General features: G+C 29.5%; 3 protein-coding genes and 1 long non-coding RNA gene across 5 annotated transcripts; 1 reads left to right on the forward strand and 3 right to left on the reverse strand.

Moving 5' to 3' along the window:
* The first annotated feature begins 18,164 nt into the window (after positions 1 to 18,164).
* Positions 18,165 to 22,437, forward strand: LOC114416451 (carbonic anhydrase 2-like). The gene is made up of 9 exons (XM_028381319.1): positions 18,165 to 18,300; positions 18,647 to 18,712; positions 20,241 to 20,384; positions 20,527 to 20,575; positions 20,808 to 20,924; positions 21,231 to 21,284; positions 21,473 to 21,558; positions 21,709 to 21,814; positions 21,968 to 22,437. Exons 2-9 carry the CDS (start codon positions 18,663 to 18,665, stop codon positions 22,145 to 22,147), a joined length of 786 nt encoding a protein of 261 aa, XP_028237120.1. The 5' UTR covers positions 18,165 to 18,300; positions 18,647 to 18,662; the 3' UTR covers positions 22,148 to 22,437.
* Positions 22,438 to 36,417: 13,980 nt separating this feature from the next.
* On the reverse strand, positions 36,418 to 40,834 carry LOC114414298. The gene is made up of 3 exons (XR_003667179.1): positions 40,082 to 40,834; positions 38,907 to 39,027; positions 36,418 to 37,077 (listed from the first exon to the last, which is right to left on the reverse strand). It is a non-coding gene; the product is annotated as an uncharacterized LOC114414298 (long non-coding RNA).
* Positions 40,835 to 45,667: 4,833 nt separating this feature from the next.
* LOC114416452 (protein KINESIN LIGHT CHAIN-RELATED 3-like) lies at positions 45,668 to 49,930 on the reverse strand. Its single transcript, XM_028381320.1, has 3 exons — positions 49,516 to 49,930; positions 46,899 to 48,976; positions 45,668 to 46,154 (listed from the first exon to the last, which is right to left on the reverse strand). The coding sequence occupies exons 2-3, from the start codon at positions 48,947 to 48,949 to the stop codon at positions 45,944 to 45,946; spliced, it is 2,262 nt and encodes a 753-aa protein (XP_028237121.1). The 5' UTR covers positions 48,950 to 48,976; positions 49,516 to 49,930; the 3' UTR covers positions 45,668 to 45,943.
* Positions 49,931 to 62,097: 12,167 nt separating this feature from the next.
* Positions 62,098 to 67,207, reverse strand: LOC114416453 (serine/threonine/tyrosine-protein kinase HT1-like). Of its 2 annotated transcripts, none has more exons than XM_028381321.1 (3): positions 66,382 to 67,207; positions 64,845 to 65,300; positions 62,098 to 62,628 (listed from the first exon to the last, which is right to left on the reverse strand). In XM_028381321.1, exons 1-3 carry the CDS (start codon positions 66,742 to 66,744, stop codon positions 62,374 to 62,376), a joined length of 1,074 nt encoding a protein of 357 aa, XP_028237122.1. In that variant the 5' UTR covers positions 66,745 to 67,207; the 3' UTR covers positions 62,098 to 62,373. The 2 variants fall into 2 exon arrangements, with proteins under 2 accessions (XP_028237122.1, XP_028237123.1); XM_028381322.1 differs by lacking the exon at positions 62,098 to 62,628 and adding an exon at positions 62,652 to 64,115.
* Between the last annotated feature and the right edge of the window lie 4,882 nt (positions 67,208 to 72,089).

Genomic DNA, 72,089 nt, shown 5'->3' on the forward strand with positions numbered 1-72,089 from the left:
TTTTATAATGGTTCTTGGTCAACTTCAAACTTGTTGATTATGTTTTTTTTTTAATAAATTAAACTTGTTGGCAATTAAAAAAATTAAAAAAAATATTTGCCATGTGTATAATAAACTAATAATTGTTAGCCAATGTATATAAATCAAGTTTGAAATTAACCACTAAGACTAAAATTGTTGATTTTTTAAAGTAGATGATAAAATGTCCTAATTAAAAAGTGAGAGACTAAAATAAGAAACTTTTCAAAAGTGATTGATGAAATATCTTAATTAAAAGCTGAAAAATTAGTATTAAATAATAAGTGTTTGATAAAATTAGTTATTAAAGTAGGTAAAAAATGTAAAATGAAAAAATAATAAAAATATGATTTATTTATAAAAAAAAAGATAACAAGAAGAATGAATAAATTTGTCAAGGATAAAAGTAGAAGAAAATATAAAAAAAAAAACTAAAAACTAGCATTTCAAAAAATGCTACAAGTTATTAAAAAAAATATACTTACCGAACAACCAAATGAATTTTTTAACAAATTAAAAAAACTAGTAACTAACTTAAATATCTTGCTGAACATAACCTATATCAATACTCCTTTAAACATGTAAAAACATTTGAGACACTCCCGTCAAATCTCACATTCACACTCTAAAAGAGGGATGTAAATATAATAGTTAAAAAATGATAATTGTTTATGTTTGATAAGACATTTCAATTAGTTTTTAGTTTTCTTATTAGCTGAAAAACTCAATTGGTCGTTCGATAAACAAGCTTTTTTTAGTAATTTCTAATGTTTTATGAAAGGCTATTTCAAGTAGTATTTTTTAAAAGGCTAGGTTCTTGTTTTTTCCTTTTTATAATTTCTTCCACTTTTATCCTCAATATATTTATTCATTTTCCTTGTTACCTTTTTAAAATAAATTATGATATTATTTTTTTTTATCATTTTACACTTTTCAACTATTTCAACAACTAGTTTTCCTGAACACTTCTAATTCAATAAGCTAGTTTCTCAGCTTCCAGCTAGCTTTTCAACAAGTTTTGTCAAACATAGGCATAGGAAGCTTGAAAGCTTGAAGTTTGAAGTTGGAAAACTAACTTATTAAATTGAAAGTGTTTGATAAAACTAGTTATTGAAAAATATAAAATGATAGAAAAATCATAAAATCATGATTTGTTTTAAAAAAAAGATAATATGAAAATGAATAAATATATAGGGGATAAAAGTGGAAGAAAATACAAAAAGCTAAAAGCTAGTATTTTAAAAAATATTATTTAAAGTAACGTTTTAAAAATCACTAAAAGTTATTGAGAAATTATTAAAAAAAACTTGTTTATCAAACAATCAAATGAGTTTTCTAGCTAGTAAAAAAAGTTAAAAATTAACCCAAATGTCTTATCAAATATAGCCTATGTAGTTACACAAAATCTTAGAAAACTAACTAAAAGTTGAAAGCTAAAAGTGTAACTTATTAAATTATAAGTGTTTGATAAAATTATTTGTTGAAGTAGCTTAAAAAGTATAAAATGAATGAAAAATAATAAAAGTATAAAATTGTGATTTATTTAAAAAGGATAAGCAAGAAATTTGATAAATATATTAAGGATAAAAATGAAAAAAATATAAAAAGCTAAAATGTAGAAGCTAGCGTTTTAAAAATGTTACTTCAAGTAATTCTTCAGAAAACATTAAAAATTACTTAAAAAAATTATTTACCAAACAACTGAATGAGTTTTTCAGCTATTAAGAAAAAACAAAAGATAACTGAAATATGTTGTTGAACATAACATAAGCTTCAATTGAATTAATTTTTCAAATTCTCATAGAGAATTGTATAAATTCAATTAATTAAATTTCATGATTTAAATTAATACTTCTTATAATTATGATAAATCATGTTAATCACACATTACAAAAAATATGTTACAACTAGAGAGTAAGAGTATTTGAAGAGTTGATTTTAGGAATAAAATAACAATGTTTTCTTTTTTTTAAAAAAAAAGACAAGAAAAGGGAGTGTGATTAGGAAAAAAATGACTAAATGGGCCAACACAATAGTAGAAATTGTTGGCCAATTCGTACAAGACCTACAGAATGGTCAATCTATAAATGATCCAAACGATTTTTTTAAAATTTTTTAAAAATATGTTTTACGAATTAATTTAAAATTAGTGGCACATGTGAGAATTGAACCTGTGACTTTCAAGTTATTAGTACGATGCTCTAACTAACTGAGTTGATAGGTCAATTATGTTATAGAATAATTAATGTCACTATATATAACACAAAAATTTCTAATATATATTTAATGCACATATAAATTTAGATAATAAATTTTGTGACAATTAATTTTGATCTAATAATTAATTTGTTTACATATATAAATTTTTATGAAACCTATGATTTTTATTTAAAATTTATATATGTAAAAAAAATATTATTAGATCAAAATTAATTGTCACAAAATTTATTATCTAAATTTACATGTGCATTAAATATACATTAGAAATTTTAGTATTATATATAGAGACATTAATTATTTTATAACATAATTGACCTATTAGCTCAGCTGGTTAGAGTATCGTGCTAATATTGCAAAAGTCACAAGTTTAATTCCTGCATGAGCCACTTACGGATTGGCCCAATCTATATGAGGCTTACAGATTGGCCCATCCGTATCAATTGTACTAAAGGGAAAAATTGGAATTATGCTATTCTGCTGGGTGTACCAGCAATTGTGTTTTGTGCACAAAGCAATGCCCAACATTGAGCCTTAGGATTCTTCGGGTTTTGCTTCAAGCACCAGCAGATTTGCTAGTACACCCAGCAAAAATTTGAAAATGGCCACTATACCCCTGTGTTATAAGTAATGCTTTCCTTCTTCATTTTTCGTCCAAGGTTGTTTTCGTTTTTCCTTCACTGTCATTCGTTCTGTTCGTTCCATGAGAAGTTGTCCATGATAGTTTATCATTCGTTCTTATGTCCTCTTTGGTGGTTGGTTGGCAAGTGGTGGTCGTGGCGGTGACTGATTTAGTCATTAACGGCAGAGGTAAGGTGTTCATTTTTTTTATGTAATACATTCGAATTGGTAATCCGTAAGTTAAATTAAATTTACGGATTGATAATTTATAAATTTAATTTAACTTTCAGATTGAGAATCTATATGTTTCATACGAATTAGTAATTCGTAAAAAGCATATGGATTGACAATTTGTAAGCATCATACGGATTACCAATCCGTAAGAAGCATATGGATTAACAATCCTTTGTTTTGTTTTTAATTTATATGTTTTTTTAAAATTTATTTAATTGTATAATTAGAAAAAATTACAATTGATAATTACAAAACTTTTAAATAGATATAATCAAAATATTCATTTGATAGTTATAGTTTGTATAATAAGAAAGTGATATTTAGGGTTAAAAAATTTATACAAATTTATTTTTTTCATTTTTAATTTATTTTAATGTATTATATTAATAAATGTAGTAAAAATGCAAAAAATATATAACATTGTAATTATGGTGTGGTTAGAGGTTTTTTTTTATTTGTCATTGAAATTTTTGAATGTTTTATTAAGATGGACGAAGATCACTGGATGTATGATAGTGTAATGTCTGAAAAAGTTTATATGAATGACCAAAATGAAGATGAAGGTGGTGTGAATGAAGAACATGTTGATTATTCTTATGCGTTTAATACTTCTCAAGTATTAATATGATTTATTGTTATTAAAGTAATTAAATGAATGTTCGTTGAAGACTAAACTTGTATGGATTGCACTGTAGGTGTTTGTTACCCGTGATGATATTTTACAATGGGCTCGATTCGTTGCTTATGAAATTGGATTTGTGGCAGTGATTATGGGGTCAGACACAAATAATGGTATTAGAGGAAGGACTTCATTTGTTTTACTTGATTGTGAAAGGAGTGGTCAGTATAGGGCCAAGAAGAAGGATTTGGTAAGAACATGTACTGACAGTAGAAAATGTGAGTGTCTCTTTAAGCTGCGTGCAAAAACCAGTTGTGGGAGGCGAATGATGGATGATGAATTTAATTTGTGGGAGTCATTATCATGAATTGGCGAAGTCTTTAGTGGGAGATCCATATGTTGGTCGACTGATTAAGGATGAGAAGATCATTGTTGTTGATATGACAAAGTCAATGGTAAAACCAAGAAATATTCTTCTAACATTGAAGGAACACAATGTCAATAGTTATACAACAATCAAGCAAATATACAATGCAATAAATGCTTACTGTTCTTTCACAAGAGGTAGTAATACTGAAATGCAACAACTAATGAAGCTTTTTGAACGGGATGGGTATATTCATTGGCATAGATTAAATGATAAAGTTGTTGTGCATGACATATTTTGGAGTCATCATGATGCAGTCAAATTAACCAATGCTTGTAATTTGATATTTTTGATAGACAATACCTACAAAACAAACAGGTACAGGTTGTCATTACTTAATATTATTGGTGTGACACCAACAGGGATGTCATTCTTTGTTGCTTTTGCCTATTTGGAGCGAGAATGTCTGAATAATGTTGTTTGGGTTCTACAAAGGTTTCAAGATCTTTTCCTTAGACATGATGCACTCCCTAGAGTTATTGTTACCGATAGAGATCTAGCATTGTTGAATATAATGAAAATTGTATTCTTTGAGGCTACGAATTTGTTGTGTCGGTTTCACATTGATAAGAATGTGAAGGCAAAGTGTAAAACCCTTGTTGGTAAAAAAAATGCATGAGATTATGTAATGGAAGCCTAGGGGAGTTTGGTGGATTGTCCTTCTGAGTAATAGTTTGATGAGTGTCTTAAGAAGTTTGAAATTGCTTGCTTATCATGGCCAATGTTTGTTGACTATGTCAACCAAACATGGGTGATTCCTCACAAAGAAAGATTTGTTAGAGCCTGAACAAATAAGGTGATGCATTTAGGAAACACAACAACTAACAAGTATGAAATTTTTAAATTTATGCAGTTTTCAGGTTTTACGATTGAATGGATTAAAAAAATGTATTTCTTCTCTTGGTTGTGTATTTCATATGCAGGGTTGAGTCTAATCATTGGGCCTTAAAGAGACTACTATAAAATAGCCTTGGAGACCTATGTAGTGTTTAAGAAGCCATGAACAACATGATCACACTGCAACTCACTAAAATTAAGGCATCTTTTGAGACAAGTACACATGTGGTTGGACATGTTTTTAAAGTTACCTTATACAAGAGACTACTTGACATGGTATAAAGGTATGTTTTAAATCAGATTTTTGCTGAGTTTAAACGTGTATATTATGCTGACAAAAATCCTTCTCGTTGTGGATGTGTGATAAAAACTATTCACGGTCTTCTATGTGCATGTGAGTTATCCAAATATGTTGTCGGTACCATACCACTTAAGACAATCCATATGTTTTGGCGGAGGCTAAGTTTTTCAGACCAAGGGTTATTTGAACCCCAAGTTAGCGTAACCGAAGAGATGGGAACCATATCCAAGTAATTTGAAGAGCTTGATATTTATGGCAAAGTTACTTTGAAGAGTAAACTCTAGGAAATTGCTTATCCTGATCTAAACTCTATGTGTGCTTCTCCAGAAAAGGTGAAAACAAAAGGTGCTCAGAAGATACCGATGACCAAGCAACAAAGATCTACAAAGCGTGATTCATTCTATTAGGAGTATGTTGATGCATTACATTCTGTGCAGAATAGTAATTCTTCTGTCAAATGTAGTGCATCATCATTTGAGCAACCAATTAAAAGAATGATCATGCCGATGTTAGATCAATTTCATTTATGCATTCATGATTCCATTGTAAACATTGTTGATGTCAAAGCTAGTGGTAGCTGTGGATATCCTGCAATTGCTGCCCTATTATGGGTGAAGATTCATGGTCATTGATGCACAACCATTTGCTTAAAGAACTTACAAAATGGTCTGATGAGTATATGAACTTGGTTGGTGGCATAGACCGATTTGAGGAATTAAAGCAGTCTTACTTGTTGATGGATTATCCATGGTATATAACTTTATTGTTACGTTATGTTTGATTAATTTTTCTTTAAATAAATTCAATTTGTTGACTGTTACAGGCATATTACCATGGACAAATGGATGAATATAACTGACATGAGATGTGTCATTGCATCAAGGTATAATGTGATTCTTATTTCTCCTTCACTACAACAAAGCATGACATTTTTTCCTCTTAGAATTCAACCACCAACAGATTCTTTTGTGCATTGTTAATTGTTATTCATAAGTATTAAATTCATTAAAAATAGGAGAAAAAGTAGAAATGTATCTCTAATTTATGGTTTCTTTTGCAAGATTTGTAAATAATTTATTCTTGTGTGAATTTATACAGTGGAAACTCCATTTTGTTGACTAATGTTGAACTTAATTGGATTTTTAGGCTAAAGAAAAGAAGATTTTGAAATGCTGCAGAAGGGCTCGCTCAGCGAGCCAGATTGGCTAAGCGAGGCTCATCTGCTTAGCGAGGAAGTCAGCTCGCTAAGTGAATACAAAACCCTAGAGAATGTTAAGTTAGAGAGCAACGCACTTAGCGTGCAGCCCGCCCGCCCAGCGAGAATGTTGTCTTTTCTCATGCTTAGAGCGTCCAAGCCTGCTTAGTGCACAACCACTAATTCTCGCTCAGTGAGACATGCTTGCTGAGCGTGCCTTTGTAAGCTAAGAAGCCCAAAAGTCTTTCAAACACTGAGAAAGGGAGGAAGGCAAAAAGGGAAGCAACGTGGGAAAGAAGGAAGAAGGCACCAAGGCTGAAGAAAAGACATTTTTCTTCACATCTTTACCATTTCTTTTCATTCCTACATCATTTTCACCCTTGTATTAAGCCCTCCTTGCTAATGGAGGGCTAAACACTTTACTATTGGAGAGTTTTTCTACTGAGCACTCTTGATGTAAAACTTCTATCTATCTATTTAATGTTATTACTAGTGTTCTCTGCTTCTATCTGTTTTTATTTTACATATTTATGGCTTGATCACCCATTTATATGTTTTGTTAGGTTTTGAGTATTGGAAAATGCTTAAAGTCCTTAGAACTTGGTAGAGCAGCTAGAAGTCTGCATTTCTAGGAATAATATGCAATAATCTAGTAAATATTGCATCTTTTGCGTAGTGCAGCTCGCTTAGAATGAATTTGTTGAGAAATCAAGAATGAAACTAGGAGAGTTAGACTCTTTCATGTGAGGAATTACGGTTAGAGTAATTTAACGGTGCAAGAACATTAGAGTAATATTAAATAGAGAAAAACTTATTTAGTTACGTCAAGAGAAAGTTCCGTAGAATACTACTCGACATTTTCATCTTGATATTTGTTCTATTATACAGTTTTGCATTTGTCTTGTCATGCGTTTTTAAGTTTAGAAAAACTAATTCAAGAATTTAAAACATGAATGAGTTCCTCTACTTTATTTTACTGCAATTGAAATGTTTACAAACTGAATGTGCGGCATCTAAGTATAACAAATTCCCTGTGGACACGATACTCCGATTTACCATTTTATTTACTACTTGAGAAAATTGGTACACTTGCCAATAGAGCTGAACATGCATCGCGTGATATGTATCAGTCATGTGTATGACAATCATTTTGTTCAGGTAAATGCATGATCATCCTCTTTGTTTAATTATTGTAAAAAAATTTGCCCCATGGTATTTTCAATGTGTATGTTCTTATGTAACATGTATTTCCAAGAGACCGTTGTCCGTTATTACCAATAGTGTTATGGTCTACACATTGTCATCATTAGGCAAAACAGTGGCCTACACCATATATTATTAGAATGCAACGGTATACAAATTTGTTAAGGTTGAACACATAATTTGTTGATTTAGGTGAAGATTGAACATTTCTTGTGCGTTTGTCATGTAATATGATAATATACGCATGTTTTCTTCGATGTTGATATAATTATGTATTTTACTAAATTGTCACATTTACTTACTTAGTGTCTTTATGTCACATTGAATCCACTAATCAGTGTTTAATGTTACTTAAATAATTAAGTTGGTTTCACTAATTAGGGTTATTAAAGGATAAACATAAGAATGTAAATTGGTCATTAATTTTAAATTCAAATAGAACTTAAACAAATAACATTGTTCAATCATATAAAACCATAAATTATATAAAACTAGGTAAATAAAAAAACTCTTCATGTGTCTTCCATACGTCGTCTTCGTCTCGATCGAACGTAGACATTTCTTTGCATAGTGACACCTCTTGCGATCCTTAGGCATTCTTCAGTGACAATGTATACTTCTGTTCCTTCAATCATTATCCTTAGGTTGAACAATCTTTCCAACCTTTCAGCTATTACTTGGCAAACCTCCTAGGACATTATAAAAAACAAAAACAAAAAAATGTTATGGGTTAATGAATGTTCACATAAATTGAGTAACAATCACATTTGAAAATATATTTTACCACTACATGTCGAGGCTGCTCTAAATCAACATGTGCATCTTCAGGTGCTTTATTCATAGCCATTGCTGCCACTGGATGCTGAACAACATTTGATTCAAAAAATGTGTCATCGTGCTACACGGACGAATGTCTAGGAGGATCCCCAGACTATGCCGGACTCATGTAGGGATGAGATATCAAGTAGAACCAATCCATGTAGTTTGGTGAACACTGGTTAGGCGTTACACATATCTGACCCACCGGTGCAATGTATCCAGAAAACTGAATCCATCTATCATCAATGTCTTCTATACATAGAGAAGGAGCAGCATGGTGTGGAGGAATGGTCTGCACATACCCAAACTGTCGTACATCCATCTTCGGTCGGTGTATGACAATAAACAGACAACATATGATATGTCTGAAAAATAAAGAGATAACCTCAAACTCTCTGAATGCACGATGGTCACCATACGGAATCCAACATACAATATCAGACGTCAATCTATCCAAACGCCCACGATACGTCGATACTAGTAATGTCTTCCCAGACTTCCAATGGTAGGCACGTGGTTTCCTCTCATCATAATCTTCAACAGCAACAACAAAACCAATAAAAGGAAAGTGTTCGTAGATCCAACATTATACATATTTTAAAAACAAATAAATTCAACACAATTTTCAATATAGAGTAAACAACTAAAAATTAATTTTAATAAAATTTCAAATTACATGTAAAAGTGTGATATATCCTGCAAGCTGTCTGGCCGTGCTCTTTGACGCATCATTTAGATTGTCATACATATGCACTAGTGCAGCAGCTCCTTATGCGTAGCTTTCACTCTGTGTTAGGTCACAAAATGCGTCAAGAATACCACATGAACGTGTGTGGCACTCTTGTTAGCAAAGAGTGTGCAACCAAGAAGATGTAACAAATACGCTTGAGCTGCTAAAGTCCACTGTGTTGCATCATATTTGCTCCGATATACGTCTCGTAGCCAGGATAGTCAAACATATGCCCCATGGAATTGTACGAACATATGCCCCATGACATTGTACTGTCTCAGCTCTTACCTTTTCAGCACTTACTTCAAGAAATTTGACTAAGAGCAAGATGACATCATCCACATGAAGAGGCTCAAAAGTATGGAACGCGTCTGTAATGGGAAAATGCAACAACGACGCCACATCATCCAAGGTGATAGTCACCTCTCCTACCGACGGATGGAAACTACTGATTTTCTTATGCCACCTCTCCATGAAAGTAGACATAAGTCCCCGATCACCAGTGTCCAACGAACATGTGATTAAAGGACTTAATCCTGTGGCAGCCACTAAGCCTTCGATCTCTGGAGCCGGTCTACCAAATTTCTCAACCTTTTTTTCCATGGGAGGATAATTTTAGCTTAGGATGTTCCTGAAAATGATAATTTAAATCATTTCAACAAAAATAACAATTACTTATGAAAATAAAATTTATTTAAAATTATAAATACCTCTTCATTCCAAACATTTGTGGCCGCATGATAAACATAATCTTACAACACTAATGTGTCATGGGGTTCGCTTGGAAAACCCTCGGCATCAGTCGCCACATCATCACCAATTGCTTCTTCAAGCTGTTCATGGACCTCATCATCTATGTGATCCATATCATGAACATCCTCAACAACATGTTCAGTTTCTCGTTGTCTACGTGTGGATGTTGTGGGCCTTCGCTGCTGGGGGCATCATCTGCATCACAACTGACTTCTCTTCCTAGGGCTCTTCCAATAACCTTTCCTAAAGTTCGACCCAAATCTCTGGTTTTAACCATAATTTGCACATTAAAAGAGTCACAATAATTTATGTAAGTGTTCAAACAATACTTCAATCAATCCCAATTTAATAATTCATATTTTTTTTAAAAAAAATTCATTAACTTTTTTATTACTTTAATATATTGATAAATCCATATAGATTTTTTTTCCAAATATATAGAGTTGACAACACTAATTCTAATAAAAATTTAAAGTAATGACCAAAATAAAACTACATTTTGGTTTTTATTTCTAACAAATAACTATTTCATTTTTCAACAAATTACTATCACAATAACTTTAATTTTTTTACTAATGATTTTTCTTTATAGTTCCATATAAATATTTAATACTAAATTGTCAAATATATATTAATAAACATTTGAAATTTATCATATCTAACAAATTTATAAAATACTTTTTAAAATATCAAATATAACAAAATTACTTAACTTCTTAATTAAAAATTACAATGTAATTAAAATAACAAATTGTAATTTATTAATACTTTTTAAAAATAATTAAATCACAATAATATATATATATATATATATATATATATATATATATATATATATATATATATATACACGCACACACACATACACACATTTGTTTTAAAATAAATAAATTACTTAAGTTCTTAATAAAAATCAACTACAAAAAGTAAATATAATTAATTAATTAATATCACACAAAAAATTTACAACAATATTACTTATTCCAAAACAATTTTTAAACAAAAATATTATTTTATTTAAAATTTTAAAATAATTATAAAATTAATTTTTAACTCAATTTGAAAAAATAAATTAAAGTAAATATATTGATTGGTAATCCATATAAAGCATACTAATTGTCAATCCATATGCCTTATACGGATCTCCAATCCCCCCACTCTGAATGCGTAGAAAAAGAAGGAGTAAAGTCATTTACGACGACGACGGACAATGACAAGATGATTATGATGGCAGCACAACGACATCACAGACGGCGGTGGTGCGATGGCTGCACAAACGGTGGAGGCAAAGGCACGATGGAGAACAGACACAAAGGGAGAAGATGAGTATTGTAGTGGTGGGGAAAAAAGAAAATTGGAAACGCTTTTAAAAAAAAGACAAAGGACAATTTTGTCACTTCATCTAAATTGTTGGATGTACGAGTAATTGGGTTGGTGTCCAAAGCAAAAGCCGAATGGTATCAAAGAAGAACACTATATTTTTTGGTAATTAAAAAAAAAAAAAACAAAGTAAGTTACACAAATCGCCTGAGTTTTGCCCTCGTATAGCTTCCATTTTTTAACCTAAAAACTCATTAATTTTTAGATTTTGGTTACATCAACCCCATCTGTTACACCGATCCTCTTATATATAGGACTTAAAATAATGTAAAGAAAAATGAAAGAATATCCCGTATAATAAAAGCAAATCTCGTGAGGGTCCATGTAATTTATTTTAAGAAAAAATATCACTTAGTTCCCTAGAACATCACTTATATTTATCACTAAGTTGTGTTCCCTTCTATCTCGACATTAAACCATGCCTTCAACAATGCATCAAAACAAGTCAACCTTATTATTAATAAGAGTTTAATGTCTATCCAATAACAACAGTATAACACGATTTTATATTATTTTTCAATTACATATTATTTTTTAAATTATTTTAAGATAATTATTTTAAAAATTAACAAATTTATCATATATTATACATTGTGATTGAATAATTGTGTAGATTTTTTTCCAATATCAGACTATAACCCTTTTTCTCTATTAATAATGACTATTGTAACTTTTTTTAAAAAAAATTATTGATAGATTAAAAATAAAATTATTTCCATCGAAATACCTAGATTGCATTTATTTTAGATGATTTATATACAATATTAAAGTTACTCTACTAAAATTGACGAATTACATTTTTTTCATTTATTGCTTGATTTCTTTTTTTTATGGTTATTTTTTTCTTAAAATGATAAATATAATACTTTAAAAAATAGAAAAACCTTCTCTCTCACACATATGCATATATTAAATAGAAAAATAACACCTTATATAATATTATTTATTTATTTATTTATATTTAATTATAAAATTATCCTTATAAATCCTAATAGAAATAATATTTATTTAATTTAATTTTTTCAATAACAATACTCAACTTTTATTTATGTGCATAATATTAGCATAACGTAAGTACAAAATGATGAAAGTTTTAATAAAAAAAATGAATAATAATTTCATTTCATTTATTTTTGTATATTTTGTTAATAATATAAATTGAATTTTATTTATGCTAATTTCGTTAATAAAAGAAACACCATAATTTTATAAATACTTACTATTTTTAAATAGTGATTTTTTAATATAATCTCTTTTTTTAGAGATCACAATTTACAAGTATTCTCAATAGAGACAAGTCTACTTGAATTTGGTAGGATTATTATTAATTTATCTTTAAAAAACTCAGTATAACTATTTAAGTTGGAACAATCATCTTGTGTCAATTGATCTATCCACTCATTGATTCTTTTTAAATATTATATGAGATAATTTTTTATTTAATTTTTGAATAGATAAAATAAATTAATTAAAGGATAAATGTATTAACAATACAATTGAAATGTATCTTAAGATTTTACTTTCTATTTAAGGTAATCAAGTATAAAGCTTGTTTTAAAATTAATTATAAAAATAATTAAATACATTAAAAATCTCTTTTATAGCTAATTACACTTACACACACTAGCTAGATAAAAAAAAAAAAAAACTCTTTTAGGTGCCATAAATGGAGGTCCACTTAAACCTAGCTGGGAATTTGGCTACGGGTAAGGGATTTAAAAATATTGTCGTATTTGCCTATGATTTGTTTCGATTAGGTGTTAGTAGCAATGCATCTCACCGACTCTTATGGCTGTTTATGGCATCCCTATCAACATGTATATTTTAAAAAAGTTGAAATTTTAATTATATATTATTTAATATTCTAAATTTAATCTAATGTTAATAATTTTTTTATATTTACATGCTATATAAATTTAATAGAATAAATGTAGTGCTAAGAATATATATAAAAAATAATTACTTTTATGTAACTTTTTTTTTCATAAAATAAAATCACGTGAGAAGAGATAAATATATACAGACATACATTTCCCTTTTATCAAAAAAAAAAAATATACAGACATACACTGATAGGTTGGCTGAAAAGAAATAGAATTACGTAGTCGAAAGATTTAACCGAATGAAGTTTAGATTATATGACTTTTCTTTTATAACATATACATTTCAGATTTTTCATTGATGGCTCTATACATTACAAATCTTACATTACATCTAATGAATGACAGTTCTATATGTGCCATCATATAATTCTTGGGAAATAAAAATAATACAAAGATAGCAAAATATCGATATAATCTAACTCTATTTAATTAGTAAAACCTTTCGATCACTTAATTATATTTATTTTGGATCTCTTTAGGCTCAACTTATAAAAAATGAACTGCATATTAAAACTATTCAGGGTTTGACTACTGATAAAAAAAAATATTAACACTTAACGTTATTCGTTAAAAATTTAGTTATTCATTTGCACGTTAGTCGTATTTAATTATTTAAAAATTAAATTTTTTACATGACTTATTTTATCATCATTTTAACAAAAGTAAACAAAATAACTTAAGAGTTCGATGGTGATGTTCTAAATGTATAAAGTAATTTTATAATGTTATATAATATAAAATTACTGTTGATATGAACTTTTAAAATATTTTTTGTAAAAATAAATATAATTATCATAAATAATAATATGTGATTAAATAATAATGCATTAATCTCATTAATTAAAGAATTTCTCCTCTCATAAGGGTGAGAATATGTTAAACCCCTTGATGTGTGTTTATGACCTAACCTAGCTAGATTCAAGTCAGGTCAGGTTTTTTCAAAAATAAAATAAGTTTACGCTTTTATAAAAGTGTTTTACAAATTTTGGAACAAGTATGCATGTCTAGTACATGTTAATTGCTTAAAAAAAACACATGCTAATTGTCGCTGATTATTGTATATAGAAGTACGATATATTCTATTTTCTAAAGTCTAAGCCGTGTGTGTTCTATCATTACTCCACATCATTCTTTCATGATTTGCGAATTCCGTTTCATACTGTATAATTTTTTAAAATAAAAAATTGGTCTTGTAATTCAGTCTTTTTATATAGTGAAAATTCTATAATAATATTATTAATTATAAGAATCAAAATCTAATATTACTATAATGTAATATCGACACCTCGTCAAGTTCGAGATTCAATTACAAAGTTTGAATTCTTCTGAAACCTGAGCTGGTAAGAACACCTCGTGCTTGTTTACAATAATTGACAATTAGTTTGATTAGCTTGGACGACCAAGAATTTTTCATGCATTGTACGATCACTTGTCAAAACTCAACAAGAACATAATAGAAGAACGTTTAACATCTTTTTTAGGTGGAAAGTATGTTCCGTGAGTATTCGGTGGGATTTGCTAAAACAGACAAATTATTAGCTGATATACGTTGAAATTACTCGGGTAAAGGTTGACTAATCTTTTATTTTTATTTTTTTAGTTATGTGTAAATTTTGGGATGCTAAATCTAAGATATTGAAAAATTCTAAAAACTATGATTAAAGACTTATAAAGAGGGAAAATATAAACATAAACAATTGAGATAGATTAATTCATTTCTCAAATTTTATAGTCCTAATTGATGCTATGGATAATATCTATCCATTTATCAACATCTCATTGTTTTGAAAGAAAAACAATAATTTATAGTATACGTATCTAATCTCATCCAAAAAAGTCTTTCAACTATTTAATTTTTAGGATACTTTTTCATCTCATCCATTTTAATTAGGAGCGACTCTTGTCATTGAGCAATGATAGATATTAAAAAATCTACTTATTTTAAATACTCAATCAATATCTCTCATGGTCTCATCTTTTTTTATCTATCTTCCTAGTTATTAAATCAAAACTTTTAATTATAATACCTATATTTTTATCTCTCTCTTTTTTTTTCCCTCTTCTTAGGTGTCGTCGAGTCTTTATAAAACATTTTTCATTTGGTAACATAATCATTTTCATTTCTAAAAATAATTGACAAAAATCTTCGTTACATTAATCATCCCTCAAATATATATAATTGAGGACGAATGTTCACTACAGTTAAACATGACTCTGCTTGGCAAATAAAACGTTTCAAACGTGGGTTAGGTTTTTGGCACTATATTATGAATGTCTTTGTGTATATATCTCTCGTCATCCTATTCTTCTGTATCAAACCAACAACTGTTTGAACATGAATATAGATGTGTTAATATTTGCTGATGTTCTTTTACCTCTAAAGACATGCAAGCACTTAATATATATAATCAAAACTTTTTATAGATTACATTTTTGGAAAGAAGAAGTGTGCCTAAGTTTTGGATTAATGATAATAAAAATATCTCGGGATTCTATCCGGAAACCAAAAATCCTAATCATGATAATTAAAAAAACAAAAATCTTTTTATAGAAAAAAATTCAATATAATACAGAAAATTAAATCTATATAAATTAACAATGTTGATATTTGAAAATTTATTGATTTAAAAATTAATCAATATATTACCAATTTGTTATTCAATAAATGTAAATTTAATTACCTAAATATAGTCATTGTATATCACTAATATATGTATTATTTCGGAAATTAATTTTAAAGAAAAAACTTAAATATGATTAAGATATATGAAGAAGGATCGAATTTTATTATGAGTTTTTAATTTATTTTTTGTTATTTTAAGTTTTTGAGAAAATTAATTTCTACATGAAAAATCTACAACTAATATCATGCGACTTTTCAAAGAAACTTACATTACCTAGGTTTTAAAATTTAAACTATTAATGATAAGATCTAATAATAAATAACTTTAATTTTTCATTCTTATTTTATTGTTAGATACTGTTCTAACAATAACAAAATGCACTTTATTTCACAAGAAATTTGATCTATATATTCTCTTCTTTCCATTATAATTGTCATGTAAAAAAGAAAAATTATCTTAAAATAATTATTATTTTAACTTTTCAATATAATATAAATTATCTTTTTTCACTTATATTTTTTATAATATTAATATTAATGGTGAACAACAAACCTATATAAATCAATTAATAATTATATAATGTTAATTTTATAAAATTATTATATTCTTTTATCTATTTTTTTTTCTATCTAAAATAATCTAGCTAGGACGACAATCATCCTGGGATGGAGGGAGTAAGGTTCTTTCGTTGTTTTTTTTTTTTACTCACTCATTATTTTCCTCAAAACCATCATCCATGTGATGACACGTACACCTTACGTGTATAACATTCTGACAATACAAACGGGATTAAAATGCACGCAAAACACATTTTATGTGGAAGACTATTCTGTATACAGACGTATAGTAATTTTTCTTTGCATTCAAGGAATAATTAGAAATCCTTTCCGTGGAGATCAACATGATGGTTGAAACATCTATTAGCTATGTTAGTAGTTGATAGTTGTTTGTGGTTGTTAGTAGTTATAAGATAACTAGCTTCTTCCATCTAATCATAAAAGCTCTACTAATAACCACAATTCATCAAAAGCTGTTTTCCAAAGTCTTGTTTCTGCTCTTTTTCCAAACATGAATTGGTGCGACTTTCTTGTTTGGTTATTAGTAAAACTTTTATACATAGAAGAAGTCCATTACAATCTTAACTAACTATTAACAATCATAAGTAGAAGTTAATTGCAGAACTAACTAACTACTAACAATCATAACCAACTATCAACTACTAAGCTAATATCCTTTCAAGGTTGAATACGGGAGTAAGCATCATACTCTTTGTTCGTAGGGCCTTTGTCCCCCGAAAAATTATAAAACTCAACTTATATAGATATACATATGTATAACTTTATCTTTTTAGTAATTTTGTTTACTTTAGTGATTTAGTAGCCTCCAAATTTCCAACGTCGTCTCTTTCAAAGCTTTTAGTGTAACTATATGACTTATATAATTATTATTTTTTTATCATCAAACAAGTTTTCATTAAAAGGAAATGGTACAAAAAATACCACTCCAAATTACATGGAAGATACAATCATAAATAAATATCCCCAACCTATATGATTACCTAATATTTAGATGATGCTCCCCCACCTAAATATTCAATAACCAGAAAGTAGGAATCCCACGTTTACCCATCAAAATATATACTACTGCAGTGATAATTAACCACAAAAAATCAGCCAAGAGCAACCCATTATGCTCCATCAAATTTCATTAATTACCACTTCGCATTATCACAACACTAGCCACGTACCAATAGTATATTAAGTAGTATATAAGTACAAACGCTTAACATTTGATGTATATGTGCATATCTGCAGATTTGGTTTTATATACATAATTAATATTGCAACACTGCACATAGATATGTGATTTTTAAATAACTTTTTCACATCTTAATTACTATGTATAATTATATAGTTTATTTTTATGAAGTGATGTATAATTATATAGTAAAGATAACTCTTTTTAACATTGAAATAAAAATGATACTGTTACTGTTAATCTCAATCTCAACTTGAAGTCACGCTTGCTTCAGCCTTTTATTATCATTCAATATTGTTTCATGGACGGTGTGTCCTTTTATTATCATTCAATATTGTTTCATGGACGGTGTGTGTCAATATGTTATTTGAAAAATATTTGTTTGACATCGCTTATGTTTATGCTTTTCTATATTTCACTAAAAATGTCAAATCACTTGAGAAAAGAAAAACGATTTTAATAAAATAAAGGGAGGTGTTAAAATAAAAAAAGAACAACGTAAGAAACCCATCACCATATTGAGTGTTAGCCTATAAATAGGAGACTCTGGTGCTGCCAAATGCAGAAGAAACTTTGCTAGTTTCATGCTCTCCTATTAGCTCCCTCAGAAAATCTCTCAAGCAATTTAATTCTTAGTTCTATTTATCTTATCTGAGCAAAACCATTTTCTCGCTTCATAAGGTATAGTACTTAACGCCTAATCCTACATATCATATCATGCTACTTTCCCTTCTTTCTCCAAGCACTGAATGCAAGATATTTCATGCTGGAATACTAGAATATTAAGTTGGCCGGTATTAAATTTTTTTTATCTATAAATATTAATTTATTAATTTTTGTTAAAAATGTAAATTAGAAGAATTTGAGTTCACAACTTCTTCCTCCACCATTCTCCTTAACTCTTTCAACCATTGAATTAACTTTATATTTACAGTTGACCAATATTATGATTAGGCCTGCACAAATGCATTAAATTATTATGAAAATAGTTGTTTCTTCTATTTAGTTACAGTTTTGGAATTTGCAGATCAGAAGAGATAACTATGGCAAAGTCATCTGAGCTGGCCATTGAAGAGCTGAAGAAGCTTCTCAGGTTAATTAATTACTTCTATGTTCTATATATAACTTCAAACACATGAAAATCACTTTTTTCCGTAACACTGTTGCCTACTTGCCGCCTAACCCCTCAAATAATTTAATGGTGCATATAAATTATTCATAAATTCTAACATGAATCTAAATGTGAAAATATATCATATAAGAAAGTTTTCTTTTAACTGTTTTTTTGGCCTCTGAATTTGGAGTATTTGTAATTTTGATATCTTTAATTGTTTTAAAGTTAATTACGTCTCTTTATTTTTAAAATTAAGTAAATTTAGTGCATTCATTGTTGAGGGGTTTGCGATGGATTTGAGACATGGAATACTTTTAAAATTAAGTTTAGGAATAAAAAAATGGTTAAAATTTAATAAAGTTCGAAGAATATTGTAGGATGTGAAATGCAGGTTTAAAGAGGAGAAAATTAAGCAAGTAATTAAACACACAGATGATTAATGAATTAAAATCAAGACTGAATTGTTCGGGTGACATTACTTTTAATTTTTAAAATAAATAATTTTTTTATCAAATTTTACTTATATCTCAATCGAATTACGAATTAGTCAGGTCTATTTCCACTTATGAACATGAGAAATAAGAAAAAAAGAATAAAATTTGAGATTTATTATAAAATTTATTGTTTTAGTTAATGAGTTTTGAGTAGAAGATTTAAAATAATTAATCAATTTAATTTTAAAAAAAACATAAAATAATAATATAAGAGATTCTGGCAAAATAATTATTTAATTTTTTAATTTTAAAAAATAAAAAATAGATCTTAGTTTGCTTTAGAAAACATGAAAAATTAAAAATATACACAATTAAAATAAAATGACTAAAAGCAACAAATGTACAATTAAGTTAAAAATATACTTAATACAATATTTTTAAAAACAAATTAGATATTTATCTTTTACATTGTCTCCTACAACATGGTAAATCATAGTTTTAAATTATCATTAAAAGTGATGTTTGCATTTAACTCCAAAGTAGTAGTTTAAACAAAATTTTGCCCCAAAGATAAGTGGGGAACAGAAAAAACAATCAACGTCCTTGAAGACTTTTTAACAAGGACCCAAAGTATCCTTGAAGACATTTTCCAAATTTGGTTGAGAGGTTTCTTTTTTAATTACTTATTGGTAATATTGATGCATATTTCACATTAATAATATATTACTCTCTTCGTTTTTAAATATAAAAATATTTTCTTAAATTTTTTATAAGAATTTTTCAAATTATTTTTTTTTTATCAAAATATCCTTAATTACTTTACTATAACTATTATGAATTAAAAAGATAAATTGAGAGTAATTATAAAAGGAAAGAGAAAACTTATAGTCTCAATAATTTTAAGAATGATTTTGAAAATTAATAAAAATTATTAATACATTTAATGTTATAAACTAAAATAAGTCACCTTATTAAGGGATGGGAATTAGTTTAAAAAAATCTTATAATATTTATGAACAAGAGAATACTAATTACTAATAGTGTAGCTAGCTTAATACACTTGGTGGTTTCAGAGACAAGGAGGAATTTGATGCCGTGGCGGCTGCAAAAGTTGAGGAGCTTATAGCTGAGTTGCAGGGATGTGGCCCGCGTCCATATGAGCCTGCTGTGCAAAGAATCGTAGACGGATTTACTCACTTCAAGATCAACAATTTCGAGTATACTTTAACTTACATATTAACTCTTCATTATTATGCTTCTCTATTAATAATTTCTCTCTTTGATTCTGACATTTTTTATTACGATATACTTTGCAATTTAATTAGATTCATGCATGCTTCTTTTTCTTATATCTGGCAGCAAGAACTCGGATCTGTACAGCCAACTTGCTAATGGCCAAAGCCCCAAGGTGATGAATAATTACTTAAGAGTGTTTGATAGAGTGAAATGATATAAATAAAATTTTTAAATTATAATAAAGTGTAAAATTGTGAATTTTACTTCATTTTATTGCTTATTTCACTTATTTTTCGTCTTTTTTCAATGCAAACATATGGGAGCTTAAAGTCTTATTATGGTTTTTCACCACTTTGGGTCTTCTAATTTTGATCTGTTTTCAATTACTTTTTAACAATATGTAGTATCTGGTGTTTTCTTGTTCTGACTCTCGAGTGAGTGCCACTACTATCCTCAACTTCCAACCTGGAGAAGCTTTCATGGTACGCAACATTGCTAACATGGTCCCTCCATTTAATCAGGTTAGTTCTCTCCTTCACATAAATGCTTCATCCACACCATGGATTATTATTTGGATATGATGAATTAACATCACGCAAACACTTTTTCTTATCACGTTTTTTTATTTCCAAATTCATATATAAGTTCAATACTTCTATTAATTTATGAATGGACCCACATATTTAGTAAGATTCAAGATTTATTTAATAAAAGAAAACGTGTTAAAAAATATTCAAATATGTATTATTAACGTTTCTCTTACCATTTTACTTTATATGCGTTTCCTCAAGTTTTTGTTGAAATTCTTTTCTTCATCAATTCTACAGCTAAGGTACAGTGGAGTTGGTGCAGCCATTGAGTATGCTATCACGGCTCTTAAGGTGATGATTTTTCTCTTGTTTTTTTGTCTAACTTTTAAGGTGATGGTTAGTTTGTATTCATAAAGTTACCGTAGTTTTTCCAAGGACCAATTACTTTATTTTCTTTTCTTTCATTTTGATTTTTAATACATAAAGGAATATTCTGTGAGAGGTAAATATATAAGACAAACCAAATAATAATTTAACAGGTGCCAAACATCCTGGTCATTGGACATAGTCGCTGTGGTGGAATCCAAAGGCTTATGAGTCATCCAGAGGATGGTTCTTCTCCCTTGTAAGGATTAATTTTTATATAACAATAATAATATATATAGCTAGCTTTACTATATATTATAGCTCCTTGTTTGGCAAACAAGAGTAAAAAAAAATATATATAATAAATGTAGGATTAAACCCTTTTATATGGTTCAATTGAACTGTGCAGTGACTTCATAGATGATTGGGTGAAAATTGGTTTGCCTGCCAAACTCAAGGTCCTGAAAGAATACGAAGGCTATGATTTCAAAGAACAATGCAAATTCTGTGAAAAGGTTTGCTCAGCTGCTGTTATATTTTTAATTAATTTCCATGCAGCTACCATGCTTTAAATATTAATTATGAGTAATGATAAGTTTAGACTGTTCTAAACTTTTTAATAATTAATAATAGTGAATCTAATTAAACATGGTGACTTGTACATGCAGGAGTCAGTGAATAACTCACTAGTGAACCTGAAGACATATCCATATGTTGAAAAGGGAATAAGGAACAAGAACATAGCCCTGTTGGGGGGTTACTATGATTTTGTGATAGGAGAATTCAAGCTTTGGAAGTATGAGTCTCACATCACTGAACCCATTTCCATTCCTCTCTGTACCCATTAGTAATGGACAACTCAAACTTGGCACCACTCACTACCAGCTTATCAAGTTCTTACTAAAAAGTTGTGATGTGTGTGCTTTTATATCCTAAATAAATAGCATCTACTTTTGAGATTCCAAAAATAATGTATTTTAAGAATTATCATTACTAGATCTCAGTGCATTTCTGTACGTGCTTAAGTCAAATGCCAGGTCATTTGTATTTGAGTCAAACAAACGATGATGAGAATTCTAGTTTTAGATAGATATGTTATAGTCTAGAAGAACATATATAATATATGACTTCTATTTTATGTTAAGTATATTTTAAAAATGAAAATGAAAACGTGCGGTGGGTTAAAAATCTTTTTCATTTCAATAAAAGAAAGGGAAATCAAGTTTCTATTTTTTTTTTAATTGTTCATGTCATAGGTGATAGGTCACTTCCAGATGATGGTGTGAAAGATGACCCACGACTAGAGCATTTAAAAATGTATTATTTCTTATTTTATTTTATTTTATGCTAAGAATATTTAAACTTGACTTAATTAACTATTGTTAACTTAATTAATATTATCTAAATTATGAAAAATTTCTTACTCCCATGAATCTTATCTTTCTAATTGTCAAATTTGGGGATAATAATATTAGTATTAGGGTGTAGGCAAATTTACCAGAGGGGGTTAGTTTTACAAATTAATTTCTCATCTGGGTCCATTTGCAAAGTATTTCCTTAGAGGGTCACTTTTTGACGTAATATGAATGTATATCGTCAAGCTAAATGGCGATATACGCCTGGGGTGCTTGTCCTGCCAGGACAAATGGCGAAATAGCTGGCACAGTGGTTTCGCCACTTTGACTGGTGATTTAGGTGCATAAGGCTGGTCAGAGTAGAAGGTGCAGAGGGTCAGAGCAGGCTAGGGTTGTTTTTTCGCAGAAAGGACTGCGGAATAGGCTTTGCATGCATTTCGCAGGAGCCTTTGGCGAAACAAGCTGTGCATATTTCGCAAATTCCATTGGCGAAATAGCCTTCCTTTAAATACCCATTCATTTCATGATCCATTTGGAATTTCTGAGCTTTCAATTTAGGGTTTATTTCCTTTCAAAATTTTCCAACTATTGCATTTGAACAGCAGTCATCCTTTCGTGTGCATTTGGAAATTCTTGAGCTCTCAAAATTTTCTAAGTACAGTCTATAAAATTTCTGAGCCTTTCCACTACGTTTGTCAATCTCTCGTATGATATTATTTATTTGAAGTAATAATTTTGAATGGATAAGAGCAGCACCATCACTATAAAATGCGTAAGAGCAACACCAACACTTTCTCTATAAATATATTAACAACCATTACCACTTTCATTATTTCATGTACATATACAACTTGCATGGCAAATATGAATCAGCTATCATACATAATAAATATATATACATGTCTATAATAAAAAAATTAAATAACTCATACAAGTATTTAACCAACACGAGAATGAACTCCAACAGCCTAAGGAGGAAGCTCAAAAATATTTTTGAAGATTTCGCAATCAGCTTTGGCGAAACAAGCAACAAGAGGCAAAGCGGGGGAGGGAACTCACAAGAATTTTCAGCACCTAGCAACACCAAAATGAGGCGCTAAATAACCCTAGCACAGGGTGTTTCGCTAGTGGGAATGACGACACCCACATGCAACCTGTTTCGCTGACTAGGCTGACGATACATGCCTGCACTTGCCACCTGAAAATTGCGCCTACTCCCTGCCACCTGAGGCCTAGCCTGCTGCCCCTGTGTGTCGCCAGGTTGACTGGCGAAATTCAAACCCATTCCGCAAATGCCAATGGCGAAATGGATGCCACACGTCGTTCCTATACATGTTTCGCCAGCATCCATGACGATATGCATTTAAAAAGTGACCCCCCATGGAAATACTTTGCAAACAGACCCAGATGAAAAATTAGTTTGTAAAACTAACCCCCCTCTGGTAAATTTGCCTTAGGGTGTAAGTGGGTTGTATCTAACCCACCAATCGATCAAATCTAACTATTTTTTGTGAGTTAGGTTCTGTAATTTGGGTTGAGTAGAATTTTTTTAATATACCCAAATAAAATTGGGTTGAATAATGGGCTCATGAATTTTGAATACGAATAAACCTAACCCAATTTGCCAACATAATAAATATAATAAAAATAATATTTATCTAATTATTTGTGTATTGCATTTGCATGTAAGATTGAGTAATTTAAACTTATATTCTCACCTTCATTCATTAGCATGCCATACTAATAATTGTAAGTTGTAAATCAATTTTAATGATTTTATTAAATACTAATTATGAGTCCTAAAATATTGAGGCAACAAATAATAACTACTACCTTATAAAAATTAAGAAATGATAAAAAATAAAATTAAAAGATAAATCCAACTCAACCCAACCCAATAAAATATTGAAGCAACAAATAATAACTACTGTCTTGTAAAAATTAAGAAATGACAAATAATAACCATTTAAAGCTGGATTGAATTGGGTTGAGTTGCTAAAAAATAAAAGATAAATCTAACTCAACCCAAATGAATTCAATTAAATTTAATTAAGGTGGATTGAAAATTAGATTAAATTTAACATAATTTGAATCACTTACACTCCTAATTAGTACATTTAGTGATGAACTAAGGTAAAAAAAGACATTAAAAAATAGACTTAATATACAATAATATAAATTGGTTTAAGATTGCAAATTTAAAACACGTTTAAGTCGACCTAAAACCCTCCACTCGGGAGGTAAATCCAATTTAGTTTTTATTATAATAGAGTTTTGTGAACATTTTTTGTGAGACTACAAATTATTTATTTATTTCATTCCCTATCAAAGTTAAATTTAAGAAATAACATATAAGTAATTGTAAGCAATTGTGCTCATATAATGGCAATGTAGAGTCTCAAAACAAAGGGAGACAAAAACTCTTGATATAAGAAACGAGGGGGGAAATGTTGTATACACCATAATTACTTACATCACTTCATATAAACAATAATATAGCTTTTAAAAAATAGTTTAGCATAAAAATTACACTCTTCAATAATTTCATCTTACCCCATCAATTATATATATATACTAACATTTCAATCATTCAACAACTTACACCCAACCTTCTCATGATCCAGCTCAGGATTTGCGCGCTGTTCAAAGCTTTTCCCCCTCATGCTACCAACGTACGCCAGAATTTGAATTGCATCATCCAATCTGAAATAGAAGATCAAATCCCATTAGGAGAAAGAACTACCCATATCATGGATAATCTAAAAATATTCTTTTGACATGGATAATGATGCATTTATAAGTTTAATATATAGGAGAAAAAATGACAGAAAAAGAGAGCGAGAAAAGTTATCTTTTAGAAATAAAAATTGAAAAAAAAATCCATCCATTTTCTCTCAAATTTTCTCTTCCTTTACTTTCTTTTATTTCCTCTAAACCATTCATGCATTAAATGTCACAAAGAAGCAACATATTCCACGTCTTTTTTTTTAAACATCCAAATGAATCATATAAAGGGCACAAGTTGTGCAAAGAGTGATCAAATACGTAGCATCCAAAGGGAGCAAGACCAGACTCGTGCCGTTCCACCCCTTAGTACAATTCCATCACCCACACGAAAACAAAAGATTATCATAGAATAACAATAAAATATATAAGATTGACTTGATGTAAAGATGAAGAAAAAAAATAAGTTGTGGATTTAAAAAAATTTATGACAAAAACTAAGTAATATTTTCCATAAAAAAAATCCCATAGAACAAGCGTATGGTTCATCCACCGAAAGAAAAAACAACAGCATAATATCTACAACCAAATGACTACATCTTTAGATTCCATGTCTTGTTATTAAACATCCATCTTCCCCGTCGTTGATTAGTGTGAATAACAGTGATTGCTTTTGTTCCAAATCAATAGCTACAAAAGATTCAGGAGGTGAATCAGACTTACCATTCTCTTGATGCGTCTTTGTTTCAAGTAGCTGATTTTCTCCCGCACATAAACGATTATTGTGACGTCACAGACGTGCAAATATTAGCTTTATTTCAATTCTATTTCTACGTTTTGGAATTTTTGTTAGAGATGCCCTGCTTTATTGCAAACATTTATTTGATATATTTGTTGTTGGACAAGTGACCTCAATAATTTAGAGGGGTGAATTAAGTTTCAAAATTTTCCACTAACAAACTTTAACCCATTTTTAAGTGATAGTTCAGAAGAAGAAATAACAATCAATTTAATAATGTTCTTTAAACGTGTAAGACAAAATTGATTGTAATAAAATAAATAAGATAAGAAAAGAGAGAAATGCAAATTCGATTTATACTGATTCAGCCACTTTCTATGTCTACGTCCAGTCTTCAAGCAACCCACTTGAGATTTTTCACTATCTCTGTAAATCCTTTACAGACTTTGAACACACCTTGGGATCCTCACCCTTGTGTTCAAGATTCTCCAAGAGACAACCCGTCTTTTGATTACAATTCTCTCAATCTAAGTCTCTTGATTACAACTGACTTTCTGATATTAACAGAAAGATTTCTCTCTTTTAGAGTGGATGATACAAATTGAATATCCTAGAGAAATTTCTCTCTTTTAGAAATGATAATACAATTTGAAGTTCCTAGATGAATTCTCAATAGATTTGCAAGTGTTTGTCCAAGAGTTGTTGAGAGAGTATTTGACAATTAAGTTCTCTTAAAATATCTCTCTCTTACTTTTTGAAATCAATGGTTTGAAGAGATGTGTCTTTTTAAAAAGTTTTTTCTGAAATTCTTCACTGGTAATCGATTACAGATTTCTGGTAATCGATTACACAGTTATATTTTGAAGGGTCATGACTTTTCAAAGTATTTTCAGAAGTGTCGTTGCTGATAATCGATTACAAACATCTAGTAATCAATTACATGATTCAAAATTCAAATTCAAAACCCTTTTTAAAAGTTGATTTTTAAAATTGTCTTCTGGTAATCGATTACACTATCTGGTAATCGATTACCAAAGCCTTGAATGTTAGAAACAATGTGTTTTGAGACAAAAACTTGATCAACCAATGAGATTGTTTGAGACGTTATGTTTTTCTTGATCTTGTTTGCTTGACCTTGAATTAATCTTGAAACAATGTTTAATTTTTGAGTTAATCTTGAAATAATGCTTAACTTTAAATGTTTGTTGAAGTAACCTTGTAAGCAATTTTGTTTGATTTGATTCTCGTTTGACATTTGTATTCCTACATTCACATTTATAAATTTTATTATTTGGGTATTCAATTTATAAGATTTTATCTTTCAGACTTATATTTGTATGACTATTTCAATAGATTTATTTTGGACGTGCATAATTTTTTATTTGTAAGACTTATATATCTTTCAAAGGTGCATTTTTTTATGATAAAAAAATAAATTGAATTTATGGCATCTAATTTATATGTCAAGCATAGTAATGTGAGGCGTTACAAATCACACGATTCAATCATTCTTCATATTTCCATTCTTTTTTTTACTTTTCCTTCACTAATTCTCATTAATTCTCATGAAATAAATTGAAAGTCATATATAAATTTAAATTATTAAATGAAAAGGAAGTAAAGGAATACTTATAATTTGATTATTTCACTATTTTTTTTTATCTCGTTCCATGCTTACACCCCATTTGTTTCATTATTTAGTTTCCTTTCTTATAAAACGGTGATTTCACAAACTCAAATATAACTATAATAATTTTGCTTTATGGAACTTATGGTTAAGTTGTTTTATCTATTTATAGTTTTAAATTATTATATCGAACACAATATATCATTTACATGATATATTTGAAGTTTTTTTTTTCTTCTCTAAATCTTACATTTTTATACAAATTATGATTTACAATTCAAAAATTACCTTGGCAATTCACGATTTGAATATCGATTTGATTCCAACAAGTCCTTTTCAGTTAACCCAAGGATTTACCCAACTTCATCAGCACAAAATTAACAATTTCTTTAAGCAACTCAGCATCATTTCTACAATACACACAACAAAAGAGAGTGTTAATTAGATCAATGTCATTAATATTAACTTATTTATTTGAAAGTTTGGGGGGATCGAGCGGGGGTGTTCCTCATGTATGATGGAAAATTCTCTCAATTTTTTCCTTCCTTCTTAGTGGGAATTAAAATGTGTTCAAATGTATTGCATGGTTGTAATTTAGCCACTAAATTCAATGGACCAACAAAGCATGGTTGGTCCAAACTCCCATCAGGCTTCAGAATTCTATCTAGCATGCATAGCTGCATTGGCTGATTAAAATTATATATATATACACACACACACACACACACACATATATATATATATATATATATATGTATATATATAATGTTGAAAACAATTTAAAATATAAAGGATACATTTTGTGCAATTTAAGCAAACCAGTTTGTGTAGCATCTGATTTATGCAGCAACTCGCTTTGGCATTTTAGTTGGGCGAGGCGCTACTATACGGTGGGTAAGCAGGTATATATTAAGGTATTTAGAATATAAGTGCATGTTGATATGATTGTCATTAAAAGGGTTAAGGTACCCTTTATATCAATATCTAATAAATTTTATTTGGCTGATAAAAATTAAGCAATCTGCATATTTTGAAAAAATAAAAAATGGATAAATTTAAAAAGAAATTACATATATGGATAATCATATTTGTAAAACACAACTTTGAATGTGGAAGTAGTGTTCTGCAACACGACTTTGTATTCTTTATTTTTCTTAATTTAACATTATTGAAGTCTTTTTTAATTCCTGAATGTAGCTTAAAGTCCTGGATTAAAACTTTATTTTCTTTTTTATGTTTTATTTTTAAAACAAAAAACAAAGTCATGTTTATAAAAATGAATTTTATAAATAAAAGTAAAGTTGTGTATCGAAGCACAACTTCATAAAAAAAGAAGTTGAAGTCTCCTTTGGAATTATGACTTCATTAAAAAAAAAACAAATGAAAATATTGTTTGAAATCATGACTTCATAAAAAAATATTTTTTAGAAAATTATGTTTGAAAAAACAACTTCTATAATTGTAATTAAAAAAATCAAGTCATGTTTCAAAACACAACTTAAATTTTTAATTTTAGTTGTGTTTTAAAATATGACTTACTGTTTTAAAAAACAACTTATCCAAATTTGTAGTTGTTTTTTAAATTTACCTATTTTGATAAAAAAAAAAATTTAAAACCATTACTGAAATGTAATAAAGTTGATATATGCATATGAGTAACTATAGAACAAATAGAAAATATTGAGCATTTATGAAGGGGAAAAGAGGTTACCGAAATTTTGATGATTCAATTCCGCATAGATTATTAGATTTATTCAAAGCATGATCAGCAGATGCAATTTCGTAACTCCCCAATTGATGTCGTATAGCTTTGGGATTTACATGATAGTAAACCGGAATTACAATATGTCCATATTTTTCAATGCATTCAAGTGAATTATAATCAATGAAATGAATGATCCTTCAACTCGAACAAGTGATGACCATGTTTCATCTCCCCTCTCAAGTTTATCATCAACAAAGCCATTTATTTTCTTCCTTTGAAAACTTTCAATCATATGACTAACAATGCCACGACGGATTTCCTCATCCCTAAAGCTAACAAAAACATCATACTTTCTTTGAGGAGAATTGGTATCTGACATGGGGTTTTCCTCTGCACTCTTCAGTTTTTGAATTAACCAAGAGAGAAAGAAAAACAGCACACAAACACATGAACAAGAGACTAAGAAATACAACATATTCAAGAGACAGAACTGCAGTCACGACTGCAATTTAAAACCTTTGAATATGACAATAGAATGCCAGCTTCTTCTGGATTAGAAAGGTTTCAGATTAAGCCTAGTTCTTTTTTTCTTTGGCCAAAAATGAATAATTAGAGGAGATGATCAACCAGTTATTGGTCTCGAATATTATTATATATACTTAATTAAGTGATGCTTTGAGTGTCAGGCTTCAAAGTCATTTGTTGCTCATGCCATGTAGTTTCAAATGCAATTTCATTTCATTTCATTGAAACTACCGCAATTTTAAGAATTAAAATAATAATGGTGAAAGTGGTTGTTTTTTACCTTAAAACTGGGACAGAGTTCAGACTATGGAGTGAAGCACTCTAGATGTAAAACGGACCTTTAGGTAGCCGCCAATTTGTAAACGGTTTTCTTTTTATTTGTAGAAATTGAAGATGATACTAAGAGATTTATAAAACTCACATATCTAATTCAACCTTACAAAAATTACTTATAAGATGAGAGATACCTCTATTTATCTACTTTATTTTGGATATATCATTAGTCGATTTAGGATCTCCCATACCCGTAGAGTCTCAAGTGAAGTGCAATTTTAGCATTTAGAGTTTCAAGGAATGAGGAAAGCTTTAGTATTGTTTTAAGATTTCTGCAATAACTTACATCTAGGTGTAGCAGTTGCATAAAAAATTTTATGGATGAAGGTAAGCTCTCGTTGTGATGACTCCCTAGAAGTAGTGATTTAAGCTTGTTTTGATATTCAAATGATGAGGGAAATGCTTTGACCTTCGTCCACTATAATCTCAGTTCTTTCATATTTTTTGATACAGTGAGAATTCCGTAAGATTCTAGCAATAATTAAGGTTGAGATAACTGAAGCTGCATAAATGGAAATAACTTGCAAGTTTGGTAAGGGACCTATAGTTAGAAAGATCCAATTTCTCAAGTTTGTACATAAAGAAAATAGATGGATGCACAGTAATCAACATAGAACAACCCTTGAGAATCATTTACTAACGATAAATTTCGCAGCTCCTCTAACTCAGTCACTGAGGTCAACCTCTTTTAAATTAATCAGATTTTGTAATTAAATGAATATATCAATGAGCTAAATTAGTTAATTTAGTATTCCCCATAAAATTATAGCTAAGACACATATATTTGACCTTCAATCCATGCCAAAGGTTTTTTATTCTTCCCTCTGGCAATTTCAATACAGGTTTTTCTGTAGAAAAATTCTCTAACAAGGATTTGAGAGGGTAATGTCATAAACAAAAAAAAATAAAAATAGTTCAGTTACCAAAATTTGAAGCCCTTCAGCAAGAATATCAAGTTGATGGAAGCAATCATAATTATCTTACCCCGAAATTTCTAAAACTGTAGTCTGCTCTCATCTTAGCAAATATGTGAGGGCTTAACTTTTTCTTCTTGATTGTTGGTAGGTGAATTCGTTTGCTTCTAACAAATGTTAAAAGAAATATACATAATCAAAAACCACGATTCTCACACGAAAAAAAAAAAATTTATTAAAAGATGTTATACTTAATTAGGTTTTGTTATAATTTTTAAATGACACAAATGCCATTGGGATCTCACGACCGACTATCATGCATGTACAAGATTATACTCGGAGATGGTGAAACTATGGGAACCGTTTGAAAAAAAAAATCATAAACAAGATTTAAATCACGTGAAAATTGTGTATCATGAACAATTAAAAAATATGATATTAAAATTTTTAAATTTTTGATTGTTTGTGGGATACATTTTTCATACAATTTTCATGTTATTTATATTTTTTTTGGGTTTCATAATATTTATATAAGTAAATTTAGTTGAGATAAGTTTCACTTCTTGAATTAATAAAAAAATTCAAAATAATGTTCCAAAGTAAAAAACAATAAATGTTTTGAAAGGATAATATTAACACAAATTTAACATATAAAAAATTAAAATGAAACCTTTTAAAGTTAACAGACCAAACTAGATCCTACACTATAAATAAAGGATTAACATTATAATTTAGTCATTAGTATATTATAAATATTTTTTTTATCTAGATAAAAGTGATACAGATTAAAATTTAAAATATCATAAAAAATAACTTTAAATATTAATTAAATAAAAGAAAATGAGGCTTTATTTTAGAGATGTAAAATTTAGTATATTTCCATGTTCTAATTCTTTTGAAATATATCATTCCTATAAGGAAAGTGCTGGAAGGTACCGATGGTTTACTCCGTCATGGGTAAAATAGAACTATTGTTACTAATTATTTATTTAGTTTAGTCCTCTAAATTAAAAAAAAAATGGTGTCACAAAGTTATCTTGTTAATCTAGCTAAATTGGTCATTTTGTTAGTTTTGATTTTAGTAATGATGTTAATTTTGACTTGTGATCTCTTTTATAACTTATCACGTGTTATTATGTTGACAAAGTTAGTATAATAAATTTATAAAATGATAAACTTAATCTAATAAAAATATATTATGAAGCAAAGTAAAACTTTTAAACTTAAGGAAATAAATTGAAGAAAATAAAATACAAACAAAGGACAAAGATTCTATTTTAGCCTTCAATCTCAATTAACTATGTACGTGACTTTTCTTTTACAAAAAATAATGTTGACAATAGAAATCATCTATTCTTTATGGTCCATTGGATGGTGAGAATATGATAAGATATAAAAGCACAATAAGAACATGATAAAAGAAGAATATAACACGCTTTGATCTTGTCTAATGTTTAATGACATCAAATATGACAAACAATATAATATAAGGATATAATATAAATTATTTTTAAATGACAAAATTATTATTGTTTTAAAATCACAAAGCATTTTTAAAGTTGACTAATAATTTTTTTACAAATGATCAAAATTAATAATATATAGTATTAACTAAATTATATTTCATTTATGTTTAAATTTTAAATAATAATATAATTTAAATATACATGTCCAAAAAACACACACACAGACAGATTTAATCCCCTAATTTAAAGAAGAAAGATAATGTATTGACAAATAATTAGAAGAGAGAAATATATTAATTACAAGAATAATTTTGAAAAAAGTCATAAATTTAAGACAAATTTATTATTATCAACTAAATTAATTATTTTTCTTAATCTTGATCAATAGGGTAATTGTGTCTTTTGAATAGAAATGGAGGAAGTATGTGTGTGGACAATTTCTTAATACTTTAGTAAGTGTTAGGTGAGCCTTGAAGTATGTCTTACTCTGGTGGTGGACAATAAGTACTTTTGTAAACGCTTCGTGAGTCTTGATGCATGTCTTGACTTTGGTGAGCTCCTAGGACACAAGTCACCTAAAGTAAAAAAAAAAAAATACATATTATCTATTGATGGTCTCTTTGGTTCTTCAATTTCACGTTTTGATTGACAAATAAGAATGAACTATACTGCAAATTGGGATGGTACATACAAACCAATTAATAGTTCTCCAATGTTCCAAGCGAAGAATTACGTGACTATGAATCACATTATGTAGAAGAGAAACTTGATATACACCAAGTGAGGAGAGAGATGAACATGATTCAAATGCTAGAAAATACCTTATGCTAAGTGCAATGAGTGTAATCAAATGGGGCATGAAGTTGTTATTTGCAAAAATAAGAATCAATCACACAGTGAAGATGATAATGTGTTGATCTAGAGGAGGAGTACTTGTTTGCTGCTACATGTTTCTCTAATATTGAATCAAGTCAAAATTGGCTTATTAACAGTGGTTGTACTAACCACATGACAAACAATAAGGACTTATTCAAGGAACTGATCAATATAAGCACATTCAAGATTCAAGTTGAAGATGACAAGTTCATCACTGTGAATGAAAAGGGAACTATAGCAATCTCAACCAATAGAGGTACAAAACTCATTTTTGATATGTTGTATGTTCCTGAAATTGATAAGAATTTATTGAGTGTTGAACAACTAAATGAAAAAGGTTATAAGGTGTTATTCAAAAACAAAGGATATTCAAACAACTAGTTTAGAATTTGTTTGATTAAAAATGGAGAAGACAAGGATATTCTCAAAGTAAAAATGAGAGGAAAAAACTTTACTTTAAATCCATTGGAAGAGGAACAAATTGTTTTTTCAATAAAATAGAATATCATTGTCTCGAAAAAGATAAAAGCTAAAGATAAACAAGCAAATGTAGAAGTAAGCTTCATGATGAATCAAGATTGATTCAAAGAGTTTTGATGATAACAAAGATGATGACAAAAGGCAAAGCTCAAAAGTCAAGAACACTTCATGATAACAAAGATGATGATCTCAAGAATCAAAGAATAAGTTCAAGATTGAATCAAGAACACCTCAAGGTTCGAGAGGAAATTTGATTTCAAGAATCAAGTTTCAAGATTCAAGTTCCAAGAATCAAGATCAAGATTCAAGATTAAAGATTCAAGAACCAAGAGAAGACTCAATCAAGATAAGTATTAAAAACTTTTTTCAAAAACTGAGTAGCACATGAATTTTTCTCAAAAACCTTTTACCAAAGAGTTTTTACTCTCTAGTAATCGATTACCAGATTATTGTAATCGATTACCAGTAGCAAAATGTTTTTCAAAAAGCTTTCAATTGAATTTACAACGTTCCAATTGATTTCAAAATGTTGTAATCGATTACAATGATTTGGTAATCGATTACCAGTATGTTTGAACGTTGGAATTCAAATTTAATTATGAAGAGTCACATCCTTTCACAACAAAGCTTTGTGTAATCGATTACACTGATTCGGTAATCGATTACCAGTGATAGTTTCTGAAAAAAATCAAAAGATGTAACTTTTCCAATAGTTTTCAAGTTTTTCTAAAAGTCATAACTTTTCCAAATGATTTTTAAGTTTTTCTAAAGGTTATAACTCTTCTAATGGTCTCTTGACTAGACTTGAAGAGTCTATAAAAGTAAAGCTTTGATTTGCATAATTCATTCATTCTTTAGACAACAAACTTTTGCCAATTGATTTCTGAATCTCTTTGAACTTCTTCTTCTTCTTCCTTTGTCAAAAGCTTTCTAAAGTTTTCTGGTTTTCCAAACCTTGAAAACAAAACTTGTGTTATTCATCTTTTTCATTCCCTTCTCCCATTGCCAAAAAGAATTCGCCAAGGACTAACCGCCTGAATTTTTTTTGTATCTCTCTTCTCCCTTTTCCAAAAGAACGAAGGACTAATCGCTTGAATTCTTTTGTGTTTCCCTTCTCCCTTGTCAAAGAATTCAAAACGACACAGTCTGAGAATTCTTTTGATTCTTCCCTTTCCCATATACAAAAGATTTCAAAGGACTAACCGCCTAAGAATTCTTTTGTATCCCCATTCACAAAGTTTCAAAGGTTTAACCGCTTGAGAACTTTGTCTTAATACATTGGAGGGTACATCCTTTGTGGTACAAGTAGAGGGTACATCTTCTTGGGTTGTTGACTGAGAACAAGAGAGGGTACATCTCTTGTGGATCAGTTCTAGTGGAGGGTACATTCACTAGGTTGTTCAAAGAGAACAAGGGAGGGTACATCCCTTGTGGATCTTTGCTTGTAAAAGGATTTTTACAAGGTTGAAAAGAAATCTCAAGAACCGCAGGTCGCTTGGGGACTGAATGTAGGCACAGGTTGTTGTCGAACCAGTATAAAAACTCTTATGTGTTTGTCTCATTCTTCCCTACTCTTTTAATTTCCACTGTGCAATTTAATTCCCGCTTTTACTCTTGGTTAAGTTCCTTTTATGTTCTTCATTTACTTAACAACATAGTAAAAGCCTTAGAAGAGTAAATTTTTAATTAGTAAAGGTTTAGGAATAATTATTCAACCTCCCCTTCTTAATTATTCCGAGGCCACTTGATCCAACAACAAATTCTAAAATAGCATCTCCTAAGTCCCAAAGTAGTTCAACTAAAGAAAAAATTGCAACTATTAATTGCATAAGAGCATACAAATAAGATGATACACTTGAGGGAGAAAGATGAAAGAATTGAGCAGAATGAGAAGTGTTTAAAGTCTCTGGTTAAGAACCAAAAAGTTGAAAATGTCAAGGCTCAATCACATGCGAAGAAAGCAATAATTTTTCGGCCATGTAAATCAACAGGTTGAGATTCTAAAGAAGATAGAAGTTTATAACCTTCAAGACAAGGAGGAGTATTGTTGAACATGCCTTAGATGCTATCAAGTCAGTTTTGATTTTTATTTAGTTATTTAAATGTATTTAAATATGATGTTTATTTAATAATAAAAAATGTCGGTTGTTCCTAATTAAAACTCGTTTTCTTCTGTATTATTTTTCCTTCTACATTTTTTCCCTCTAATTAAAACCAACAATAATCATTATATATTATTGGGATGTGTAACCTTTACCAAAATAATATGCTTTAATTTGAAATTTTCTAACTGATTATTTCCCTGCTTCAAGACTTAAAACATAGTTTTGAAGAAATAATATGTTAAGCACACAACTCTTTGGGGAGAAAATGAATCAAAATTGTTTATTTCAACCAATATCAAAAATCAGTTTCAGAAAACAAGATATACGGAATTGCCAACCATTGTACTAATCGGCAATGTAGAGTCTCAACAAAGGGAGGAAAAAAAAGTCCTGTAACCATATAACTTTTTAAATAATAATTTAACTCAAAGATTACACTCTTCAATCATTCAATTGTACCCAATAAATTAATAGTGTCCGAGGTTTATCTCTTCTACATTTTAGCTTGTTCCACTTTGAGTTCCTGCAAAGCACTTATTTTCTTTCATGAATCATTGATAGACATCGTCATCAGGCCTTGATGACAACGTTGTTTACAGCGTGAATATTGCCATCAAGAAGCTAGGTTCTCAAGTGACCCGGCTTTTCTGCTCCACAACTCTCCCTACTTCCTTCAACAATTCAGCTAACCTTTTCTTGTTATCAGATATATAAGATTGATTAAGTGATTAAGAAAGGATAAAGGAAGAAAGAAAGATAAAAGTGGTGAGTTTGAACTCCCCAACCGACAATTTTAATAAAACTAACAAACTAATCTTTGCCGATAAAGAAAACTTCTCTTCTCATCATCCACTTCAGGATTTTCTGTCCCTAGCTTCTCCTCCCTCATGCTAACAACGTACTCTAGAATTTGAATTGCATCATCTAGCCTGAAATACAAGGTCAAACCTCATGAGGATTTGGGGAGAAAAGAACTAACCATGCATATTGTGGATAATCTAAAATAACTCATACGGTTTATTTGGATGAGAAGAAAATAGAAATGAGAAAAAGTATGGATAATGATGCTTTTTTTTTTTTTTTGGTTTAGTTGAAGAAAAAAAAAAGACAGAAAAAGAAACTGAAAAAATGTTGACTTTTAGAAATAAAAATTTAAAAACTTTATTTTCTTTCATTTTCTATTGAATAAAGTGATAAAGTGATTGCCTTTCTTCCAGATCAATAGCTACAAAAGTTTCAGGAGGTGAATCAAAAAGCCCAACGGGAAAGTAAATGCAGTCTCAAACCTAGCTAACACATAAATGCCACGTACAATGAAAATCACTCATTATATTTGTTAATTAAGAGTAGTATTAGCTCATTAGAAATAAGCTCTATAAATAGAGCACTTACACATTATCATCATTGTATCTTTTATTCAATATATCAAATCAAAATGATTTTCTATTGCACTCCTCTCCTCTATTTTGAACTCTATGATAGTATGATGTATGACCTCAACTTGTTGGTGTTGCTTGCACTTCTCCTCAAACCAATTAATTCATCTGAGAATTCTGATAATATTTTCACATGACTGAATGAATTATATTCATACGAGTGGCATGACTCGATAAGGCAGACTATTGATATATAACATGACTTATTATTAGCCTGCTTCTCATAATACCAATATAAATTGAAAGAGCTGCATATGCGGTTAAAAGATATATGCAAATAGAAAAAGGAATGAATGCGTGAGAAAATGGATAGTTCATGAGTTTACCTCAACCCTACAAAATTGATTTGTTAAATGAAAATTACTTTTAACTTATATAATTTATTTTGATATTATCTTTATTTGATGTGGGACTTCATCATATTTCATTTTTCTCATGTCACACCTCCTCTGTCATGTGAAAATCCCAGGAATCATAGTATTTGCGTTTAATGTTGCGATGGCATGATCCAAGGAATCATAGTGTTTGTATTTATTTGATTTGTGTATGAAACTTTATTATTTGGGTATTAATTAATATGATTTTATCTTTCTGATTTATATTCATAAGACTATTAAATTGTTTGTTTCAATCTTATGGACTAAATTGAATTTATGGCGTTTAATTTGTATGTCTAGCATATAGTAATGCAAGGCGTTATACAAATCACACAATTGGTATTGCATGGACTCCGCCTACTTACCATGTTGTGAAGCTGAATGTTGATGGGAGTCAAGATTAGGGAGCTCAAGGCTCAGCACTGGAACATAACTGCACGCTTGCTATGATCTCTCTTCAGCTCCATTTGTGAAGTTTATCTTTATGCATCACTTATTTTAGATTGTAGTTTATCTTTATTTTCTTACCAAATGAAAAAAATCACACAATTCAATGATTTTCACTTTTCCAATTTTTTACGTTTTCTTCGCCAATTTTCGTTAAATAAATTGAAAAGTTATATTGAAATTGTTAAATGGAAAAGAATTGAAGAAATACTTCTGAAATTATCCTATTTAATTATTTCACTGCTTTATTTGTCTTGTTCAATGTTTACACCCCATTTGGATATTTCATTACCTAGCTTCCATGCTTAAAAAATGATGATTTCACAAACTCAGATATAACTATAATAATTTTGTTTGAGACTTATGGTTAAGTTATTTTATCTATTTTTAGTTTAGAATTATTATATCAAACACAATACATCATTTATATGCTATATTTGAAGTTATTTTTCATTGTCTCTACATCATTTATATAAATTTTCACAATTCAAAAATTACCTTAGTGATCCACTATTATAATCTCGATTTGATCCCAATGAGTCCTTTTGAGTTGACCAAGGGTTTACCCAGCTTCATCATCACAAGATTGACAATTTCTTTAAGCAACTCGGCATCGTTTCTATATAACACACACAAGATAGAAGTGTTAATTAAGGTCAATTTCATTAATATTAACTTATTCATTTGAAAGTTTGGGGGAGCAAGGGTGTTCAACATGTATCATGTAAAATTCCCTTAATTTCTTCCTTCCTTCTTAGTGGGTATTAAAATATATTCAAATGTATTACATTTTCGTGCAATTTAAGCAACCAGGTTGTGCAACATCTGATTTATGCGGCAACTCTTTTTCGCATTTTAGTTGGGCGGGGAGGAGTTAAGGCGAGTAAACAGGTATTAAGGTATTTAGGTTGGATGTTAATATGATTGTCATGTAAAAAAGGTTAAGGTACCCCTAATATCCAAATCTAATAAACTTTATTTGGGTCATAAAAAATACAGATTGTGATATATGCGACTTTCTTACATTACGGGAATAATTTTTCAAAAAATTTACAAAAATGAATAAATTTAAAAAAAAAACCACTTAAATGGATAAGTCATATTTTCAAAACACAAATTTAAATGTGAAGTTCGTATTTTGAAAAATGACTTTGTATTTTTTTTTTACTTTTTTATTTAATTTTATTGAAGTTATGTTTTAATTCATGACTTTAGCTGAGTCCTAACCTAAAACATACATTATGTTCTTTTTATGTTTATAATTTTAAAAAACACTCAAGTGATGTTTATAAAAAAAAATTATTATATCAAAACACCACTTCATAGAAAATAAGTTGAAGTCGACTTTGGAATTACGATTTCATTTAAAAAATTAAAAAAATGAAGTCTGATTTGAAATCATTGCTTCATCCAAACAAAAATTAAAAAATAAAAATTGAGAAATTCATGTTTAAAAAAATGAATTTTATAACTTAAATTAAAAAGAAAGAAGTTGTGTTATAACATAACTTTTATATTCAAAACCTTGTTGTAAAATACGATTGTCCATATTCATAATTTTAAAAAAAATCCTATTTAGATGATTAATTTTTTTCAAAAAATACTCCTCAAATGTAAAAAAATAAAAAATTATATGTGTATATAACTATAGAACAAGGGAAAAAAAAGGTTACCGAAATTTCGATGATTCAACTCCGCACAGATGAGTAGATTTATTCAAAGCACGTCTCCAAATCCGAACCTTATCATGATCAACAAATGCAATTTCATAACTCTCCAATTGACGTCGTACATGTGTGGGATTTACATGATAGTAAACAGGGATTACAATCTGTCCATATTTCTCTCTGCATTCAAGTATTGTTACAAGTTCATCTAAACACCAGCTAGACGAAGCATAGTCCTGTGAGAATATTATCAATGAAATGAATGATCCTTCAATTGCTCGAACAAGCGATGGCCATATTTCATTCCCTCTCTCAAGTTTATCATCTACAAATGCATTTATTTTGTTCCTTTCAAAACTTTCTATCATATGACTAAGAATGCCACGGCGAATGTCTGCACCCCTAAAACAAATGAAAACATCATATTTTCTTTGAGAATTATTGTCTGACATGGGTTTTTCATCTACACCCTTCAGTTTTAAAATTAACCAAGAAAGAAAGAAAAACAACACACGAACAAATGAACAAGAGGCAAAGAAATACAACATATTCAAGAGACAAAATAACTGGAGACAAAACTGGTGTCGCAACCACAGATTAAAACCTTTAAAATTAAGCCCTTCGTACTTCTTTTTTCTTTGGCCAAAAATGAATAATTGTTGGAGATCACAGTAAACTGGCCTTAAATACTATTACATACCCGCCTGATGCTTTAGTGTTAGGGTTAAAATTCAACTGTTGTTCATGCATGCATGTTTGCCGGCCTTAGTAGTTTAAGAAGGAATTTCATTGAAAGAACCGCAAATTTAAATAAGCATGGTGAGAACAGTTGTTTTTTACCTTAAAAGGGCGAGAGAGTCTAGATTCTAGAGTGAAAACCCTAGGTGTATGACGGACCTTTAGATAGCAACCACTCTGTAAAAGCTTTTTGTTAGAAGTTTTATAGTTTAGTCGTAATAAAAAAGTAAAATTTAATTGTATTTACAAATAATCCTTTGAGAGCTTGGAAGGTTGAGAACACTAAGCAGAGAATGTGTTTTTTTCCGTAGCAGAAGGGAAAAATAAGTATCATTTGTTAAACTTCAGGAGGGCATAAAACATTGTAAAATTATTCAAATTCAATAACGTGTTTTAAGTCTGAAGTCTGTCACAAATTCTGGCATTTAGTATTGTTTGAAGCATTCTACCAGCAATAACTTACATCTAGATGTAGTAGTCGTGATTTGATGGATGAAGGTAACCTCTCAATGTGGCTGCTTCCTAGAAGCAGTGATGATTTAAGCTTGCTTTGATATCCAAATGATGAGGGAAATGCTTTGACCTTTGTCCATTGTAATCTCAGTTGTTTCATATTTTTTTTATATCAGTGAGAATTCCATACGATTCTTGCAATAATCAAGGTTGAGATATATAAGCTGCATAAATGGGAATTACTTGTGAGTATGGTAAGGGACCCGCGATAGGTCCAATTTCTCAAGTTTGTCCACGGAGAAAATAGATGGATGCATACTAGTTCACATAAAATAATCCTTGAGAACCATTACTTATTTGCGGCTTCTGATAAATTTGGTTGCTCCTCTAACTCATAGGAGTTACTGAGGTCAACCTCTTTTAAATTAACCAGATATTAGAATAAAATGAAACAAAATGAAGATATCAAATGAACTAAATTAGTTGGTTTTGTATTCCCTGAATTTGCAGATAATTATAACTGAGGCACATATATATATTTACCTTCAATCCAAGCAAAGGATTTTTATTCTTCCCTCTGGCAATTTCAATATAAGTTTTTTCTGGAAAGGATCTTAGAAAATAATAATAATAATAATATTAATAATCTATAACTATTAATAATGAGAATTATTCCATTTGATGTATGTATTTTCTTAACAGTTTTACCCTCCATCAGTTTTTTTTTAACAACCTCCCCCACTACCTTTTAATTGGTTACTTCTTTTCCTTACTTTTTTTAACTTCTAAACCTTTCTTTTTTCTGTTATTTTATTTTTATTTAAAATATATAGAGAGACTCGGAGTCTTTCTCTTTCCCTAATAATAATAAATCTAGTTCAGTTACCAAAATTTGAAGCCCTTCAACAAAAATATCAAGTTGATGGAAGCAATCATAATATCTTACCCCAAAATTTTCAGAAATTGTAGTTTGCTCGTCTAAGCAAATACTCGAGGGCTTAACTTTTTCTTCTTTTGATTGTTGGTAAGAGAATTCGTATGCTTCTAGTGGCCTCAAACCTGCTTTCAATGTAGGAAAAAAATTAAGCATCATCAAAAACTACAATTCTCACAAAAAATCTCAAATGTTATTCAAAAGATGGGATACTTAAGTTTTAAACTTGTAAATTTTAAATGCCTCATAAATGTCATTAGGATCCCACAACCTAATGTGACTTTCAAGGTCTTTGCTAGACTCTCAACGAACTTCTCTCAAGCTGTTTCTTGTAAACCATCAGGCATACTACCCAATTATCCTCATAGATATGAGAGCTTTATCTTTTAGCCTTTCTAAGCCAACAATCATTGAATAAGAGTGGGTCCAAAATAAAGAAACTAAACTTATGCTTTAAACTCACCAATAAAAAAAATATTTGTTATTAGTATTTATAAAATATAAAAAAATATCATATTGAAAAAAAAATGTTACATATATTAGTAAAAGGATATAACATATTTAAATTAAAAAAAATTAAAATTTACTTTAAGTTTTATTTATCGTTCAGTTCAATCAATTATGATTTTCATCATCTTTCAATGAAGAGCTGTTATTTTCTAATATATGTGATTTAAGAAAGAAACATGTAAGATCTAGATAGCTAGATAGGTCTTATTTACTCTTTATGATCTAAATCATAATAACACAGTTTCTACATCATAAAATTTAAACTTTTGTAAGAGACGTCTTTTCAAGCTTGTATAGCTTGCTTTTCCATACTTCCTATTTTTTTTTTCCGTCAAATAGTAGACATCCCAAGTTTCAAGTTGATGTGACCACACATCACAGAGCTCAACGGAAAGGAGTACCAACAAAGTAACTAATTATTTATGATTAAAATAATAAAAAGATATAATTGTTTTGAGTTTATAATAAAAAAATTGTTTTGATTAGCTAATAAAACAAAAATCTTGTTGTAGTCTTTCATATTTTGTTTTAGTTTATCGTAAATTAGTAAATTTTGTTAATTTATTATTAGTTCTTATCAAGTATTTTTTAAAAAGACTAATATATTTTCAAAAGAATTAATACAAAATAACAAAAATTACATGATTCTAAGGCAGCTCATTAGTTGATACCGTAATTAATTTCTACCAGTAAAAAAAATTAGAGACAAAAAAATCACTAATTTAAGGGAGTAAAACCAAATATTAAGGACAAAAATAAAAATTATTTTATTAGAAATTCAACGAAAAAAATTTATTAGTAATAAAAAACAAAAATTATTAATTTATCTTAGATTTAAAATATATTTTAATCTTTAAAATCAAGGGTTCCATCTATTCTTGAATAGCTTCGTAGAAAGGACTCCTTCTGCCTTGGTAGAAGATATGAATCTTTTTGCAATTTAAGCAATCTCTGGTTGTGATATATGTGTATAACTATATAACAGCTTAAAAATATTAAAATTTATGTAGGAAAAAGAGCTTACCGAAATATTGATGACTCAATTCCGGATATATTTTCAGATTTATCCGAAGCATGCTCCAGATTTGCACACTGATCTTATATTTTGTAAAATTGAACGCCTTGTGGTACATGTGTGGAATCTACAAGGTAGAAAAATAGAAATTACAATATGTCCATATTTCTCTCTGCATTAAAGTATTGTCACAAGTTCTTCTAAACACCAATGCAAAGAAGCATAGTCATGAGAGAATATGATAAATGAAATTACTGATCCTTCAATTGCTCGACCAAGTGATGACTATATTTCATCTTCCCTCTCAAGCTTATCATCTACAAAGGCATTTATTTTCTTTATTTGAAAACTTCCAATCATATATGGCTAAGAGGAGAATTGTTATCTGACATGGGTTTTTCCTCTAAACACTCCAGTTTTCCGATTAACCAAGAGACAGACAAAAAAATGAACAACAGGCAAAGAAATACAACATATTCAATTTCCAAAATTACTCGAGACAAACTGACAAAGTATAGCGTTGGATTTGAACAAGTGCGCTGTAGATCTTCTTTTCTCTACAGCCGAATATGTATGAACCACAAGATAACTTTTAGAAATGGACCAAGAAAAAAAAAATCAGATTTTGTAAAATAGAAACTTGATATCTATGACAAGTTCAACTGAGGAGTTAGTGAAAATCTGGAAAAGGAGGTTTTTGACATGACCAACTACTTTACTTTATGTGGTTCATATACTGTCGTGACAAATCACAATTTATAATGAAGACGAGAAAGGAATCGAAGTAAAACCAGTCATTGGCCTCGAATCTACCGCAAATTTAAAAATTAAAATAATGATGATGAAATAGTTGTTTTTACCGACTTTTTCAAGACTCCCTAGGTACGTAGCAGCCAATTTGTATACGCTTTGTGTTACAAGTTTTGTAGTTTAGTCGTACTATAAAAGTAAAACTTAATTGTATTTATTGAATAATCCTCTGAGAGATTGGAAGGTTGAGAACACTAAGCAAAGGCTAACTTGGGTGTTTTTTTTCTGTAAGCAGAGGATGAGAAGGCCGTTCCTGTGACCTCAAGGAGAAACAGTTTGGCAGTGGTCCATTATATCTGCCAACAATTTGTCGATATATATATATATATATATATATATAGCAACTAAGGTATCATTTGTTGATCTTCTGAAGGGCATAAAACATGGTATAATTATTCAAATACAATAAGGTGTTTAAGTATGAATTGCAGCATGACAATAACAATTGCACGATTAAGTGTGATATTCGTCTGCAGGGTTTGAAAAGTTACATATGCAATGAATGTATCGTGCACCATTGTACATATTTTTTTGGGGGGTACATTTGAGAATAAATCATCAATTTCATTCTCAAATTTTATTATTGAATAACTCCTAACTAATAAAATTATTTAAGTAACTATAGAAGTGCTAAATATCAATCACTTTAATTTTTTAAGTTGACGTACGCACCGAGGAGGAAGAAAAATCACTTGTAAAGCTGATCGACCAATGCCTGCATGCTGCATAGTTCACAAAGTAGCCCCATAAAAATGACCTTATTTTGTATTCACTATCGAGCAATATAGTCATTAAACTACTCTTTAGCAGTCAGATATAAATTTCGTTCAAGGTAATTAATTCATGATGAACACCAAATAACTATGAATTTTACCGTTTGACCAATCAATCTAAATGATGGGAAAAATGGTACTTATATTATATAATATTGGGATATTTAACCTATATGAAAATAATGTTTTAATCTGGAATTTTCTAACCAATTATAGTTTTGAAGAAACAATATATTAAGCACACAACTCATTGGTGAAAATGAATCTAAATTATTTATTTCAACCAATAGCAGAGTTCAATTTAAGAAACAACATACACGGAATTGTCAACTCATATCGGCAATTTAGAGTCTCAAAACAAAAGGAGAAAAAAGGTCCTCTTGATGTATGAAACCAGGAGAAAAAATTTTGTATACACAAACAAAGGGGAGTATCTATACACCATAATTACTTACATCATATCATATAAACAATAATTAAGCACAAAAATTACACTCTTCAATCATTCAATTGTACCCAATAAATTAATACTGTCCGGACATTTTTATCTCTTCTACATTTTAGCTTGCTCCACTTTTGAGTTCCTGCAAAACACCGATTTTCCTTCATGAGTCATTGACAGACAGACATCCTCATCATGCCCTGATGACAACGTTGTTTGCAGCGTGAGCATTGCCATCAAGAAGGTTCTCAAGTGACCTGGTTTTTCTGCTCCGAACTCTACCTGCTTCCTTCAACAACTCACCCAGCCTTCTCTTCTCATCATCCACCTCAGGATTTGCGGTCCCGAGTTTTTCCTCCCTCGTGTTAACAACGTACTCCAGAATTTGTATTGCATCGTCCAGCCTGAAATAGAAGATCAAACCCCATGAGTAGAAAAAAAAACTCTTCCAGTTTATTTGGATGAGAAGAAAGAAAATGAAAATGATAGAAAATTCCGATAATGATGCCTTTTTTCATTTGTTTGAATGGAGAAGAAATGGCAGGAAAAAGAGAGTGAAAAGTTGACTCTTTGAAATGAAAATTGAAAATTTTCTTTCCTTCCATTATCTCTATAATTCAAATTTCAAAATTTTCTCTCCCTTCACTTTATTTCCTCAAACCAAACATAGCATTAATATCACACAGAAGCAATAGATTCCATGTCTTGTTATTAAACATCCATCTTCCCAGTCATTGATTAAAATGAATAGCAGTAATTGCTTTTCTTCCAGATCAATAGCTACAAAAGTTTCAGGAGGTGAATCAGACTTATCATTCTCTTGATGTAACTTTGTTTCAAGTAGCTGATTTTCTCACAAACAAAAACCCAAAGGGAAAGTAAGTGCAGTCTCAAACCTAGTAACTAACTCCTAAACATGAATGCCACAATGAAAGCCAATCATTATATTCACATGAGTTGCATGAATCAATGGAATATATTCATACGGGTGACATGACTGGATTAGGCAGACTATTATTACTATTATTAGCCTGCTTCTCATAATACCACAGTAAATTGAAAAAATACTGCATATGATCTAATAATGAAAAGATATCTGCAATTTGAAAAAGGAAATGACCCAAAAAGGAAGACAAAAAAGTGGATACCTGCCAATTGCATCATACGTGGCAGCAAGATTACTAGAGACCCCAAGTGTTTCTGGGTGATACGGTCCATATTCTTGTTCCAAAATACTCTTTGCTTCTTCAAATAATTCTGTAGCCTCACTTAAGGCATAACGCTGCACACAGGCGAGTCCCATTTGATTAAGAGCAATACCAAAGAAGGATGATTTCTTTTCTCCAATAGCACGAAGCTTTGAAATAGCATTCTTCAAAGTGTTGTAGGATTTGGAATAGTTCCCCAACATGTAGTACATGACTCCCATCTGAGCTTCAATTCCAGCTATTGTGCTTTGCTGACCAGGGGTATCATTATATATCTCTAGTGCTTTCTGCAGTAACTTGAGTGCATGTTCAAGCTCATTCATTGACTCGTAGATAGTTGAGATATTCGTAAGACCACTGGCAATCTCCTCCGGAGGAATTCCAGGCATTGGATTCTCATATATTTTAAGTGCACTCTCGCAATATGATTTCGATTCCCTTATCTTCCCTGTCCTGTTATACAGGTCCGCCAAACGTACAAAGACTAATCCCACTGCTGGGTGATTCTCTCCTTTGCTGGTCTTGAAAACTGTTAGCGCTTTCTGATATGCAAAGACAGCCTCATCATATCGAGACAAGGATAAGTATGTGTCTCCAATGCTGCAGTCAACAGATGCCACTTCTGCTTCTTGGTCGTTACTTACCATTGCCATGCTTGCTAAAACAAGATGCTCAAGAGCTGTTTCATGATTTCCCTTTGTCTCACATATAAGGCCCATGAGCCTCCTATCAGCTGCCTCTTCAAGAGATGGAGCTGAATTATTTGCTATATGAATGTCAAGAGCCATTTGACACAGCCTCTCTGCTTCATCAAATTGCAAAGCTTGAACATTAGCTTCAGCCACATACCGGCAAGTTTCACCAACCCTAGGGTCTGTCTCTCCCAAAATCTGCTTCTGAACTTCTAACCCAGTGGTGTAGCACATTGTTGAATTCTCAAGCTGGCCCAGCATAGCATAGGTGTCTCCCAATTGCATGTGACCAGCAAATTTAGCAAGGGCGTGTTGTTGGCTTTCCCCAATAACAGGAACCTCAATTGAGCGCTCAAGAATCGGAATTGCCTCACCATATTGACCCAAACTGCAATATATCGCTGCTGTAACATGTAAACACATAACCAGCTCCAAACTTGGTTTCTCATTACCAAACTTCTCAAATAGTTTCATTGCTTGAAGAGCCAAGTCAAGAGCCTTATGTGGATTATCTCCTGATGAAATCAGATCTCTTGCTTGCTTTAGCAATACCGGTGCCCGCTCAGGTTTCTCTAATGCCGACTCAGCCGTACTCTCAGCTCGGTTTCGTGACACTGACTTACCCATAGGAGAATTCTTAGTAGTCTTCACGCCAGTAGTAGCCCCACTAATCTGTTTCCTCAAAGGCTTACCATTATTTCTTGGAATGGGAGCTTTTGAAAGAGGAATTTTTCCCTTGGAAGTCGATTTGGGTGAAGTATTATCAGGTCCCACCATTGAAATCGATGCTTTGATAGATTTTTCTGAGGAACCAGAACTTGTAGCTGCAGGCTGAACCTCCTGAATCTCATCCACCTGATTCAACTTCTTATCATTGGACAAGCCACCCAATGCAGAAGATATTTCACTACTTGAACTCCCTTCTGGCAGCCCTTTCTCCTCCCCCACTTCCTCCTCCATTATCTCCACCTCCCTCATCCGTCCTCCAACTAGATGCCTCAACTCTGAATCAATTCTAGACTCGTCGCCATCTGATCCAAAGCTTTGCCTTGATGGCGACTGATCGGAACTCTGCATGTCACACACATTCTCATAAAGCTGTTCAATGGAGGGCTCAACTACCTCATCACCCCCAAAATTAGCACCATCATCACCCTGGCCTCTTTGCGGACTCACGGAACCACCCCTCGGGGACTTAACCAGATTCAAGGGTTCCTTAGAGGTGGAATCATGGTCCCCATTCATGTCATTACTCCCACCTTCATCATGATGAACCCCGTTTCTAACAATTCCCGGCATATTCAATTCTTTCAGGAACAAAAACCCCTGCAACAACCAAAATCAAACATATGGTCCACAAAATCAACACCCCCCACAAACAGATCCAACAAAAAGGAACTTATCCAAACAAACACACAAGAAAGAAAAAAAAAATCAAAACGCACGTGTCTAACTCTAACCGTTTTATCATTCAAGACCAACGAAGACACAATGATAAAAACACATACATCTAAAACCACAATTAGCAAGAGTCAAAATTTCTTCAACCATGGATCTCCCATAACTCGGTCAGAAAACAGAAACGGTTGCAGAACCAACCGTGTCACAAAAATAGAAACAATTTTCAGCAAAGAAAGAAGAAAAAAAATAAACATACAAACAAACAAACAAACAAACAAACACCACGAACCGGATTGAACGGAGGCATAAAAAAATAACAACAAATAATAATAAAATAAAGACAGAGAAAATTACGGGGTTTTTTTCTTTTGTCTTAATTTTTTTCTCATTTGGTTTTTTCTTCCTGGTCGGATTCGGAGGCATAAAAAAACGAATAATAAAAAAGAAGGGGAAGGGACACAAACCTTAATAAGAATGAAGCATAAGTGATGTGAATTGAGAAGCAGAGGTTGTCGGTTGCAGAGAGACAGAGATGTGAGAGTGTGTGTGTTTATACAGGGAAAGAACAACACAGAGAAAAAAAGAACAGAAACTCAACAACACAGTAATCTGTTTTGGTGAGATGTTATGTTTGCTAAAGAGAGAGAAATTTGGGTTTTGGAAGAATGAGAGAAAAACTGAATGAAACAGAGACCTGACTGGTGGTGATGGAAGGGGCAAAACGGGGAATTCACAAGCAGGGTAGTAAAAAAAGATAAATTTGATGAAGAAAAAAGAGGGTTTTTTTTCTTGCTGAATTCTGCAGAACTGTATTGTCAGAAAAAGGAGGGAAGCATATGAACACGACTTCTCCCCAAACCACCCCGATCGTGTTTTCTGAATTTCTCTTTTTTCTTCTCTCTTTGTCAACCCACCTGCGTCCGCCACGTGGCAAAACTCCACTTTTTTTGTTGGGACCGTTGTGCCCCTTGAAAATGTGCACAAGCACGAAGACAAGTTTGGTCTTTTCTTTCGTTTTTTAAAAGATGATAACAAGTGTTTTACGTAATAAAGGTGTGGGAAATTGGTTAATGATTGTAAAGTATTTAATTTGTTACTTGGATTAGGGTATGGGTATGGTGATTCTTTCTAACTGGTCTTGTTCCATCATTTTGTTTTATTTGCGAAGGGATCGTTGTGAGGAGTTTGCGGAGATTGGAAAACAGGTCAGGAAGAGAGACTGACAGTCACACTCACGAAATTACTTGCCTCCTTTGTAGCCTTACTCTCAAACTCTCTTTCAATTTGCTTAATAGTTCTCTATTGCTTAATGCCAAGGAAATACGAGGGAACATAAACAGAAGAGAAGATATGTTCTTATATAAGGTCATTTAATAATTGTATGTGTTTATTTATATTTGGATATATGTTTTAGCATTATTTAACCGGAAAATTTATCATTTATTTATGCGTTTTTTAATTGAGTTTAATTTTCATATTTTATCTGTGTAAATACTTTTAATTTTGATGGCCAACTAATTAGAAATTAGCTTAAATATGACCTATAAATAAACCATATATAACAATCTCTAATTAGACCGCAATGTAACATGTGTGTTGGACTCACCTTTACTTATGCGGTACAACAATTTGAATGAGTGTCCAAACATGCACAAAGAAATGGAGGAAAATGTGTGGAAATGTGTGGAAGTAAAAAGTAGTAGTAAAAGTGAGACTATTTGTTATATACAAAATAGTATGGAAAAATAAAATAAAAGTGATGAATCTCACTTGAATTTATTTTTATGCAAAAATGGCATAAAAAATATACAACAATTTTATTTATAATTAATTTTGTACAACACCATACTATCACCAGAACCTACCCCATTGACTGAATTCACAATATGTATGTCTCTTATTTTGACCCATTCTTTACTGTTCCCAAAACACACACCGTCATAGACCTCATTAACTATCATGTTATTCAAGATCATTATTAATTATTTCTCTTAAACCAAACATATTTAAATTTACTTTTTTTTCACCTATCTCCATTCATCCAATGTCTTATCTACTTTTTTCTTCCTACCAAACCAAACGGAGTGTTAATAAGCTAGAACTAATAGCTTCACTTAGATGCAAAAGCAAAAAAATCACATCTTTTATCGATTTTCAAACATGTTAGTAAAAAGAAAATGTTTTAACACTTATCAATTTAAAATATTAAAACACGAATAAAGAAATAAAATTTCCCTTGACAATTTAAAAGGTGCAATAATTTTCTCAAGAAAGTGATGCCGGCTGAATTTTTCTTTGGATTTTGATTGACTAATCCACTCATGGTTTGTGACGTGATTAAGAATTTGTTGAAATCACCATCACCATAGTCTACAAGCGAATATAATATAAAGCTAATTTTCAAAGAAAAGAAAAGATGGATAGTGACATAAAATGTACAATTCATTTGTGCAAATAATAATGACAAAATGCTTATATGGGTGAAGGGATCCATAAGCACGTAGTACTTTGTTGCTTGTGCTCTGAATCCGTGAGAGGGAATAGCAGCGCATTGAGTGAGGACTATCATAGCATGTGAAGGGAATAACTAGGGCGTCCCCGCGTGCAGTTGCGGGCGGGACAATAATAATGCCTATGCATTTGGTTTCTGTTTTAACCGAGTTTTGCATTCGTCCAATCTGTTTAATGTTATCTTTTCTCTGGCTGAGCTTCTTTTTTTTTTGTGTGGGATGGAATATCTATAAAGGGACTTCAATAATAAAGTCAATTTTTATTTAAAGTGTGTATAATGTGAATAAAATCTAACTTTCCTTCTCCTCTATTATGAGGTTTGTTTACAGGTAGCCCTTACCGACTTGGTAATGGTCCCATAATGTCCACTTAGGACATGCCTTTGGTTAGTGATAATGAGTTGACACCGTGATAACAGCTAATTATAAATATATTTTAGGGTTAAATTATGTAAAAATTTATAATTTTTCTTTTTTAATTCTTTTTTTAGTAAATAATTATTAAATTAACATTATTTAAATTTTTGTACATAAAATATTAAAAGTGATGAATTTATGATATTTAGTGAGTAAAATAAAGTTCAAAAAAACAGGTTAATCAAGAAAAGCATACTAATTCAAGAAAGTAAAAACGGGTTTAGAACAATAAGCCCTCTTAACTAAGCTAATATGCACCTATAAAAGAAGAAGAGAGAAAAAGAAAAAAAACACACACAAAAATTTCAAGAGAATACAATTTCTTATGAAAGATAAAGACCAGAAAAAGGAAAAATAATCATTAGGAGTCATTCCTTCCTTCTATCCTATTTTCTTATCTTATCCCCCTTTACTAAATATTTCACTCTTGCAATTGTAAAACATCCTATGATTATGAGAGGCTAAACTCACTTTGTTGAAAACTTGACAAGTAATTACTTTTGATAAAAAATTTCTTCCTATTTATTTATGAATATTACATTTGCATTATCTTTTCTTGTGCTTAATATTATTGCTTGTGACTTTTTATCTATTTGCATGATAAGTTTTACGGATAGCGTTGGGAGACGTTATTTTCTAATCGAACTAGAAAAGAATATCTAAATAAAGTCATCAGGGATAGGTTGACATTTTTTTAGCTTGTTATACATCTTATTCTTAATGCAATTTACTATTTTAGCTCTGCAAATGAATTTGAGAAAGAAAATAGATAAATTTGACTCTTTCATGCAGGAGACCAAAGTTAGAGTATACTAGTAGATGCATGTGTAAAATAGAATAATTATAAATAGAGAAAATCATTAACATTACATCAAAAAGTGACTCTTGTAGGATAAGTTCCCAACATTTTCATCTTCTGAATTTACTTCTACAATATTATTGGATTCTCTAATTTTTGTCTTTAATTAATCAATTTAAATTCTTTTTTAATTTTTTCTTTTATTTGATTTAATTTTTGTCAATTTAAATTATTATTTTTCTCATAACTTTTTCAAGTCTTTTTTTTTTATAATAAACTTTCAAGTCTATTGTCATTAACTTTTTTTATTAATAAAATATCTATCTACCTATGTACAAATAAAGTTCCTACGAATTCGACATTCAGACTTTTTTTTTAACTTTATTATTTGACGAATTGGTACCCTTACCAATCTATCAATAGACCGGGTTATCTACGGATTTAGTATAGTTTGTAATTTGTAAAATGACTTTGACGGGATCAGGAGAATTATATTCTAAGAACCTTTTGTATGCTTACTTTCACACTTGAAAACGAAACCCTACTTTAAAATTCTCGTTTGTTTTTATTAAACATTATTATAGTGCAATTATAGGGCAACTGAGTTTAAACTTTACACCATTGAAAGACCATTTGATTTTGTACCCCCAATGATTATTATTATCACCATAATAGAACAATTGTAAATCCCTCATTTGATTTTGTACTTCAATTCCATTATTCAATTATTGATCATTCTTATAGTAGTATTTAAAGTAGATCACTAGATCGATCTCTCCAAAAAATAAATGTCTAGAACACCATGTCTCACTTTCCAGAGAGGTGAGCAAATGCAAATCCAGGGTAGGCACCGTTTAATTATTTGGACCATTTGGCAATTGACATCGCTGCCCCACCTCTCTTTTTCTTCTGCAGTTTCGGCTTTCGATACTCCATTGTGTGTGGACTTGACATGAGACACTTTTCAAGTCATAAAGGTGGGTAGTTTCTAGGTCTGATCTTCATTTTCCTTTCTCCAATGCATGGGAAATATTTTTCTGGTTGCATAGATCAACGAATAGGAATAGGACCACAAATTTCAGGTTCATATTTCATGACATTTCACAGAAAATCATCACCAAATCAAAGTTAAATAAAGAATAACATTATACTCTTTGTGAAATGAAATACTTTTTCAATCCCATAATAATCAAGAAAAAATTTATTCCAAAATAATTATTATTTTAATTTTTTAATATAATAATAATTTTTTATTTATATCTCTTATAATATTAATTATATAGCTAGTTACAAAAACAAAATAAATTAATAAGGATGTATCAAAAAATTAATGATTATAAGGTTTGTTTTGTAAAATTGTTATTCATTTTTAGCTATTTATTAGATTTTCTTGGTTCATGTAAAACAACAATTATAATGGAACAGAAAAAGTATAAGATTTTTTTTTGTATAATTGATTAAAATATAAGTAAATTTTAATTAATTTTCTCATATTTAATGATATCATCACAAAAATATCATTCATTTAATTAGAGTTCTTAATTTTATTTCTAACAACCTCATCTATTTTGTCCTATGCAATTAAATGTTAAATTTACTTTAGAAAATGAATTAATTTTCCTTTTGAGACTATTAATATTAAATAATGTTAACTAATTTTCTTAATGGATGAAAATCAATTTTTTCTTGTATTTGAGTATGAAGGGACTCACTTCTTACAAATTTTTTTAGTATCTCCAATAATATTGGCTTTGTTGCATTTTATATGACAATTAAGATTGTGACACAGGTATTAAAAATGTAATTAATATTTTGAATTTCATAAAATATATTATATTATGTAACTTTCTAATATAACATTTACTTTTGTCAAAAGTGAAAACAGTAACGATTAAGGAATTAACTGTTATGTGGATTAAATAAATAATTTCATGTCATGTCACTAAATTTGAATTACATCAAATTAATCTCTTACCATTAATGTTTTAAAAGGATTAAAATTATAAATTTTACAAAACTAAAAGGTTAAATATTTTTATTTTAAAATAGAGACACTAAATGTTGGGAATGAGACTTTGAATGACTCTCTTTCTTTCTGTATCTTAGTTCTCATAGCCTTGATGTAATTGCTTGGTATTATTAGTACCCTTTTATTACATATTCTTTTGTCTAAAAAAAAGAAATAATATTTTTTTGTTTTGGAATGTGTAAAAAGTGCAATATAATGTAGTGGGACCATTTTATCACTAATCTATAATATTAAAAGAACAATTTGATATTAACTTATATTTTTTAAGGAATAATTTTGCATTAATTTATAAAATTTATAGATTAATTTATCATTAAATTGTATACATAATGTAATTTTTACACTTTTACACATTCAAAGATTAAATTATAATTTTCATTCTTTTTAGAGACTATATTATCACTAATTTACACATTCAGTAACAAAAATGATTATTTATTCTTTTTTATAAACCATAAGTATCAAGTATCTTAAACTTGAGGCAATTTTGCTTGAGCTAAATTGAATCACTATAAGCGAGCAAAACTCTCAGTATTTAAGGTGATTACATACTTTGCATACTCAGAATTCAAATTCAGAGTTATTGTTTTTTATGTAAGAAATAAATGAGTCCATCTTTGTCCTAATTATAAGAAATATATATTCATTTTTTGATGTATTAATTGCTATTTTTTTATAGTTTAATTTATTGTAAAATCTATTAATGATATGTTCACTCATTCTCTATGCAAGTGAATATATTTATTGACATGTTAATAATATAATTCTGTAATATGTAGTAATATCATCAAATATTATTATGGTAAAATTTTATAGATATTTTTTTAATAAAATTTAAATTTTACAACTACTTAAATCATTTAATATTACGACTACTTAAATCATTTAATTTTATAGATATTTTTTGAATAAAATTTAAATTTTTAATATTATTTGATAAATTATTTATTTATTTTTATATAAAATATCGGAGGAAGTACTACATATAGAATTTTAGTCTCAAATCAAAACAGACTGTTAGATAATTAAAATTTGCATTGCAAGGTGGGTAATGGACTACCCCAACCAAAAAAAAAGTGCAAAGTGCTCGACCGTAGAAAAATAAAATGATAGGTGCACAAAGCAGATAAAGTATAAAAGTGTTTAATGACTTTCATCTTATTAGCAGAATATTTTAACTAATTGAATTAACATTGATAAATATATCATTAAAAATTTTAATGTATACTTAATACATATATAAATATACATAATAAATTTTATAATAATTAATTTTGATCTAATAATATATTTTCTTATATATATAACTTTTTTTTATTAAATCTATATGTAAATGTATATCTATATATAAGTCTTATATGGATTTTCAATTTATATGAGTTATATATAAGGATATTTTTTATTTTTTCTTCTTATTCTTGGATGTATTGAAAAAAATGTTAGAGTGCAAGAAGAAACTTTCGCAGCATATGTACAACCTAGTACTAGTACGCTGGTGACCTTTTGTGAGAATTTTATTAAAATTTGTTACCTTTTTTATTTTCTTTCAGAAGCACGAGCATTATTCAAAAAAAAAAAAAAGAAGCACCAAAGTATAATTTGCAAAAAAAAAAAAGGACGAAAGCATAAGAGCAAGTATATATTATAGATATCGTTGCAATTTTTTTTTTTTGTGAATTTGTCAATGCTTAACTTAATTACGTAACCTAAGAATAACTTAATTACGTAAAAAAATATTTAAGTTTTCGAAGAAACATTATTTAATTCCTCAGCCATTTAAAATGTCATTGTTGGTTATATAAAAAATTCTAAAGATAAGTAAAACTGTCAACTAATTATAAAAGATAATGAGTCCCACATAGACTAAATACCAAATACTTAACTCATTATATTCTTATGTTATCCAAACGATTTCAAGTACAATGAAAATAGGTAAGATTATGTTTTTCATCTTCTATGTTTAGTTTAAATTTCAGTTTGATCTTCTAACCTTTTTTTTTTCTTTTCAATTCAATTTAGTTTTCTTAAATTATTCTTTTTACTAACATATTTCTCTTACTTTATAATTCAAAGAGGTGGATATTGTAATAGGTCATGTTTGGAAAAACTAGTCGAAAAATTAGTTTATTAAATTAGAAGTGTTTAATAAAATTAGCTGTTAAAATAGCTGAAAGTGTAAAATAGCATAAAATAATAATATTATAATTTATTTTTAAAAAGTAACAAAGAAAATGAATAAATATATCAAAGATAAAAGTGAAATAAAATATAAAAAAGTTAGAAGCTATTATTTTTAAAAATATTATTTCAAGTATTGTTTCAAAAAATATTAAAAGCTACTAAGAAACTACTAAAGATAAATTTATTCATTTTTTATAGGTTATGTTAAACAAGACATTTCAATTAGTTTCTACCTTTTTTTATTAACTAAAAAAATCATTTAATTTTTTGATAAATAAATCTTTTTTAATAATTTTTCAGTAGCTTCTAATATGTTTTGAAACGTTACTTGAAATAACATTTTTTAAAACACTAGTTTCTAAATTTTCATATTTTATTTCACTTTTATCCTCGATATATTTATTCATTTTTCTTATTACTTTTTTAGATAAATCACAATATTATTATTTTTCTTGTCATTTTATATTTTTTAACTACTTCACCTACTAATTTTATCAAAATTTCTAATTTAATAAACTAATTTTTTGATCTTTCGGTTTCTAATTAATTTTATCATAATCATTGATATCTACTCTTTGGGGATGAAGACTTAAATTATAAATAATGATACATAGGTGATAGTATTAAACTTCGTTCGACTTCTACAAAGCATAAATGATAAAACCATTCATTTAAGTTTAATTCCTCTAAGACCAATCAGCGAAGCTTCAAATATTGACCTTAGAGGTTTGAAACCAATTGAAAGGCTTGAAAAGCTAATTGAATGGGCCAACCAATTTCCCACTCAGGAAAACTAAAGTGCACTACCATTTGCACCTCTACATTGCTATTAAAAACCCCATCTTTTCAAATTTATTTTTGACAAAAATATCTCTAACATTTGGCACCTCACACAACACAACAAAAATAAGTTTTTGATTGTATCTCGAAAAAACCTTGAGGAGATACATAGCGAAAACTATATACAATGAAAACTCTTGTTTAGATATACAAAAAATAAATGTTTTCATTGTATAAATATATCTTCGCAAAAAAATTTCAAGATGCACAATGAAAACTTATTACCTTTGTGTAGCAAGGTGTCAAATGTCAGGACTATTTTAGTAAATAAATTTCTATAGCGGTGAGGATTTTAATAGCAATGTGGGATGGAAATAGTAATGCTCCGACTTAGTGGGTCATTGACAAATCCAAGACACCAACTTTAAGAATAAACCCAAGATGCAAACCTAATCCAAATAGGACATTTGTTTCTTGCATTCCCATTATTGAATCTTGTATCTCTCATAGTATTCTGGAAGTTCATTTTAGAATATAAATTTACATTTCAGAATATAATTCGAGGAGTAGAATTCAAATGCCTTCAAATATACTTTGATAAGCCTATGAATAAATAAGAGGGAATTGCTTTTCGTACTTATTTTTCCAATTTTTTTAAAAATTAAGTATCAGAATGCAAATTTGTTTATTAGTAGATGTTTCATAAATTAGTTTTTGAAGTATATTTAATGTATTTTAAAAATTATTTTTCAAAAGTATTAAAATTTTAACGCATTCCAAAAACCCAATTTTCCAGAAGTTTGTTTAAAAAAAGCATAACATGTCATGTTTTTCTAAGAAAATTATCATGATTTGACTCCTCTCAACTCCCAACCACACATATTTTCGTAGAAAGTACCTCTTCCTTCTTTGGTTCAAGGTTTTGTTCACAAACACAGGATTTTTCGTTATTTTTCCTTCTTTTTTTTTGTTTTGGTTTTTATGACCTTAGGATTCACCTTTTGATGAATGCAAGATTTTAGATATGTCAAAATTCTAACACAACTAGAAATTACTTTCTAAAATGTTTTATAATTTAACCTTTTCTAGAAATTAGTTTTTTAAATATATTAAATTGTAACATTTCTGAACATTAGTTCCCTGTATTAAATACATTTAGGAAACTAGTTTTTAGAACATTCACCCATTACTAAAATAATTTTCCAACTTAACAAATTTTTTTTTAAAAAAAACACTAAAGAGGGTGTATAAGTAAAATTGGGGTCAAAAAGCAATCCCTGAACTAAAATGGATCACGGGAATCCAATATGTCATGGCTACATGTCAAAGTGTAAAACCCAAATAATAGTGTAACATATGCACGATGACCAAAAACCCAAGTGGATCAATGACAAATTCTTGTTTTCATGAGTTTCTTTTAATTTTAATTTATATAAATTATAATAACCAATTATTAATAAGTACTGTTTTGATTCTTTTGAAAAATGGACCGGACTGACCGGTTCAATTGGTCCAACTGAGAATAAATTTGGTCACTGATCTAGACACTCCAAAAAGTCATATCAAAATCCGTCCAAAAATCAGTTAGAGAATCAGTTTGAACCATTTATTTTTCAATTTTTATTTAATAAAAATATTTTTAAGATGAAAAAAATCATATTTAAATATTTTACGTAAGTATTAATTATTTTTTCAACTATTATTGATTTTTTATCTTATAAAACATATAATTTAGTCATTTATAATATTATATTAACTTAAAAATATAAAACCGATTCAACCACAGTTTAATTATGATTAACCATTAAATAGAGGTGGAAATAGGTCAGGCCGGCCTACAGGAACCTACGACCTGACCTACATAAAGCCTGGCCTGAATTGGCCTATTTAATTAAAAGGTTAGGCTCAGACTTTTTTAAAAGCTTATTAAATTAAATAGACCAGGCTTAGGTTTATTAAAAAGTCTTATAAGCCTGATAGGCCGGCCTATATATATATATATATATATATATATATATATATATATATATATATATATATATATATATATATATATATATTATTTTTTGGATACAATTAATTTTTAAAAAAAATATCAGACTTTGATTACATATTACTGTTCCATAACTTTTATTCTTATAATCAAAGACTTTAATTATAATTTAGGTGTGAGTCATGTGTCCTTTTATATTTCTCATTATTTTGATTGACTTTTTTTTTAACTTTTCTATTACATTCCTACTCCATAAAATATTAAATATTTATTGTGAAAAAAGCTTTTAAAAAGGCTATCAGACCAGATCAGGTTTTTAAAAAGGCCAAGCCAAAATAAAAGCCTTTGATAGACTATAGGTCAGACTCAAGCCTCAAAGATTCATCGTAGGCTAGACTCAGGCCTTTCAAAGCCTGACCTGACCTATTCTCACCCCTACCATTAAACCTTAAATTAGTTGAATGGTCCTATTTTAAAAACAATATTAATAAGTTCATTTGTTCTATTAATATAAGAAAAATATATTTATTCTAATTTAATATTATCCATGTTATTTTTTTATGTGTTTAAAATATATTAAAGTTATAAAAAATTCCATTACAATACAAAAGTTTGAATTTCCTATCTAATACTATTCACCTATATATTTTCTGTTATTTTAATTATAATAAGAAAAATAAAATCACAATGTTTTATAACGTCTCATTGTAGGATTTTTTTTTTTATTAAAAAAATAGGATAGGAGGTTGTATCTAAACAATATCTTCAAATTAGAATCAGAAAAGTGTTAACATCCACTATCTTTGTTTGCCTCTCATCCAACATGAATCTGTTTTTTTGATTGATATCCAACACGAATAATTCTAGCAGCTTTCCCCCTCAATGTTATAATGTTATTTGTACAAATTACCGATTTATTGAAAGACACGGGCTTGGGCCCATGCATGATTTATCATTTTAATAGCTACGTAAACAACAAGAGAGGCTTGTGTTAACGGCAAGAGTATACGATTATTGTTTTTTTTTTAAAATAAGGGGAAAAAAGTTTCAGTCAAAGAGAGACTTGTGTCAAAGAAAGTTTGCGTAGGATAAAAAAAATCAAATGAAATATTGATAAACTTCAAAAAGTGATATAGTTTGCCCTAAATAGTAAACAACTAACCCCCTTTAACTTTGAAAGCCATAATAATGTCTAATATATATTCATATGCAAAAATGAGTATTTTTTTTGGTGGAAATCATTTCATTATTCATTCTAAAGTACTCTCTCCATTTTAAAACTTTAGTAGTTTAAGATTTTTATTAAGGAATGTTTAATTTTTATGAATTTAGATTAAATTATCTTCATATATTATTTTACAATTTTCTATATTATTTCCACTAAAAAATAGTATAATGTTTCACTATAATTACTTTATAAAAATCGAAATTATTAATACCCTGCTAAAAACATGTCTTAATTACTCATATACATTTAAGGGTATAATTGAAAAAGAAAATTGTAAAAATATGTATTGAAATTCTAAAACAACCAAAGTTTTTAAATATAAATAAATAAATCAACCAAAGATTTGAAATGAAAAGAGTACTTTCTTTGAACTCAAATATAAGAAGAAAAAACATTTCATGAATAGTGGACCAAAATAAAAATATAAGAAAAACTTAACTAATTTATTTATATTTAATGATATCATCAACCCAATATCTATGTTTGATTGAGATTCTATTTCTAATGACAAAGTTTTTGTTTTTGACATAAAATTCCAATAAAAGATAATTTAAGAAAAAAAGACTTTTTAAAAATGAAATAAAAAATGAAATAATATTAACTTTCTTTCTTTTTAATTAGCATACAAATTAGTTAACTTCACTTATATTTGAGTTGGAAGGAGTATATTTTGTTGGAAATTGTAAAACTCCAAGTAGATATTGCATGCAAACACAAAAACAGTAACCCATGGTATTGGTTTGATTTTCTTTCCTTATGTTCGAATACAATGGAGAAGATAAATGTTGACATTTTTTTTAATATACTCTTTTGAACACACTATATTACTAGGTAAAATTTATTAAAAATCATGAAAATTTGCAAGTCTCAATTCTCATTTAATAAACTTTATTGATAATTTTATAACTCACAATAAAATTTAGTTAATAATAAAAAATGTGTTAAGAATAAGTCACGGGAGGAAAAAATAGGATGACAAAATTACCTTTTTAATAAAGTAGTGATTGCTTTAATTGATACATAACATTTCTTTCTCGTGTTGTACACAATTTCAGTTTTTACCACAACTTCTACATAGTAGGTTAAGGGGGGGAACCTTGCATTGCATCTAACCCACAAAAAACGAGTGGAGAATTCATGATAAAAGTAGAAGATACATTTAGTCATTAATAATTTATATCCTTACGGATAGCAATCAAAATAACTGACTGAAGGAACACATATTTACCTCTTACTCAAAAGAGCTCATTAAAAAGGAAGAGAATAATTGTATCCGTTAATTGAACAAACTTTCTTCCCATGGGATTGAATATAATACAATTCTTCAAGTCACACAATTGAGAAGCATGCATCTATTGCTTGACAAGTAGCATATTTCTATATTGCTAAGCTTTGCATGCACCAAATTTATGGCGAGCATTGCATTTGGGGAAGCACCCCAGAATTGTGTTACTACTACTAGGACTCGGTTTGTAAGTTGAGAAAAACTCTGGATCTTGCTGAAGTGATTCGGTGTAGTACTCCAAAATGGACACTATCTCATCAAAATGAGGCCTTTTATCAGGGTTGCTTGACCAGCATCTATTGATGAGATCACTAAATGCCCATGGACACTCAGATGGCAATGGAGGTCTTGCATTCTACACATGAATTAAAATCCATCAAATTGAGTTTGAAAATAAAATTATATAAAACCCCACTTTACTTTTCAAATGTGAATCAATCAAGAAGAGAAGCACTCGTAGTTATAAAGGGTCTATTTCAATAAACTTCTCTATAAGACCTGACAGAAGAAAAAAATAAAATGAATTTTTACAAAAACTAAAATTGGTTTATGCCTAAGTTAAAAATAAGATTTTGGAGAAGCCAATTACATGTTAACTTATGCATAAGCTCATTTTAGCTTTTGGAGAAATTTATTTTACTTATTTTTCTTATTTTCTTCTCTCTTAGACGTGCTTATGAAGAAGTTTATACTAGCATGCTCGAAACCCATAAAGCTAGCAAAACTAAGAGATTAAATCATCTATGTACTTACTATTATTTAATTACAAATTAACATGTATCGTGAATTTATTAACTTATTAACTTATATACCAACTATTTTAAAAATCATATCTAGCACAATTATTGATTGTCAATATAATTTATACAAATAATGCACAGAAATTAAATCCCACTTTCCAAAGCATATATATGAAGCCATGTTGTTGAGTTTCACAAGTCCCATGCATGGAACATGCCTATGGCAAAACAGTAACATTAACCGCCTTTAGTTAATGACCTGTATATTCTCAGTATATTTTTTTCAATTATAGATTCAAAGTATATCTCTGGGATATTGTAGCATGTGCAAAGACAATGAACGAGAAAAGTTAGATTGGACTATGTATATAGTTCTTGCATTTCTCTGATTGATTGGAAGCAATATCAAAAAGGAGGGGAAAAAAAAAAAAAAGCTTCTCTTTCAATTAGTGATTCAATTATATGGCACCTAGTTCTGATGTGCTGTGCATGTGACAGGGAAGCAGGGGTGGTAGCCATCATTGATTTTCATAAATAATGTTATATCACAATACCATATCTTATAAATGTTGGAAAAGTAACCATCATCTATATATGTCAGGCAAAAAATAAAGAAACCTCTAAATTTTTATTTGTATTTTTTTTATTATCGTAATTCAATGTTGCAATTGAGGTGCCTAGCTTGGATAAGCAAGGCTATCATAATCACAAACAACCACATGCTCTGTAAAGATCATAGACAGAGAATAATTGTTGCCCACAACGCCAACACGCTTGAGAAAGATTCGGGGCACATTAACCATCAAAATGGGTTACATAGTCAAGTGCATGCATACAGACATAGTAATAGTAGTATTAAAGTAGATAATGAAAACGAACATACAAACATATGTATGCATATGTAACTATGTATACTAAAATATTCAATTTTGACACTGTGTAAACAATAGTGGCCAAAATAGTTCATGAACATACTCAACATAGTGGGTTGAAATTATAAAATGAAAGGGTGTGAGGAATAATAATAACAACTTTACATAGATAATTATGCATGCCCATGTTTCCATCTTCGTGTAAACAATAATGCAAACGGAAACTGTTCCTGTTAACAAAAGGATCAGTACTACTGTTATAATGCTACATTGACAAAATCAACTTTGATGAAATGGCATTTCATTTCTTCCTGAGCTCTTTTCTTTGTTGGAGTTGTTATCTCCAACAGCATACATTAAATTTACAAAATGAAGAGTGTTACCAACATATTTTTTAACACTCTCTTTCTAATACACTCTATTCTATATATTGGTTGAAATTCATGTAAGCTTTTGGAAATGAAACCCGCCAAAAAGGAAATAGGACCCACATGAATTTCAGTCAATATGAAAAGGTGTGTCAGAAAGATAATGTTTGAGAGTGTTTTAGCAGTATTTTTCTTTACAAAATATTTGATTTTGCATTCAGTTGTTTTCATCTTTAACAACAGATATACAGCATTCCTTGATTTCATAGATCTGTTAATCACAGACCAGTGTAACTGTAATTTTGGGAAGTACTTCTTATGCTATTCAGAATTATGTATAAATTTAGTGATTTCAATATGTCTAGAGTCACAAGTTCTATTATTTAATAAAGAAACTATTATACTACTAACAAATATAACAATAAAGATGCAAGGCAATTTTATGCAGACTGAGCATGTGCATACCACTAGCTTTTGAGGTAAATATGTAGATTAATCATGAGACATATGCAAGCAATGAGCACTTAATTTTCTTCATAAAATACAATAAAGAGTAAGAGTCAAACAATTTAAGTAAATTCTGATGCAAACCTTGTGCGAAACTGCATATGCTGCCTGTTCTGGTGTCATATTGTCAAATGGAGTCTTTCCTGTCAAAAGCTCCCATAGAACTATGCCAAAACTATACACATCTACTTTTTTGGTATGATGCTTTTCTTTGATCATTTCGGGCGCCATCCAACGGTATGTTCCGGTGAATCCTTTTGCACTGCCACACTGAGATTCTAAGCATGAGATACCAAAATCTGCTACTTTTACACACATATCTTCCCCCAAAAGGAGATTTTCTGATTTGAGATCCCTATGAAGAATCCCTTGAGAATGAAGGTATTTCATCCCCCGCGCAATGTCGAGGGCTAACTTCAGAACAAGCTTTAGTGGAAGTATATTTGGTTGTTGGTGATGCAGGAATTTTCCCAGTGAACCTCCAGCCAAATATTCAGTTATTATGCAAAACACAGGAGGTTTCTTGCAAGCAGCAATAAACTGCATGATCAATAAAAGTCAATAGTTTCTGAGACATGGTTAATTTCTTCTCTATTATTCAGCAGCAGAAAATTTACATTCAAAACATTCTCTTTTCTTTAAAAATGGTAAATCTCAGCATTAACAGCTGTTAGTGTTTGTGTATTAATTAGACCAAAATACCATATTATCAACTTTCAAGAGAAAGAATCAACCAATTGAAACACTTGCTTCTCAGAGCTCCTCAAACTCAATACTAGATCAACAACAACATCCACAAGACACTGGAATGATTGGGGTGAGAGGGTAACTAAATGACATGCTAAAGAAATAGCCTATGTTAAAGACGAATCTCAGCTCTTATGTTCAGTTTCAACTTTTCAACTTTTCAACAAATGGAATGGAACAATACACTAGAGGCATTGGAAGAACCTTTGGCAATTTTAATTTCATATGCACAAGCCTCTTGCACCACTTTTCCAACTAATTTGCCAACCATAGCATCAAATGTAGAAAATTCGTATTTTAATCCATAACTTCATTTTGCAGATAATTGTTTCCTTTTTGGTCTTCCTAGTTCCTTCACCAAATTTCACAACACCTAGTTAGAATTGCAAGACAAAAACAACCTTAGCACTGAACCATCAAAACGTTTAAAAGAGGGTAAAAACCTATCCTCTAAAGGTGAAGAACATATGACAATTGGATATTTAGACAAAGGCTACCAAATTTTTTTATTTTTTTTGTGAATCCAAGATATTCCTCGGTGGAAAGCTAAAGACTAAGAGCATATTTGGTTTTCAGTCCAACTCACTGTGCACGAATTCCAAAACCAAATCCAATAGTCTACCGCAAACTGAACGCCAAAGGAAGGGTGAGAATGTTTTTGCAAACTTCATTTTGTCACCAACTTCCATCTGCAATGGATACCCAAACATGCACTAATTCTCCAAGCTAATGACATCTCTCGGTAGATGTTATTTCATAAACACCAACCTTAAGATCAAACCTCCGACCACATGCTTATGAACCATAATTATCTGCCAACTATATCACATCATGTTCACGCAAAACACAAAGGTTGAAGAAAGAAAAAACTTACAGTAATAATATTTGGGTGGCCTAATCTGAGGAGCAAGGACACCTCAGAAGTGAATTGCTTCTCAAGAAAAGCAGCCAAGTCCTCATCCTCCTCAGGTTGACTAATCAGCTTAATTGCCACATCTTTTTGCTTGTAAACCCCTCTGTAGATTCTGCTGTGCCTTCCAGAGGCAAATTTGGATCCAATGAGCAACTGAGACATATCTGCACTCCATTCCTCTTCTCCTTCACCCTTTATCTCAGCCCCTGGTGACACCAAATACTTGGACCATGACACTGCACGGTTATACTCACCAAGCGAAAGCCTTCTCCCCAACTTGTTGCCACTGTTGGAAATTTGCTTGTGCCACTTCAAGTTCTTCATGTGGCTCACACTTGAAGCCTCTCAAAATTAACCATCAAAGTTCAACCTTTTTGCCAAAGTTCCTGCACACCAAATGCAGATCCAACCACGGCTTAAACTAGAGGGATAAACAAATGCACCAATTTTCGCAGAATACCCAAGTGGGAAAAATTTTGGTTTTCATGGCTTAGGTGGTTAGTGAGTAACTACATTATAAATATTTTGCAGCATTTGGTCCACCCCCTTTTGCATATAGAAGCTGAAAACAAGAGGAAGAAAAAAATCAGGACCATGGATGGAGAAGAAGCTAGCTCAGGACCCTTTACGGGTTTCGGTGAAAAGAACAATTTTTTAACAAGAGGTGCCGGAGAGAGAAAGAGAAAAAGAGAGATTGATAAGTTTTTGTTGATTTTCAACTTCCAATCAAGTGCCTGCAGCAAGTGAGAGAGAGAAATAGTTATAGTAGGTAGTAACAAGACAAATGAAGGTTGATCTAGTGCTCGAGACTCCGTCTTTATTTGGATTAAAATTGAAATTGTGATGGATGTGACATTAGGTAAATCCAACACATAAAAATAACTTTGAAAGTAAAAGTAATGGTGCTGATGTTTTTACAAACCTAGGCCTGTGTTTATCTTAAAGGTATGTTTGTAATCTTCCTTTCCAACGCACACTTAATATTAATATCATATAAGAAAAGTGAGTTTGAATCTTGATTGTTAATCTGAAAATATTTTTTTAGTAAATATTCTTTAATTAAGTATCGAGATCGATCTGTTATAATTTTGTTTAAAAATAGATGGTAGTAACGAGTACCATGTAGTATAAATGAAAAATAATTAATTTCCTAACTAGTTTATGATTTTAAATTGCAGTTCACATGTGCAATTGTAGTTGTAATATAAAAGGATTTTTTAACTTGTAAAAACTCCATCACGATAACAATTATATCAGTCACATTTTTTTTATAATTTTTGGGCAATATCATATATTACAATAAAATTGTGACAAAATTATAACCGTGACCACGGCAAAAACCAAGATGTGTTTAGATATTTGATTATTTGATAAATCTTGTAAAAAAATCATCTATTAAAAAAATCAATTTCTTAAATGAATTTTTTTATCTCATACTCCATATATACATAAAGAAAAGAAAAAAAAAGTTACATTAGTAGGTAGTATAGTAGTTACTTAGTGTAGTTTGGTGTTGGAGATGGATGAGAGAGTTTGGGTTGGGTACATTCCGTTGGTATTCCTAACGTGCGAAGATCCACTTCTGAGGAGACAAACCGGGTCTGCGTGACAATGACCGGTACCCATCTATTTTTCCCATTTTACCCTTCTTTTTCTCCCACATTCTCCACCCTTGCCATTCCCTTTTTTTTACCTTTCACTCTCTTTACCCCCACCCACTCTTCTCTTTCATTATTTTATGCCACCCAACCAACCCCCAGTCCCCATGCACCACGTGGTGGTTTCTATTTTGTACGATGACAACAAATTTTTATGTGTACGATAAGTTATTATACAACACACAAAAATATCAGGTCTGGGTTTTTTGTTATATATATACAACACTACTACCCTAGTTGATAAATAAAAGCCCTAAAAATAGTATAAGGCACTTAAACTTACATAGTTTTAACCATACAATATATTGGGCTAACTGGCTTTTGTCTCGACTAAGTTTCTTTTCGAAGAAATTTTAATTTAGCTCTTCATATCTCATGTATAGAGTATATTTAAAGGGGTTAATTGAGTTTATTGAATGATTGCTTAGATTGGAATCCAAAAGTAGTGAATATAAAAGATAGTACTCACACCACTTTAATCATTAAGCCAACACTGTTCGCGTCTTTAATTATTAAACCAACACTCTTTAAATTATGTACTTAATCATTTAGCTTTAATATATATAATATTAATGTTTTTATTGGTTACGATATATAGCAATTTTAACAATATATAATAATCTTTTTTTGGCAGTGCAATATATAATAGTAATAATTAATACTGCTAATTAAGAATATCAACTCTTCCTCCTTTTTTTACAGGAGTATTAATTATTTCATATACACCGCATAAAAGTAGCAAGTTAAAAAAATATTTAATTGTTTTTAATAGTATAAAACTATTGAGATCTATAAATTTTTTTAAGAAAAAATAAATTGGGCCCATAAGTTGAGCATGGGATTATGGTGGAGTTACGTCAATTGGAGAGTAATATGGTTGGTCCCATGGTAGGGGCAGGGTGGTGAGTTTAAGGAACATGGGTGACTAAAATGTCTGGTTAGGAAGAAGAAGATGAAGTAGAAAAAATGCAGCAACAGAAAAGAAATAGGGACATGTGGGTCCCAGCGTAGTGGAGTTGGGAGTGGGGACCACAAGCTGGTGGTATCCGTGGGTGTGTCGGACAAGCCGTATGGTCCTCTTCCGTATACGGTTTCTGATCCTCTCTTTACGCATTTCGATGACCCCTTCAGTTATTACTATTTTAAAAGTAGTAAATGTTGTTGCATGCACCCATCTTTTTCTCATTCATGTTAGCACAAGAGAAACGGCCCTTCGAAATTAAGGAATATTTATTACTTTCTTAATTTAATATCGGCAAATAATGTCAAGTACTCTAACTTACTTCGGTAGTTGGTTGGTTATGACTTGTAAATTATTTAACATTATTTTTTATATTCATGAATTAAAAAAATATTGGAAAAATGATTCTTAAAAAAAGTATGTCAATAAAAGTTGATATATTCAGTAAGGATTGAACTTGTATATCAAAAGGATGTGAATTTAAATTAAGTTTGTTGTCAATGTAAATATTTTGTTAATAAGGGTTCTGTAAGTACATTTGTAAGTTTTTAGTGACTTTTAAAACTTAACTTACTTAAATCTTTCTTATAAAAAATAATATCCTCAGTCTTTCTCATGAAAATAGATAAGAAGAAAAGAGAAATAAATGATTAATAAGATTAATTGATGATATTTTTTATCAAATAAGATTAATGATATAATATGACAGGAAGATATATAAAGATAAATGAGAGATATTGGTGTGATGTTGGAAATTTTGGATGTCTAAATATCACTATTATTCAATATTTAATCATAGAAATAATTGGATTATTTTCTTTTCAAGCCTTCAAGTGATTAGTATTATGAATTAATTACACTATACTATGAGTGAGTTTATTTAAACTTACAAAAGTAACTTTAAAATAAGTGTTTTTTTAATAAGTAAATATGATTTACTTCTTGAAAAAATAAAAATAAAATACTTATTTTAAATAAAAATAATTTAGATAAACATGTTATAAAAAATATAAAATTACTTATTTTATATAAAAAAAAAATAAGACTAAACAAACTCAACGTATATTAGATAAGATTAAACATTGAAGCCCAACAAACACCTCACCACCAAAAGAAAAATATTATGGCATGTAAAAAGTGTGTGTTTTTGTTTGTTACGTAGTATTTATGAATAACATTACTTATATATATATATATATATATATATATATATATATATATATGTATCTTTTGTGCAAATTACATAACTTTTATTATTAGTATTTATTCTCCGTTTTATCCTTTCAATATTTTTTTCTTCATCAGACTCAACTTTTATTTGGTTATCATTGGATAAACAAACTCAACATGAAAATGACTTTCATATGATTTAATAACATTTGTTTGCATAATTATCTTATGATTTAACGGAAAGCATTTTAACTGAACCTTTTTGTGAATTAATGAGAGCATAATTATATGTTTGGCAACATTTTTTCCTTAATGCCACTTCCATGATATTAAAAAAAATCATAATTTGATCTAAATAAGTTGTTAATTGTTTTTCAGTTGCTCTTACTTTAGGTAATTATGTAATTGTTTTATTATCATTTTATGAATTGTACTATCTTAAAATAAACTTCTCAAGTAATTCCTATGACGGTACTGCCTTGTGCATTGCACAAACATTTTGTCTAGTATATATTAAAGTAGCAAAAGATAAATTCTTTATCGCCCAGGATGACATATTTGACATTATCCAATTTTTTTTTTGGCTATTAGTTAATTAGTTTAGAAAATGGTTTGTAAATATAATGACTAATAAATATAGTTTAATTTAATGATGCTAGTGCATAATTAGACTTGTCAAAATTAATCCATCTTGATGGTTCAATTGACTTGGATGGATTGGACTATTAAATATTAGCCTCAAAATATACTGCTGGCTTAGTGGGACAAACTAGGCCCATAACATAAGGCCAATAACTATTGGACCTATTTGGTCTAAAGTTATTTTTTTCTTATAAAATTTAAATAAAAATGTATAAAGAAAAAAAGTGAGCCGAATTGGCTTAAATAATAGATTAATGATCTTGGAAATAAAAAGTAACTTTCTTGATAGATTACAACATAATCAATCAAGAAACTCTGCCTAAAATTTTCAAAGTCATTACATTGATTTTTTTTTTTATCGCTTCATAGGCAACCAATCTAAAAGGTCAATGCAGAATCTATATATTTATACTAGTACTAATTTAACAAATTAGGTTATAAGCTTTCAAGTTTCAAGAAACAACCATTTTTAAGTTTCAAGTAATTATTAGTTAATTCAATATAGTGGCATTCAACTGTGAGTCTTAATTCGTAAGCTAGCCCATCAATTCACAAGATAAAAATGTTTTCTCACTTTGGCAGGGTTGATTTGATTTTAATCACTTATCTCATGGATAGATGTGAGTTAAGCCAATTGAGTCGGTTTGATTTTTTTTCTTTATTTAAATTATATTTATCCCTTTTTTCTTATGGGTTGATTTGATCTGAATCACTTATCCCATAGGTAGATGTGAGTTAAGCCAAGTGAGTTGGGTTAATTATTTTTTTCTTTATTTAAATTATTTAAATTATATCTACCTTTTTGCTTATAAATTTTCTAGAAACTCTAATTTTTATTTTATTTTCTTATTTTTTTATGTTTATGATTATGAGGATCGGTTATATTATATTATATATATATATATATATATATATATATATATATATATAATACATATTTTAATATATAAAATAGGTGAATTATCTTGTCAATCCACTTTACTCACTAATATGTGGTGAGTTGAACTAGGATATGTATTTTTTGTCTAACAAGAAAAGTTAATCGACTTGAATCAACTCACTTTTTAAATAATCCATAGTAACTCAACTACAATAAACTAAATTAGTTCACTTTGATACCTCTACTACTAGAAACACAAGCTTCAATGAAAGTGGTTTGACGACGGTTTTACGAAAATTGTCGTCCTTACAAATCTAGTAACATTTTTGTAAATATCAATAAAATTACCACATTTTTT

This window comes from Glycine soja, chromosome 6, assembly GCF_004193775.1.
Source record: "Glycine soja cultivar W05 chromosome 6, ASM419377v2, whole genome shotgun sequence".
NCBI classification, from domain to species: domain Eukaryota; kingdom Viridiplantae; phylum Streptophyta; class Magnoliopsida; order Fabales; family Fabaceae; genus Glycine; species Glycine soja.

Bases quoted from the DNA above. Each gene is read 5' to 3' on its own strand.
- LOC114416451 (XM_028381319.1), top strand. From the start codon at position 18,663: ATGGCAAAGTCATCTGAGCTGGCCATTGAAGAGCTGAAGAAGCTTCTC. The intron at 21,285-21,472 runs GTGATGATTTTT...ATAATTTAACAG, and splicing joins ATGCTATCACGGCTCTTAAG to GTGCCAAACATCCTGGTCAT. The intron at 21,815-21,967 runs GTTTGCTCAGCT...TTGTACATGCAG, and splicing joins AATGCAAATTCTGTGAAAAG to GAGTCAGTGAATAACTCACT.
- LOC114416452 (XM_028381320.1), bottom strand. From the start codon at position 48,949: ATGCCGGGAATTGTTAGAAACGGGGTTCATCATGATGAAGGTGGGAGT. The intron at 46,155-46,898 runs GTATCCACTTTT...CTTCTATTTCAG, and splicing joins ACGTATGATGCAATTGGCAG to GCTGGACGATGCAATACAAA.
- LOC114416453 (XM_028381321.1), bottom strand. From the start codon at position 66,744: ATGAAGAACTTGAAGTGGCACAAGCAAATTTCCAACAGTGGCAACAAG. The intron at 65,301-66,381 runs GTAAGTTTTTTC...TTGATCATGCAG, and splicing joins GCCACCCAAATATTATTACT to TTTATTGCTGCTTGCAAGAA. The intron at 62,629-64,844 runs GTTTGCATCAGA...ATTCATGTGTAG, and splicing joins CATATGCAGTTTCGCACAAG to AATGCAAGACCTCCATTGCC.